This window comes from Nicotiana tabacum, chromosome 12, assembly GCF_000715075.1.
Source record: "Nicotiana tabacum cultivar K326 chromosome 12, ASM71507v2, whole genome shotgun sequence".
NCBI lineage: Eukaryota > Viridiplantae > Streptophyta > Magnoliopsida > Solanales > Solanaceae > Nicotiana > Nicotiana tabacum.
The window spans coordinates 32111321-32183409 of record NC_134091.1 but is presented as its reverse complement, the minus strand read 5'-3'; the positions used below and the strand labels follow the sequence as shown (position 1 = coordinate 32183409).

The window sequence follows — 72089 nt, the reverse complement described above, 5'->3', positions numbered from 1 at the left end:
TCGATTTGAGAATTAATATCCCATTCGGCAACTTAAGGTCTCTAGCAACTTTGTATTCTGTATTATGAGTTGCATGTGTGGCCGGGTTTGATTTTTGGATGATTCGGGGTCAATTTTGAAGAATGATTCTTGTTTTAGAAGCTTAAGCAGTAAGAGTTGACCAGAGTTTGACTTTTGTGTAGACGACTCCGGAATTGAGTTTGGATGATTTCAATAGCTTCGTATGGTGATTTTGGACTTAGGCGTGTGTTCGAATTTGGATTTAGTGGTCTGTAGGTTAAATTGATGCATTTCGGCAAAAATTAGAAAGTTAAAGGTTTGAAAGGTTGAAAGGTTTGACTGGGGGTTGACTTTGTGGATATGGGGGTCGTATTGCAATTCCGAGAGTTGGAATAGCTCTGTTATGTCATTTGGGACTTGCATGCAAAATTTGACGTCATTCCGGGTTGATTTGATATGATTCGGCGCAAGTTGAAGAAGTTGAAAGTTCATAAGTTCATTAAGTTCGATTTGAGGCGTGATTCATAGTTTTGATGTTGTTTTATGTGATTTGAGGCCTCGAGCAAGTCCGCATTGTGTTATGAAACTTGCTAGTATGATCGGACGGGGTCCCGGGGGCCCCAAGTGTGTTTCGGATGGGCTACGGGCCATTTTCTCATGTTTTGGATTGCTGACCTGATATTTGGTGTTCCTTATACGCGATCGCGAGGTTCAAGCCGCGCTCGCATAGCATGTTCTTATGGCTGGAAGATTTTCTTCTTCGCATTCGCAGTGAGGAGGTCGCGATCGCGTGCCTTTGGGAAGCTACCTCATCGCGTTCGCGTATTGTAGTTGCGATTGCGTTGTGAGTGACCAGACTGGGGGAGGCCACGAGTGTTAGCCTTCACGTTCGCGGAGTGTCATCACGTCCATGTAGCTTTGGCAACTGATGATTTTCTTCTTTGTGATCGTATACGAATTTCCGCGATCGCGATGCATTTTACCTGGGCAGAAATATAAAGAACTCCATTTCGAGGGTTTGGCCATTTTAATCATATCTTGAGTTGCAGACCTCGGATTTGAGCAATTTTTAGGGGTTCTTCACGTGTTGGATTCGGGTAAGTGTTCTTTACTCGGATTTGATTTTATTTTATAATTTTATCTTTATTTTTATCATTAAATTAGTGGTTTGAGTTGGGGGAAATGAGAATTTTTTGAAAACTTTCAAAAGTGTAAAATGATGATTTGAAGGATGAATTGATGTCGGAATTGGATAAATTTGGTATGATTGGACTTGTATCGGGATGGGTGTTCGAATTTTATGAATTTTGTCGGGTTCCGAGGTGCGAGCCTGGGGTTGACTTTTTTGGTTGACTTTTTAGTTTTCATTAAAGATCGAATCTTACTATCCGGATTTGTTTCCTATGGGATTTATTCATGATATGAAGTTATTTTGGCTAGATTTGAGTCGTCTGTAGGTTGTTTCACATGAGAAGTCATTTTAGAATATCTGTCTATCTTCTTTGAGGTAAGTATCTTGCCTAACTTTGTGTGGGGGAACTACCCCTTAGGATTTGAGTCATTTGTGCTATTTGTGTCATGTATAACTCTTGTACGCGAGGTGACGAGTACATACTCGGACTTATATATGGAAATTGACCGGTGTAGACTCTTAGGCATCTTTTGTGTACTTTTTTGGAATTGTTAGCACATGTTATATCTTTTATTCGTCATGTCTACTATTGCATGCTTTATTTGAAGTTGTCATTACATGTCACATTCTCTACTTGTCGAGTTTGCTCTTATATGATTTATTTGGAGTTGTTATCACTTGTGTCATTATGTGATTTCTTTTATTGTGGAGCTACTCTTAGTTGAAATTATCGTCACATGATATCCTTTGTTGCCGGGTTGTTCTCAACATTTAGACATAGTACTAGTTCGTGCCATCTCCTTCATTGTTAGCCTAATTCATACACTAGAGTCTGAAGTTTGCCATTTCATGGAAGTACATTCACTATCGAGGTTATCCTTAAACAATTAATTAGAATTGAAGTTATCGAGAGTCATTAATCTATTCTAATTGAAGTTGTGTTTAAAAAGGGTGTTGTTCTTTGTTGAGTTACTTTTCCGTTCATTTAGTTGTCATTGAGATTCTATATACGTTGTGTTAAACCGTGGGATATTTGTTGTGAAAGTATTGATATCGTTGAATCTTTGGAACGGTTGTGACCTACGGGCACTTGTGATACAAGTTTATATGTTGTGTTATTGTGATGATATCACGTGTGAATTGTTGTGTGAGTTTGGTTGTTGTTATGTGGAGTATAAGGGTGGCATTTCACTGTTGTTGTTATGCAAGGCATAAGGGTGGCATATCATTATAGTTAAATATACGGAGTAATACATGTGGCTATTATACGGAGTGATACAGGTGGCTATAGGAGAGATAAGGGTGGCTAATGATAATGTCAGGGTGGAGTGATACGGGTGGCTATCGAAGAGATAAAGGTGGCAATGTCAGGGATGATGTGTGATGGTTGGAGACAACGTGTTGGTGATTTTCGTGTGATGCTATGCTTTTCCTTTTGTTTGTCATACACCTTGTGTGACTTGCTATGTTGTTTCGATGAGCTATTCGATGTCTTTAATATTACTTGTTGACTTGGGCTGCAGTAGTACACTCGCACAAGCATACACCGTGGCATGCCACTTACACTAGATCAGGAGTATGAAACTTGACATTTATTGATCATGCCCATGTGTTCTTGTATTATCTGTTTCCATGTTGATATTGAGTCTGTGACCATGTCGGGCGGATTGCGATTATGAGCCTGTGACCATGCCGAGCGGATTGTGATTGTGAGCCTGTGACAATGCCGGATGGATTGTGATTGTGTAAGGACCCGGCCAGTCGTTCCGAGAGTTGTAGCCCCGTTTTTTCCATTTCAGCTTATTTATGTGTTGTTCAACTGTGTTGAGTTGTATCGAGTTGGTAGATTTGGGTTCAGAGTAGTTTTGGAGTGAAATGAACACTTAGTCTGTTAGTTAGAAAGTTAAGTTAGAAAAGTCAACCGGAAGTTGACTTATGAGTAAACGAATTTGGATGTGGATTTTTATGATTCGATTAGCTTCGTTGGGTGATTTTAGACTTAGGAGTGTGTCCGGAATGTAATTTGGAGGTCCGTGGTAGAATTAGGCTTGAATTGGCGAAAGTTGGAAGTTTAGAAGTTCTTAGGCTTGAATCCGAGGTTGATTTGGTATTTTGGTGTTGGTTTGGGTGTTCCGAAGGTTCGACTAAGTTCAGGTAGTGATATATGACTTTTTGAAATTATTGATTGAGGTCTCGAGGACCTCAGGTGAGTTTCGGATAGGTTTGGGTTGTGTTGCGCTCGTTTTTCTTATGTTTCGAAGTCATTTCTTCAAGCATAAATGATATCATATTGAACAAATGAGCTTCAATTTCTTTTTTGATTGAAGCATTAGATCCATATCGTAATTATGGACCCATAGCAAAAAGAATCGTCAAATTTGGACATCGTATGAGAATTTTATGGTCATTTTACTAAGAATTAGATTGCCAGATTTTTCGGATTAATTACGAAATTGCCACTGACGGTGTATTTAAAAATCTGCACGATTTGCAAATATTAAAACCTACATATCTCCTTCATTATAAGGTCAAATTAAGTGATTCAAAAGCCTAACTTGACTAAAATTTTACAAGGAATCCATTGGAGGTATAAAAAGTAAGGTTTGGGATCGTTTGGCATAAGAAACGAGGTAGAATAGCTGGCAGAAAAATATATAAAACGAGGGTTTGTTCATTCGGTCATATTTTGAGTTGGGGAGCTCGGATTTGGGCGATTTTGGGGGCGATTTTCACAATAACGATTGGGATAAGTGTTCTCTACTCAGTTTTAGTTATATTTCATGAATCCATCTTCGTTTTTGGGATTTGATTGATGATTTCAAAGTAAAATTGAGGGAGTTAGGGTTTGAGTTTTGGAGAGTTTAAGTGAGGATTTGAGGGACCAAACGGAGTCCGATTTTGATGAATTTTATATGGTTAGACTCGGGAGAGGATGAGGTTTATTATTCTGCCATTTTTGACTGATTTTGATATGTGGGCCCGGGGGGCGGGTTTTGGCCGGTTTTGGATTTTTGACATATTTTGTAGTTCTTATTGTGGAATTTGATTTGTTAGCCTATGTTGATGGTATTAATATGATTATGGTTAGATTTGGAGCTTTTGGAGACCGAGTCCATAGATGAGTGCATCCCGGAGTAGGATTTTACGTTGTTAAGGTAAGTAACAGTTTTAACTCTGGTTTTGAGGGTATAAACCCGGAGAATTTGATATTGTGTGACTGTTTGGAGGTTATACCCACGCTAGGTGACGGACGTGTGGGTGTATACCTCGAGGGATTGAGACTTGGTCCGTCTCGTGAGGCCTCATGGCCATCATCTGTGTTTACATAGTTACTTGTTGTTGAACTTGTATGTCTTCATGTTAGAGATCATGTTTAGGCTTTATTCATGCTCACATTATTTGTACTCAGTCATAGAAATTATTGTACATGTTTACCTCAGTCTCTATTATTTGCTAATATGCTGTGATACTTGATGTGGGTTGTGTTCCCTTATTTGTTGATGATGGTGAGACTAGTGAGGTACATGATTGAGTGAGGCCGAGGGCCTGGTTGTGAGGATATTAATACCATAGCGGGTGAGTTGTCCGCATAACATGTGAGTTGACCGTGCGGGTCCAGGTATTGATACCATAGCGCGTGAGTTGTCCGCGTAGCACGTGAGTTGACCGTGCAGATCCAGGTATTGATATGATGGCACGTGAGTTGTTCGTGCTTAGTGCTTGGGCTTTGGGAGCCCCTCCGGAGTCTGTACACACCCCCAGTGAGCGCATAGTGTTGAGTGTTTTAAGTGTTGAGTGCTGAGTGCGAGTGATGAGTGATGGAGTGACACTGTTGTGAGGTTGTATTTATTTGTGATGTTGCTGCATTTACCTGTTAATTTTCCTTGTAGTCTTACTGATTTATGAAATTACCTGTCTACTCCTGTTTGTACTTAATTGTGGAAATAAATAATTGGACTATTTTACTTAGCTCGTCACTACTGCTCAGTTCCTTAGTTATTTCTGTTACTACTGAGTCGGTTGTATTCGTACTATACCTTGTACTTTATGTGCAGATCCGGGTGAGTTAGTGTGCGGCGATCGTTGAGTTCAGGCCGACTATCTGTGGAGATTGCAAGGTAGCTGTTAGCATCCGCAGGACCTTGTTACTCCTTTTGTCATTTCTTCTTTTGGACAGTTAAGCAGTTTATATATCTTAGTTTATAGTTTTAGACGCTCATGACTTAGTGACACCCCGATGTTTGGGGCTCATTTCCGTATTTTTCTATATTATATTTAGAGTTGATTTAGTTTATGAAAAAAATTAAATGTTGAAATATTTTATTAAATTCTTATAATCGATTTAGTAGTAATATTTTGGGAAGTAGGCTTGCCTTATAACACGATAGGCGCCATCACGACCATGGTTAGATTTTGGGTCGTGACAGATTGTGAGCATGTGATCATGCCGGGCGGATTGGGATATCGGTACGTGAGTTGTCCGTGCGGTTGTGATGGAAGATGTGGGCACGAGGTGCCGTAAGTATATGATGGTGGGTTGAGACTCGTGACTTGTGACTATGAGATGAAGTACCACAGAGTGATTTTGCTATGAAACTTGTGTTAGAACGACTTGATTAATTGATTATCCTTTTTGTTCCTTATTTGGTTTTATTGATACTTCACGGTGTTCTTATTGCTTTATTGTTTATATCATTTGTTGGTTCTTGTTGCCATTTACTGATTCCCATTTTTCGTTATTAGTTTTATACTTCTATACTGCATAGGATATTTTGTCTAGTGAGTGTCTCGACTTGTACCTCGTCACTACTCTACCAAGAATAGTCTTGATACTTATTGGGTACCGACCGTGATGTACTCATACTATACTTATGCACATTTTTTGTGCAGATCCAGGTACTTCGAAGTCTATTGATTGTTAGATAGCAGATCAGATATTGTTGTGGAGACTTCAAAGTATACCTACCGTCGTGTTTGCAGGCCTCGGATTCACCTTCGGAAGTTATATTTTTGTACAGTCTATTGCTATTCCGGAACAGTTGTACTTAGAGATTTTCTAGTGAGCTCAGTAGAGCTTATGACTTGTACTACCGATTTTGGGATTGTTGGCTTTGTATAAAAATTTCTATTTTATGTTCAATTTGTGTCACGACCCAAAATCCACTATAGGCCGTGAAGGCGCCCAACTTCGTCGTTAGGCTAGCGAACACTTAATTATTCATCATTTTTATTTTTCGAAATCATAAATTTTATCAAGGAAGGAAATTTATGCTTTTAAATCCACGGAAACGTACATAATTAGTAGTTTATAAAAGAAATAAAAGGCAATAATAATATATAAATCCTGAAGCATCACTAGCATATCCCAAAATCCGATGTCACAAGTGCATGAGCCTTTACTAAGGAGCACAATAATAATACAACATCTGTCTAGAATGTAAATGAGACAGGATAAAATAAATAGTACGATGGAGACTCTGTGGATTGCGATGTGTAGCCTGGAATGCAGCTCACATAAGGTCTCCTCAACAGCTGCGCCTTCGCGCCAAGATGAACACCAAATGAACATGTCACATCTAGCACATTTAGTGCAGAAGTGCAGCATGAGTACGTAAATCAACACGTACCCAGTAAGTATCTAACCTAAACCTGGAGAAATAGTGATGAGGGGTCGACATCGACACTTACTAGAGGTCCAATAAAGCAATTTGATAAATCATAAGCAGATATGAAGCACTACAATAATAATGGGGTAAAACTGTAAGTTACACAACCTTCCAAAATTTTCTTTTAAAGATATAGATTTCTCTGTCTCGTATTCTATCTCAACAGCTCACATGTATCAAGTGCCAGTATTGAACGGATAAGGAAATACCTTATAAATTGTCGGGAATCCTTGGAAGAACAATCTCGTGATATTCGGACTGCTAGCGATATAATGCACGATTATGCCGAGGTCGTTGGGCCCGATCCAAAATAATGTGTACACTGCCGAGGGTCGAGCGGCATGAACCATATATGCATCTATTATACTACTGAGGCATTCGGCCCGCTCCACAAGAAAGGAAGAAAATTATCGAATTATGAGATACGAGCTTACAATACAGTACATGAGCATAATAATAAATATACCCCTTTGCATTTATCAAATATCTTGGCAATAACTCCAGGTGATAAAGCTCGGCCTAATATATTTATATGTTTCTAAATCAAATTTCAGTTAAAATTTCAATTAATTATGATAGGAAAATAAGTCCAAACAATTCAAATATTACATGATAAAATCCTAAGTCTACCCGAACATGAACATGCTTTAGCTACGTACGGACTCTCGTCACCTCGTGCGTATGTAGCACCCACAACTAGTTGCACATAACAATAATTATCACCTAGGGATAGTTTACCCCTCACAACGTTAGACATGAGACTTACCTCGCTCCGAAGTTCCATAACCAGCTCCAATGCCTCTCAATTTCTTCAATTCAAAGCCAAACGACCCGAAAATAGCCAAACAATGTGCAAATCAATCAAAATATACTCCAATGCTTATAATTTAACAATCTATAATGATCCCCAACTCCGCTCGAAAAGTCAATAAAGTCAACCCTCGGGCCCACGTGCCCGGATTCTGAAATTTTTCGAAGATAAATTTTATCCATAACATTATGAACTCAAATATATGATTTATTCCCAATTCCATGTCCAATTTCGTGGTCAAAATTCAAAAATATCAATTTTAGATTTTCTCTTAAAATCCTACAATTTACACAATTTTCATGTATTTACAAGCCCAAATTCATACATTTAACTCACAACTTGGAGAAATAGCTTACCTCATGATTGATGATGAAAATGACGCTCCAAAATCACTCAAAGGCCGGCTCCCATGGAAGAAATGAAATGAAAATGAGCCAAACCCACGCACTTAAACAAGCCCTCTACCCAGCGATCATCGCACCTGCGGTCACTTGACCGCTTCTGCGGTTCCGGTCGGGTCGTTACATTCTCCCCCACTTAAACGTACGTTCGTCCTCGAACGTGCCAAGAACTGTTCTGAAGTTGTCCAAAATCACTGTTTAACACCTTGTGCACCTACCCGTGCTACCACAACCCAGTTGAGCACATCAGCTCGAGCCAGACTGAAGATCCTCCATTTTATTTACTCAATAAGCCTTAGAACCAAATTCCAACCTCCGAATTTCTTTAAAAAACCTAGTTCTAACATACGAACGTTGTAACAATCGCTACACACTTTACCAAAACATGATCATGCACCTATGGTGACATCAACCAACATACCGCATAACTCATTTGCCCAAGTCAACCTCCTCCAATCACAATAACTGCAATTTCACTGACCCGAAGCATGTAGTATACCTCGTAACACATATAAGCCCTATTCCAACTCTCGCGATACTGCCAACGGAAGATATGCATAGAAATTCATAACCACCTGCCGAATCAACAAATCATAGAGTCTCTCCTCCCGACAAGGACCATTACCTCATTCTAACTAAATAACAATATTTGTTCTTTGATATACCTTATATAAATCTGATTGCACCGATTTCAAGTCCAAAAATCTCGTCTCACCCAGTATAAGTTGCTCAGGAAATAAGCCACCCCAAACACTAACCAAGATCTCATATGACGCCATCAATGGGCCGACAAGCCATCACTTGAATAGGAAACGAACTCTGGAAAAGAACTATCCAGTCCGTGTAACGAATAAAATGGTCGAATAGATGCCATGAACCCTTCTCAGAGAATGAGAAACAAAATACACACGAATATATATAGGGAATTGTACTCAACATCTCACTGTTGCGCCTTGCAACCCGATCCACACTTGGTATCATTGTGGCATGCAACCCGATCCAAACATGATACCGTTACGGCGTACAACCCGATCCAAATAACACCTATGGTGACGTGCCACCCAATACACACATAACAATAAATATAGAAATACCCATCACGACATAATGCTTATACCTACGAAATACCTGAATATCAACCACAAGCACGCCAAGTGCAAAAATACAACCCTGGGGACACGGATAGGGCCATACGCTACAAAACCCAAGTATGACTATGGTGCAATAAATGATCTGCATCTCGAGAGCCATCCTGCTCATATAACACCACAAGCTACACGGGACCACAACATATGTGTGAATAATCAAGCCGTCTCACAACCCGCATGGCACAATAGAGTGGAATAATTGACGACGGAAATACCTCCAATGCTCGAAGGCTCCTCCGTAAGAAACGCTATGCTTAATGAATATATCTGACCTGATGTAGAGCACACATTCACATTAGACCCAACACCGGACCTCAAGCCGATTCCGATCATCCCATACTGGACCAACAACCTTTCAAGGATCCACAATGGCCCTATTCATGACACACACGAGCAGCTGTCCCAATTCAGAATGAACTCCCACAATTCACAATCAAAGGAATAGAGCGCCTTCCGGGAATAAACTCTCACATTAATGATAGTACCAAAAATCTCTATACTTGGTTCCAATTATAACCATCAAGTGGCTAACATGCAACGCTCATACAATTTCCACGCGAGGTACGCTCCCACGACCTTCCGCACCAGGTAGCAAAGTCTGCACCTCCATACCACCAACCGTACTAATCTCGATAAAGCAATTAAGAATCCGCAAATCAATACACGATGCCTCTCACCCCGGACACCATTCTCAGGTGACACTAAGATAGTGCCAGCTTCCTCTAAACATCTGAAATTTTCCCTGCTCATCCGAGCTCGTGACATACTTATCAACTCCAAACCTCGACCTTGGTCCTCAACTTCCAAATTCTCATACCGCTCACTGCACCTATCATGCCGCTACGCGGGAGTACCAGAGTTCATCATAACCCCTGAACTACTAGTAGAATGAATACTTCATTGGCTAGAAACCTTCCACTTAACTCATTTCAGAAGAACTATTGCAACACGCAGCTGAATTCCCATAGTTGCATAAAATACAAACCCCAAATCGTGGTCTAAACTGCCATAACTCTTCCGGGATCCATTTACACATAACAAGGCCATTGGAATCAAATGCCTCCCAAACCAATCAAATTATGGTGGATGTCAAGCCCGCACGTATGACCACAACCACCTGTATAACTAACACGCCGAATGAACTGATCATTATCATAATCATGCTGGTTCAAACCATTACTAACCGACCCAACTTCTTTCAATTTACTCTTGACTTGCCTTAGGAATAATAATAGCTCCATTCAAAAACATAATGAACTCAATCAGCACTCATCCCGAGTGGCCCGAATCATGATACTACATCATCTTAATACCCATGTACTATCTCATACCCTCTACATGCACACAATAACATCTCCAACTGGTACACCTATTCTGAAGGACCTTCCGCGAATCCGAAATTATTTCTTCCATTTCTCTAATACTGCCCCGCAGACCCGATGATAACATAGGAAATTTCCCAAGTATTCTTCACACTCTGCTGCAAAATCTCAGTCTTCGGTCATATAACGAATCCAAGAGTCCTTAGACACCACTCTTACATTCTTGAACCCATTAGAACTACTGTTGAGAGTCACCCACTCTGACTTGGTCCCAAATACAATCAAACTCTATCGCTCTGTTAGCACATGAACACTCCCAAAAAAGCAACCGGATTAATTCTTTTCCTTGTACATTACTGATAAGTGGGAATTTTGACTACTTATTAGCGCCTTTTAGCTTTTGTTTTAGTCTAAAAGTATTGAAATTATTTTCCCAAAACTAATGAAATATACAAAATTGAAGGAATGTTGGATGTTGGACTCCTGAGATGAAATCCGACTAAAAAGGAGTAGTCTAAATACAAGGCGATAAAAGGCACATAAGCTTACACTGTGCGGTCCGCAGAATACCATCTGCGGCCGCAATCAAGGAATAAAAACTAAATAGACTTCTGAGAAAATTGCGGACCACACATGAATTATGCGGCCGCAAAAGTTGGGTTAGGATCCAAGATCAGAGAGTTGACAAAAAGCCAAGTCCAGCAGTCCGCACAAGATTTGTGGGCCGCAGAAGATTATCTTGCAGCCGCAATCATACTATTGGGGACCGCAAAAGAGTGCCTTGCAGCCGTAGTGCTTAATCTGCGGACAGCAAAAATATTGCCTCGCGGCCGCAGTTCAGAATTGTGCGGTCGTAAAATCCCAGATCCTGCAAGATGAAGACATATGCGGACCGCACATGGAATTGTGCGGCCGCAGAACCTCCCGAGGGGCATTTTTGTCTGAGATTTTCATACTTGTATAAATAGAAGAGTTTCACAAAACTATGTCAAGTTTTGACATCAGCAAGTACTATAGCCGTTTTTCTTTGCATCTTTTGGAAGTTTACTATATTTTTATGTATTTTACAATATATTTTATTATTTTAAGCTTACATTATGAGTTTAATTAGTGTTTATTCTTCTTCTTCTTCAAACCCAAGTATGAGTAGCTAGATTTTTACTAGGGTTAACCTTATGGGTAATTAAATTAAGTGCTTGATATGATTGGGTATTTGTTATTTAGCCTAGTTTATGCTTTAATTTGTGAAATTAATGGTTGCAAACATTAGTTCATGCCTATTTGACTTAGTTTCTACTTGAGAAAGAGAGACTTAGTCTAGGAATAATTGGCTAACAAGGAATTGGGTCAATCGAGAGATTGATTAACCCAATTAAAGGGTTCAACCTAGAGATAGTAATAACCCGAGTTGAGTTTCTATCAACTATTTTGTGTGATACCCATTTGGTCTTGAAAAAGCCAAATTGGGCAAAATCACTCTCTGACCGAGAGGTATTGAATGGGTAATTGAGATTTGATAGCTATAACACACCCCGATCAACAAAACAAGCATTAAGGTCTTTATCCTATTAGGAAAACACCTAGATAATGGTCACAACCCTAGGCTTTTTACCAATTTGAAAAAGATCAAAAACAGCTATCCAAGTCTTATTTTTTTATTCTGCAAACTTTAGTGTAAAATTAGAAATAGAAACAAAATCTTTTTTGTGGAAGTGCAAGTTAAGATAATTCAATTTCATGCATTAGAATATATACCCCTAACTCCCATCTAGCTCCATATGGATTCGACCCCGACTATTCGTTGGGTTACTATAATTGCAATCGACCGTTTCATACCTTGTTTAGAGGTGTGCATTTGGACGCGATCAATTTTTGGCACCATTGACGGGGAGTTAAAAATGGTTTTAGCTATATATTTGAGTGTGTTTTTGGAATATCTTCTTTTCCTTCTGTGTTACTAATGTGTTTTAGAAATCGAAGGTACAACCATGGAAAACTATGAGCTCAGAAATATTACTTTGGGGGATGTGGACATTAAGGATGATCAAGTGGACGAGGTTCCTCTTGAACCTCAAGCCAATAAAAGAGGTTGAGTGTCTCATGACAATGTGCCAGTTCAGCCCCCACCTCTACCACGAGTGGCTCCACACCGGGTGTTACCCAATGAAGGGTATACAAGTGCAATAGTCCCTCTCCGTATTAGGGAGGGCAACTTTCAAATAACCAATGCGATGCTCACTTTGTTAGAACAACGAGGGTTCTTCACCGGTGCTCCAAGTCAAAATGCATCCAAACACTTAAAGGGATTTGTGGATACGTGTTGGGGGAGTAAACAAACAAATGTCTCCGGGGATATTTTGAGGCTAAGGCTTTTTCCGGCTAAGGCCTTTTCCCTTCTCTCTATGGGGGAAATCCTTAGATTGGTTAGAACATTTGCCGAACCATTCCATTAACACTTGGGATGAATTGGCGAAAAAGTTTATTTGAAAGTTCTTTTCTCTAGGGCATATGGCTACATTACGAGATGAGATTATAACATTCAAGCAAGAGCCCAATGAACCACTACACGAGATATGGGAGCGATATAGAACAATGGTAAAGGAATGTCCCAACAACGATATGACGGAAAACATGATTCAACAAACCTTATATCTTAGGATTAACACGACCAACCAAAGTGTGGTGAATCAACTTGCCGGTGGAAATTTTATGACTACGCCTTATGCTAAGGCATGTGATATTTTAGATGAAATTGCGGAAACATCATCGGCGTGGCAATCCCGGGCTAATGTTCCACAAGGTGATCTCGACATGATCCACCTTCACAAAGAGTTGCATGACCATGGGAAAGCCATAGACGAATTGACTACCACCATGAATCAACTAGCAAAGTCTCAACTTTAACAAGTGCAACATCCTAGGCAAGTCAATGCCACGGAGGGAATAAACATGATGGTGAACAAACGGAAAACCAAGGGTCCACAAGTGCAACAACGAGTGGACAATTATGTGCAAGAAGATAGTGGGTTTAATCAAGATGATTCTTATAATGACCAATAAGAGGAGATGCAATATGTGAACAACTTCCAAGGGCAACAAAACGATTTCCAAGTCCCAAACCAACAACAATGGCGACCTCAAAACAATCAAGGCAATTGAAATTCTAACAACCAAGGTAATTGGAGTGGTAGAAACAATCGAATTGGCATAACAACAATCAAGGAAATTGAATTGGAAATAATCAAGGTAATTGGGGAGGTAATAATCAAGGTGGATGGAACAATAATCAAGGAAATCGAGGGTCGGGTTTTCAAAGGCCCCCGATGTATCAACAACCGAGCAACCCGCCTCCTTATCTTTCCCATGGTTCTTATTCTTCCAATAATGAAATGGGGCGTATTGAGAACATGTTCAAGCAAATGATGGACAAGAATACCGATTCAGATGCCCAACTTGCCTCACACAACACATCGATCCGCAACTTAGAAGTTCAAATGAGGCAAATCTCTCAAGCTCTAAATTCTCGTCCTAGGGGGGCACTACCAAGTGGCATGGTGGTGAACCCAAAGGGTGGGAACAACACGGGGCATGCCATGGGCGTTACTATAAGAAGTGGAAGAGGTGGGAATGCACCCACCTCTAGTCAAAGGCAACTTGTGGATGATGAGAAAGTGGTACAAGAAGAAGAGGTCCCGAGCAATGTGATACAATCAAATGATGAAGTTCGGATTGATATTGATGACAATGTGGAAGAGACTCAAAAGGAGGTGAACCCTTCTAGGGATCACATTATTGACATGCCGGAACCGGTAGTGCAAAAGGCTAAGGCACCATTGCCTAAGCCTCCACCTCCATACCCTCAAAGACTTGCCAAGCAAAATGGTGAAAGCCAATTAAAAATGTTTATTCAAATGATGAAGAGTCTCTCAATCAATGTGCCATTAGTGGAAGCTTTGGAAAAAATGCCCGGTTATGCAAAGTTTATGAAAGATTTAGTGACAAAGAAGCGGTAGATGAATTTTGAAACTATCAAAGTCACTCATCAAGTGAGTGCAATTGTGCATTCAATGGCTCATAAATTGGAAGATCCCAGCACTTTCATAATTCCTTGTACAATTGGAAGTGTCGAGTTTGCTAAAGCTCATTTGTGATCTTGGGGAAAGTATCAATTTGATGCCCTATTTGGTTTTCAAAACCTTGGGAATTGGGCAACCAAGACCCACTTCTATGAGATTGAAAATGGCCGATCGTAAAATGAAGAGACCATTGGGAGTGATTAAAGATGTATTAGTTCGTGCTGATAAACTCATTCTTCCTGCGGATTTTGTCATTCTTGATTGTGAAGTGGATTATGAGGTGCCAATTATACTTGGAAGACCTTTCCTTGATACAAGGAAGGCTCTTTGTGATGTGCAAGCAGAAGAACTCACTTTCCGAGTGGGTGGTGAAAAAGTGATATTCCACGTGTGCAAATTCATGCGGCAACCAAATAGCAACGAAGTGTGTTCTTTTGTGGACTCGGTGACTAGTGTGATTGCTAATGATACAAGTGCCACAATCAATGTGGGTGATATGTTGGAGGCCGTCTTGCTCAGCTTTGATGATGACGATATGGATGGCTTCATGAAATGTGTGAACTCTTTGCAGGGAATGGGGTTGTACAACTATGCACCCCGAAAACTATCCTTGGATCTTAAAAATAGGAAAACTCCTCCTACAAAGCTTTCCATTAAAGAGCCTCCTACCTTGGAGTTGAAGCCATTGCCTCCATATCTTCGGTATGAATTTCTTGGCCCTTGTTCTACTTTACCGGTTATCCTTTTCCTCTTGTTTGACTAACGTGCAGGTAGACTCTACATTGGCAGTGCTACATAAGAGGAAGAAGGCTATTGGATGGACATTGGCGGATATTCGGGGAATAAACCCCATATTTTACATGCACAAGATCAACTTGGAGGAGGACGCCAAACCATTTATTAAACATCAAAGGAGACTCGATGAGGCTATGCAAGAAGTGGTCAAGAACGAGATTATCAAGTGGTTTGATGTCGGGGTTGTCTACCCAATTTCCAAAAGTTCGTGGACTTCTTCGGTGCAATGTGTCCCAAAGAAGGGGGCATGACGGTGGTCACCAATGAAAAGAATGAGTTGATTCCCATAAGAACGGTGATCGAGTGGAGAGTGTGTATGGACTATCGCAAGCTCAACAAAGTCATAAGGAAGGATCATTTTCCACTTCCCTTCCTTGACCAAATGCTTAATAGTTTGGCCGGCCATGCTTTCTAAATGGATATCCGGGAAACAACCAAATCCTTATTGCTCCGGAGGATCAAGAGAAAATAACCTTTACATGTCCATGTTGTACTTTCGCCTTCAAGCGGATGTCATTTAGGTTATGCAATGCACCAGTGAATTTTTAAAGGTGTATGATGTCTATCTTCACAGACATGATGGAGGACTACCTTGAAGTTTTCATGGATGACTTCTCGGTGGTTGGGGATTCCTTTGATGATTGCTTGGCAAATTTGGATAAAGTATTGGCAAGATGTGAAGAAACGAATTTGGTGCTAAATTGGGAGAAGTGTCATTTCATGGTCGAGGAAGGCATTGTCCTTAGCCAAAAGATATCAAAGAATGGCATTGAAGTCGACAAGGCAAAGATTGAGGTAATTTCTAAACTTCCACCTCCAACTTAGGTGATAGGCATGTGAAATTTCTTAGGCCACGCGGGGTTTTACCGGTGCTTCATCAAGGATTACTCTAAAGTGATGAACCCATTGTGCAAGCTTTTAGAGAAAGATACTAAGTTTCACTTCAATGATGATTGCATGAGAGCCTTCAAATTGTTAAAATTTAAATTGACAACCACTCCCATTATCACCGCTCCTAATTGGAGTATTCCTTTCGAGCTCATGTGTGATGCTAGTGACGTAGCGGTTGGGGATGTTTTGGGGTAACACATCAACAAGATTTTTCATCCGGTCTACTATGCTAGTAAGACCATGAATGGTGCCCAAGTCAAATATACCGTTACAGATAAAAAGCTCCCTGCCATTGTGTTTGCAATTGAAAAGTTCCGCTCGTACTTGATGAGTGTAAAAGTTATTGTCCACACGGATCATGCGGCACTTAGCTATATTATGAACAAGAAATAATTCAAAGCTCGGTTGATGAGATGGGTGCTTTTGTTGCAAGAGTTTGATATCGACATCCAAGATCGAAGAGGGAGTGAAAATCAAGTGGCGGACCACTTGTCTCTTTGGGGGGGGAGGCCGCATGATGGCCGTGAAATCAATTAATCCTTCCCCGATAAGAAACTCTTGGCTATTTCAATGAAGGAGGTGTCATGGTTCGCGGATCTATCAAATTTCCTTGTGTGTGGAATCATCCCGGATGAGTTCTCCTCAAACCAAAGGAAGAAGCTCAAATGGGATTGTCAAGATTATTATTGGGATGAGCCATACCTTTTCCGGATATGCACAGATGGGGTAATTAGAACTTAGAAGATGTGTACCGAAAGAAGAGCAAGTTAAAATTATTGGGGCTTGTCATTCTTCGCCATATAGTGGTCACCATGTTGGAGCAATAACAGCGGCCAAAGTGCTAAATTGCGGTTTCTATTGGCCCACTCTTTACAAGGATGAAAGTGATTTAGTGAAAATATGTGATGAATGTCAAAGGGCCTATGGAATCTCGAAGAAGAATGAAATACCTCTCACTACCATTTTGGAGATTGATATCTTTGATGTGAGGGGTATTGACTTCATGGGTCCTTTTGTGAGTTCTTATGGAAACACCTATATCTGGGTCGCGGTTGATTATGTGTATAAATGGGTTGAGGCCATTGCTCTACCCAACAATGAAGCGAGAAGTGTGGTGGCGTTCTTGAAGAAGAATATTTTCACAAGGTTTGGTACTCCGCGGGCTATCATAAGCGATGGGGAGTCGCATTTTTGCAACAAGACTTTTGACACTTTACTTAGCAAGTATGGTGTTACTCATAAAGTCATGACTCCTTATCATCCACAAGCTAGCAGTCAAGTGGAAGTCTCCAACCGGGAGATAAAGAGTATTTTGTCCAAAACCGTGAATGCTAACCGGACGGATTGGTCAAAGAAGCTTGATGATGTATTATGGGCCTATTCGACGACTTACAAAACACCTATCGGAATGTCTTCATACCGGTTGGTATTCGGAAAAGCTTGTCATCTTCTGGTGGAACTTGAGCACAAAGCTATGTGGGCTCTAAAGAAGTTGAATCTTGATTGGGATGTAGCCGTTAATTTGAGGGTTGCACATTTGAATGAATTGGATGAGTTCTGGTATCATGCTTATGCAAGTTCGTCCTTGTACAAAGAAAAGATGAAATATCTTCATGACAAATACATTTGGAACAAAGAGTTCAAGGTGGGCGATCTCGTATTGTTGTTCAACTCACGGTTGAGGATGTTTCCCATAAAGCTAAAGTCTAAATGGAGTGGTCCCTTCGAAATTATTGGTGTGATGCCTTTTGGTGCATTGGACTTGAAGAACAAAAACAATAAGGTATTCCGAGTCAATGGTCATCGAATGAAGCACTATTTGGGTAAAGTTGGTGGTGGCCACATTGTGGCGGTGATTAATTTCAAATGATGGTAATTTGCGTCGTGCCGCGACGTTAAATCAGGCAATTCTTAGGAGGCAACCCATGTTTCTTTTTCTTTTCTTTGTTTCTTTTGTATCTAGGAGTCATTTTTGTGTTAACTTGATTTGAAGTGTGTTGTAGGGATGAGTGTGCTTTACAGGAATTGTGGACAGAAATTCGGTTAAGTGTTGAAAGAATTGCGGACCGCACAATTATGGTTGCTGCAGCAGAAGGTGCTCTGCGATCGCATAATTACATTGTGGACCGCAAAAATTGAAGGTGGAAAATGTTAGCTTTCTGAAGTTGGCATGTCAGAAAAATGGACGATCTGTGGCCGCAACACAAAATCTGCGGTCCGCAACAAAATATGCAGTCGCACACAAAAATCAGCGGACTGCAGATCAAATGGTGTCTAAGCTTACCAGGTAATAGAGTGCGGTCCGCAATTGAAATTTTGCGGCCGCACTCACTTATCCTTCCTTTGGGCAAATCGACAAGTATAAATAGAAAGACTAGGGCATTGTTCCCCCTTTTCCCTCTCTGAGCACAAAAACTTGCATCAATTTGAAATTTCTTCTTAAATCATTTGCCCACACGCCTAGCAACTGTTGATCACTCATTTCTTGCACTCATTCATATCTGGTATCCTTCAATTACTTGGTAGATTTTTTAATTTTTAGTTTGATTCATATCTTTTTAATTAATTTTAGGCCATTTGTCTGTTGAATCTATTATACATACTTGTGGGGTTAAATATGTAGTGGCTAAACTCGTACTTGCTAATTGGGGATTGGGTAACTAGATTTTTAAGCTGGTACACTGTTTCTATGTCAAATTTGTGCAAAAATTGTAAGCCCTAGATAAAAATGCCTTTCTGTTCGAAATTGTTTGAAATCTTCGGCCGCACAAGAAATTGTGTGGTCCGCAGAAGTTGGGTCTAGGGAACCTGTAGTCAAGCATGAGTCTACGGCCGCAAGGAAAATTGTGTGAATCGCAGAATTTCCATTGCGGCCGCAAAACAACTATTTTACTGTCTTCAGAGAGTGTGCATGTTAGTACTTCAATGTGCGGCCGCAAGACCAAAATGTGCGGTCTGCAGAAAACATGTTGCGGACGCAAATCGGCCAATTCTCTGTCATCAGAGAGTTGGCATAATTTAGGTCTTTGCTTTACAGCCGCAATACAAAATGTGCGGACCGCAATCCTTAACTGCGACCGCAAAAGAGAATTTTGTGGTTCGCAAATCACTTTCTGTGGGCACAATCAAGAATGTGCGGACCACAAATCCCTACCCTACAAGCATTTTCAACTGTGTTCCTCATTGTATCTTCTGGTGTGTCCTTACATTCATTGCATGTTTGAACTTGAACTGCAATTAACAATCACCTTTGCTTGGTACAGAAAACGGTGCGATCTAGAGGCAGAAGCGACACTTCGAAAGAAAGGGGTGACCCTTATCGGGGATGAGGGAAGAGACCCTTACCTAGTGCCCAACAACATGAGATCAGAAAGAAAAAGAAAAAAACAGCCGGCAGAGGGAGAGGTGCATACCTTTCCGAAACCAGTTCTTATGCCCTATCTAGGGAAGCATCAGAGGGTAACTCAACCTTTGTACATGAGCAGCCAGTTGTCCACTCAAGGCCGCCAGAGAGGTATCAGCTCAGGGATGAGTCGTCCATATATCATAGCACTTTCGAGGGCTCGGAAAGTGCTAGTCAGGCTTCTGAGCCATCGGGTAGTTCTAGTTGCTTCCATCATGGCTGGGTACCCTATCAATATAGGTTCCGTGATGTCGGCCAACATCTTTATGGTCGCCCGGCAAGCTGACACATCCTACCCGTATCCAACACCATTACAGAGTATCTCACGGGTGCGAGGGTAGAGTCAAGGGACTTTGACACAAAGGTATGAGAGAAGAAGCCTTTCTCATGGTACTCATTGATGGATGCACACAACCCTAAGAGAAAGGGTCAGTCGTCTACTACCACAGGCTAGTCTGATGAGCCATCGGTGGTAGTTACAGAGGTAGTTAATGTTCCATCCACTTCGGCCAAGCCTTCATCTAGTGACGCAGCCATGCCTCCACCACCATCCTTAGTTCCTACGGCAGTTTTTGTCACAAGTTCTACCTCGGATTTGAAGCCGGTGCCCATGCCTATTGCTCTACTTTCTACGATGCGAGTCTTCCAGGCATTGCCGAGCCTCAACAACTGGATGCAGACAGCCACTGCAAAGTTGTCTGACTTATCTAGTACTGTTGCAGCATAGTCTTCTATTTCGGCACCTCAGATACCCCCATCAGTTGAAGAGACATTGAAGAAGCTCCCAGAGAATCGAACACGATCATTGCTACTTTGGTACAGCACGAGTCAGTGATCGAAGAGTTGGGAAAAGAAGTAAAGAAGATGAGAAAGTTCCATGCCTCCAAGAAGTTAGTGGACAAGCTTCGGAGATAGGTTACCAAGCTTGTTGTAGCCGGAGATATTCCATTTGACATGTTGATTGAACCATACCACCCAGGCCCAGATCCTACAGCACCAACAACACCGGTGGCACCAGCTGGCCAGTCTGAGGAACCAGACTCTGCTGCCGACACTGCTGAGGTAGTGCGTCATATGTTCACCAACCCAGTCACTCCCAGAGTTGAGGATGATGATATCCAGTTGGAAGAGATTGAGGGTGGTGACATTGTTGGGGACACAGAGATATCCAAGGAGCCATAGGGAGTCTTCTTCACTTTTGCCCTTCATTAACTCTTATTTTGTTAAGCATTGGGAACAATGCTTATTTTTATTCAGGGGGGTGGAGTTTATTTGATCTTATTTGTTGATTCTGAGACATTTGGCTTGTAATAACTTGATATTATTTTCTTCTTCTCTCATTATGTATATATTTTCTCCTTCTCCCTTATTATGCATATTCGTTATGCTTTCAATAGATTTTTCTTTGTAGCTTCTTTATATTTATTTTCTTATTGGTTAGTGTTTAATTTAGTAGCTTCTTTTTGATTTAGTAGCTTCTTTTTATGTTTTAGTAGATAATAAACCTTTGGTTTTCTTAATGCCACGGTTCTTTCCAGGGATAGTTTTTGTGTGAACTGGGTGACTCTTCCTAACGATGGATGGCATGATAACCTTCTTAAGGGAATGAGTCTGTTTTATGTTTAGGTAATAATAGTAGGAGTAATGAATAAAAAGACCTAATTGAGTCATGCTCGAAGAGTCAATCGTGCTTCATTTGGTACCAACATACTTAACTACGTGCTTATGGTTAGAAACAAGTTATTTTTGAAAGAAATAGCTCTAGTTAGTGACTTTGTGACTCTTGTGTTGACTTAGGCAATCATCGAGTGGTTTAATCGAACCATAGTGATTTTCAATCTTGAAAGTGGTTGTTATGGGCCCTAGACTCTATCCTCTTTAACAATTCAGTTGCGTGAGGGGTGAGATGCTTTGTTGCTAGTACAAGTACCCGTGCAAAAGGTCTAGAACTTGCCCCGAATGTGTTTTAAGATGAAATATTAAGTTTTGCTTGGCTTGAGAAGTGATTGTAGGCTTTCCTTGGCTCGTTTGAATTTTTCATTGCCTACCAATGTTGTTATACCTAGTCAACCCATTTAAGAATCGAGCCTTTATCATTTGATAACCATGTTACAAGCCTTTACCCATTTTGTCGTTACTATCTTTTAGCACCCGAGCTTTCTTTAACACTCTTGTGAAATAATTGGCTAAAAATGTAAGTTTGGGGGAGAGACGAGAAACTTGAAAGAGATATCAAGGCACAAAAAGAGAAAAAGAAATGATGAGAAGGAAAGGCAAGAAAAGAAAAGGACAAAAAGAAAAATGCAAAAAAAATGAATAAGTGGAAGAGTTGAAGGGATTCAAAGAGAGATAATGATCCAAAACATGGAGAAATCAAAGAGGGAGAAAATGAATGTCATGATCAAAAAAGAGTGATGTTAAGTCTCTCTAGTTCCCCAAGGAAAAGAAAGTGCCTCAAAGAATTGGCAAAGTGTGAGCCGAGAATAACAAAATGGAATGCTTAAGGAAAGGTGAACCCACTCAACCATAGTATATCCAACCCTAATCCAAAAGTCTTCATTACATCCCGAAAGAAGCCCTACTTGATTTCAAGCCGAGTGAGCTTACATTAGTGGCGATCTACATGAGGGGCAAGCCTATGGTACTTGAAGCCGTACTTGCGACATTTTCTTGAGAGAGATGAGTGAACATTTCACAAATCTTTGGATTGAGTGCTAAAATTCTTAAGTGAGCTATGCAAACGGAGAGTAAAGGAGAAGGAGTTTGGGATCCACAATGACCTACATGATAGAGAGAGCTTCCTTGATGAATAAAGTCAACTCTCGATGCTCAAGTATCACATTAGAACTATATGTGCATGAATGTTTAACTTGTCGCCTTGTTGATAATACATAAGTAGTGTGGGTAATTGTTGGTCCCAACTGATATGTGAATGGCTCGCCTTTGACTGGCTGAAATGACCCTTAACTTGTGGAGGTGGGAACTATTTTGTTTGCTTGAGGATAAGCAAAGACTTAAGTTTGGGGGAGTTGATAAGTGGGGATTTTGACTACTTATTAGCCCCTTTTAGCTTTTGTTTTAGTCTAAAACAATTGAAATTGTGTTCCCAAAACTAATGAAATGTGTAAAATTGCAGGAATGCTAGATGTTGGACTCTCGAGATGAAATCCGACTCAAAAAGGAGTAGTCTAAATACAAGGCAATAAAAGGCACGGAAGCTTACACTATGCGGTCCGCAGAATTCCATCTGCGGCCGCAATCAAGGAATAAAAACTCAGCCGACTTCTGAGCAAATTGCGGACTGCACATGAATTGTGCGGCCGCAAAAGCTGGGTTAGGATCCAAGATCACAGAGTTGACAAAAATCTAAGTCTAGAGTTTCCTCGAATTGCGGTCCACACAAGATTTGTGCGATCGCAGAAGATTATATTGCGGCCGCAATCATACTATTGCGGACCGCAAAAGAGTGCCTTGCGGCCGCAGTGCTAAATCTGCGGGCCGCAGAAATATTGCCTCGCGGCCGTAGTTCAGAATTGTACGACCGCAGAATCCCAGCTCCTGCAAGATGAAGACATCTGCGGACCGCACATGGAATTGTGCGGCCGCAGAACCTCTCGAGGGGCATTTTTGTCCGAGATTTTCAAACTTGTATAAATAGAAGAGTTTCACTAAATTAGGTCAAGTTTTGACATCAGCAAGTACTGTAGCCATTTTTCTTTGCCTCTTTTGGAAGTTTACTATATTTTGGTGTATTTTACAATAGATTTTATTATTTTAAGCTTACATTATGAGTTTAATTAGCGTTTCTTCTTCTTCAAACCCAAGCATGAGTAGCTAGATTTTTACTAGGGTTGTGACCCAACCCTAGTAATTAAATTAGTGTTTGTTTATGATTGGGTATTTGTTATTTAGCCTAGTTCATGCTTTAATTTGTGGAATTAATGGTTGCAAACATTGGTTTATGCCTATTTGACTTAGTCTCTACTTGAAAAAGAGATACTTAGTCTAGGAAGACTTGGCTAACAAGGAATTGGGTCAATTTATTAACACAATTATAGGGTTAAACCTAGAGATAGTAATAACCCGACTTGAGCTTCTATCAATTGTTTTATGTGATACCCATTTGGTTTTGAGAAACCTAAATTGGGCAAAATAACTCTCTGACTGAGAAGTATTGAGTGGGTAATTGAGAGTTGATAGCTATAACATACCCCGATCAACAAAACAAGCATTAAGGTCTTTATCCCATTAAGCAAACACCTAGATAATGGTCACGCTTTTTACCAATTTGAAAAACACCAAAAACAACTATCCTAGTTTTATTTCTTTATTCTGCAAACTTTAGTGTAAAATTAGAAATAGAAAAAAAACCCTTTTTGTGGAAGTGCAAATTAAGATAATTTAATTTCACGCATTAGAATATATATACCCCTAACTCCCTTCTAGCTCCCTGTGGATTCGACCCTGACTCTTCGTTGGGTTACTATAATTGCAATCGACCATTTAATATCTTGTTTAGAGGTGTGTATTTGGACGCGATCAATCACATCCACCAGAAGTATAAACTCTACGTCTTCCCAAAAACCTGCACATTAATCGATAAGGCCAAATATAGTACACATTCATCAAGTTCTTTTTCTGAATTACCCCTGATGTTTCCTTTTTCTTAGTTGTAAATAATCCACCAATGCACCGATAACTAGAAACCACACAAGCCGACAACCACGCGATCTGATCGTAGACGGTGGGCTCCCCCACTTAGCTTTAAGCTACTATCTCCTAAATCTAGAACCCCCAAAGATTCCTCCTTCTCAATCACCATGATCTCGAACCGTCAACCTTCCAAATTTCTTGTAGTCTCTTGTTAAACATTTCTTGAACATTTCGAATCATCGGCCACAATCGCATGTTCGACCTTCTGTTGGGTAGTAAGTAGAACTTTTCGTAGAAACTTCATCAAAGTCACGCAACCGCTAACCTGCTCATGGGAGATAACCCACCTGTGGAATCCAATTTCGACATCTTTCATCGATACTTCACTGGGTACAACTACCACAAAATCAGTAAACCCTCCTGAGCCCATGCTCGTCCACCAGATACTTAAGTCTGTTCATTCCCCATTGACATCAACTAAAAGTCCGACAATACATTCCAAACTCGGAGTCACGTCGTATCCAATAACAATAATCAAGCTCTTACACCCCTAAACACTCCAAGCCAACTTCCTTCCGTCATATTCAATCTACCCTAGCACAGTAGACACCATTCCAAATAAAATCTGTAGACCTAGTCACTATCCACCATGATCCCCAAATCGCCCTAAACTTTTCTCAAGGCATGTGGTTATCCTACCACAAAATCCATATGCTACTCTTCCACTCCCACTTCGGTTAAACCATATCCTTTAAGCAACTTCTCGGCCTTTGTTTTTTATACTTGACCCGCTAGCAATTTAACCGCCGTGAGACACCTCCCACCATGCCCTTCCTCATACTTTGCTGCCCAAATATTGCCTCAAATCAAATCCATACCCGTAGCACCTTAACTAATAAATTGCTACCAACTCTAAACCTCCTAGAAGATCATCTTTCTCGATCCATCAACATTAGAAACTCCAACTCGATTCCGAAACCGCTACACTCAGCTACCTCTGACAATCGCTTCTCAGGCACCATTTCACAACACCCTACCTCGAAGGCAAATCGAATAAGACCATAACACCGGCGAACCTTAATGCGTTCAAACAAGGATGACGACACCACATCACAAATGAGGATTCCACCACGCCCAAAATATCAAGTCTCGTTACTTCATCAACCAAGGCCTGAACATCCATAGACTGATTGTCTTTCCCTCGCTGAAATTAAATGTCAAACCCCTAAACCACGCACTGAGAGATCCTCCTTTCAAGTCATTAACTAGCTCGACACATAGACAAGAACCTTACCATTACACCAATAGGGTGCGATAACAATACATGAACATCATAGCAATCTGTGCATAGCCTCAAAACCATAGGAAATACCGATACTGAGTTGAAATGACAGAACATCCTTTCGCAAGGCGACGATAATAGCCTACTCGAACACGCAGGGAAAAACATCCTGCACCACATCTGCAGTACCATTACAACTCCTCGATGCCCAATTGGTAACAAGTGCTTTACGTCGCATAAGATTGAGTAAGACGGAAATAAAGGCGTAAGCCTCAAGGGAATCAAATCGCACGATGAGGAATCAATAAGGGAAGTGCTCCTAACAGCCTTGTAGCCTCTCAAAGATAAGTACAGACGTCTCTGTACCGATCCGCAAGACTCTACTAGACTTGCTCATGACTCGTAAGACCCAAGTGAACCTAGAGCTCTGATACCAAGCAGTTATGAGCCAAAATCCACTATAGGTCGTGATGGCACCCAACTTCGTCGTTAGGCTAGCCAACACTTAATTATTCATCCTTATTATTTTTTGAAATCATAAATTTTATTAAGGAAGGAAATTTACGCTTTTAAATTCATGGGAACGTACATAATTAGTAGTTTATAAAAGAAATGAAAGGCGATAATAATATATAAATCCGTAAGCATCACTAGCATATCCCAAAATTCATTGTCACAAGTGCATGAGCCTTTACTAATGAGTACAATAATAATACAATATCTGTCTAGAATGTAAATGAGACAGGATAAAATAAATAGTATGATTGATACTCTATGGACTGCTATGCGTAGCCTGAAATGCAGCTCACATAAGGCCTCTTCAACAGCTGCGCCTTCGCGCCAAGATGAACACCAAATGAACCTGTCAGATCCTACACATTTAGCGCAGAAGTGCAGCATGAGTACATAAATCAACGCGTACCCAGTAAGTATCTAGCCTAACCTCGGAGAAGTAGTGATGAGGGGTCGACATCGACACTTACTAGAGGTCCAAAAAAGCAATTTGATAAATCATAAGCAGATATGAAGCACTACAATAATAATGGGGTAAAACTGTAAGTTACACAACCTTCCAAAACTTTCGTTTAAAGATATAGATTTCTGTCTTATATTCTATCTCAACAGATCAGAAGTATCAAGTGTCAGTATAGGAATACCATATAAATTGCCGGGCATCCGTGGAAGGACAATCTCGTGAATATTCGAATTGCTAGCGATATAATGCACGATTATGTCGAGGTCGTTCGGCCCGATCCAGAATAATATGTACACTGCCGAGGGTCAAGCGACACGAACCATATATGCATCTATTATACTACCGAGGCGTTCGGCCCGCTCCACAAGAAAGGAAGGATATTATCGAATTACGAGACACGAGCTTACAATATAGTACATGGGCACAATAATAAATATACCCCTTTACATTTACCCAATATCTTGGAAATAACTCCAGGTGATAAAGCTCAGCCTAGTATATTTATATGATTCTAAATCAAATTTCAGTTAAAATTTTAATTAATTAAGATAGCAAAATGAGTCCAAACAATTCAAATATTACATGATAAAGTCCCTAAGTCTACCCGGACATGAACATGGTTTAGCTACGTATGAAATTTCGTCACCTCGTGCGTACGTAACACCCATAACTAGTTGCACATAACAATACTTATCACCTAGGAATAGTTTCCCCCTCACAAGATTAGACAAGAGACTTACCTCGCTCCGAAGTTCCATAACGGGCTCCAATGCCTCTCAATTTCTTCAACTCAAATCCAAACGACCCGAAAATAGCCAAACAATGTGCAAATCAATCAAAATATACTCCAATGCTTATAATTTAACAATCTATAATGATCCCCAACTCCGCTCGAAAAGTCAATAAAGTCAACTCTCGGGCCCACGTGCACGGATTCTAAACTTTTTCGAAGATAAATTTTATCCATAACATTACGAACTCAAATATATGATTTATTTCCAATTCCATGTCCAATTTCGTGGTCAAAATCCAAAAATACCAATTCTAGGTTTTCTCTTAAAATCCCACAATTTCCATAATTTTTCATATATTTACAAGCCCAAATTCATATTTAACTCATAACTTGGAGAAATTACTTACCTCATGATTGGCGATGAAAATGACGCTCCAAAATCGCTCCAGGTCGGCACTCATGAAAGAAATAAAATGAAAATGAGCCAAACCCGCGCACTTAAACAAGCCCTCTGCCCAGCGATCATCGCACCTGCGGTCACTTGATCGCTTATACGGTTCCGCAGGTACGACCAAAAATTCCTCTTATGCGGTTCTCCTAAAGCCTCCCCTATCCGCATCTGCGGGCACCAATTCGCACTTGTGCCCGTCCCTCCACTTCTGCGGAAATATCCCAGCTGCCCGCTTCTGCTTCTACACCATTATTTCCGCTTTCGCGATCACGCAGGTGCGGAAAACATCTTCGCACCTGCGACCTTAGTCCAGACTTGCCTAGGTCGCTTCTGCGAGCCACTGCCTCGCTCCTGCGGCCCTTCTTGCGTAGGTGCGAAAACACCAGCATCCAGAACTTCCAGTTTTTCCTTAAGTCCAAAATCCAATCCGTTGATCACCCGGAATCCACCCGAGGCCCCCGGGACCTCAACCAAATATACCAACGTGTCTCCAATTATGATACGAACTTAGTTGAAGCCTCAATCACGCTAAAAACATCAAAACTACGAATCAACAGCCAAAACCTTACTTTCAACTTTCTAACTTCCAAACTTCGCCGAATGCGTCCGAATTATACTTAAACATCCTGAAATGACGCCAAATTTTGCGTGCAAGTCACAAATCACTATACGAACCTATACCAAGGCTCAGAACCCCAAACGGGCATCGATAACATAAAAATCCACTTCAAACCAAACTTATGAAATTTTAAAAATTTTAAAATTCCAACTTTTCATAATAAGTGTCGAAATGCTCTCGGACCACCCGACACTCAACCCGAACATACGCTCAAGTTAGAAATTATCATACGAATCTATTGGAACCTTCAAATCCCGATTCCGAGGTCGTTTACTCAAAAGTCAAACCTTAGTTAATTCTTCCAACTTAAAGTTATGAAATTAGAATTCTCCTTCTGAATCAACTCCGAACTTTTCAAAATCCAATTCCGATTACACGTACAAGTCGTAATACATGAAGTGAATCTACTCGAGGCCTCAAACCGCCGGACGACACGTTAGAGCTCAAAATGACCGGTCGAGTCATTACAATTTGTTTGTTGAATTTTGCCATTAATTCAGTAAGTGTTAGGCTTACCTAGTCTTAAAGACTAGGTGCCATCACGACATCTTATAGAGGAAAATTGGAGTCGTGACAGTTTTCCTCTCAAAGTGACGTCTCTATCTCCAAAATAGGTTTAGACTTCTTTTTATACGAGTTGGGGTGTGTAGGACCGTCAAAATTTTGTCCCGAGAAAAATAGGAGAATTCTCGTCACCCAGCATCTAGGATAGTGCGTCGCGCTAGCCCTGTCGCTGGCCTGTTGGCCAAAAAGGTTTGGAACTGTCTCTTTCTCGTTTTGTTCTCTTTTTGCTTCAACATGTACACTTTCGTTCCACATTACCTTTAGGTGACTCCTACACATAAAAATGCCACGAATTAGAACAAATCATTACATACACATCCAAAATCCCCGAAATATGAGTAAAATGCAAGGTAATATGCATATAAATATACATACTTTAAGACGAATATCACTATGTCCAAACGTTAGCTTAGTGTTTGGACAAGTTTTTAAAAAGTGCTTCTAAATGTATTTTTCTCAAAAGCGTTTTTCTAAAAAGTGCTTCTAGAGAGAAGCTACTTTTTTCTACTTCTCCAAAACTGCTTCTGCTTCTACTCAAAAGCATTTTTTTCCTTCTAAAAGCTTGGCCAAATACTTCAACTTTAAAAAAAATACTTGTTTTCAAAAGAAAGTACTTTTGGCTTTGGAGAAGTTTGGCCAAACATGCTATTAGCATGTTTAAGCTAACTACGAGTTAGTTTGAACATGAAAAAAATGTGTGATTGATCCAAGAAAAGAGGAGGGAACCTCAATCTCTCTCTCTCTCTCTCTCTCTCTCTCTCTCTCTCTCTCTCTCTCTCTCTCTCTCTCTCTATTATATATATTAGACCACAAATTTCAAAAATCTTTTTTTCTTAATTAAACTTTGTGCCCAGTTAAACCTCGTCACGTAAGATGGAATGGAGGGAGTTTTCTTGTTTTTAAACTTATTATTCCCCCAGTTTCAATTTGTTTGTCCTAGTTTCACTTGGTACAAAGTTTAATGAAAATATAAAGACTTTTGAAACTTGTGGTATTAAATATGTCATAATATTTGTGTGTCCTATAAAATTTTTGAAACGTGTGTTCTTGTAAAAGTCATACCATTTGTGTCTTCCCATCTGTGTTTTGTTTACTTATTAAAATAAACCATATTCATGCTAAATGTGTTATTTTTTTCAAGGTGGCGCATTGGGCACATGGAATTGTTCTAGTGATTTATCCTTTTTAAAAGGGAGCTTTATTGTAGTAGGGGACAAGTAAAAGTGTAAGGAAAAGGTATTTATAGAAGTTTTACTCTGTTATCTATCAAGACCCATTTCCATCACAGTCGATCCACACACCCGAGAAAATATTGCCCGCTGTAATTCATGTAGTTGAAAAGCCTAATTAAAGACCTGATCCTTCCCTAACCATGAATCTTGACCCTAGTGAAGGTAGTCGATGAGAGGAATAGGTGGTTTCCAAAGGATAGAGTTATTCTATATGACGCTCTCTCTGTATTGGATGGATGCCTTAGCTGTGGGATAGAAGGCTTTTCTTTCAAGTTTTGTTTCTGATAATCATATAGCTCTATGGAACCCAACTACACGAGAGTTCAAACCTCTTCCCCCATTTTCCTCGAATTCAGCCAAACTCGCAGTCCTGGTGATTTTTTTTCATATATTTGGATTTGAATTTGATCCATTAAGTCACGATTACAAGGTGGTTTACGTTGTTTATTGTTGGAAAGAAGCAGGGTACGAGTTAGGTCTTCGTGTGTTTGCTGCCGTTTACTCATTAAACAAGGACTGTTGGAGAAATCTAACATGCAACTTCGAGCACAAGAATGTACAATTCATTGTGCTCCACCTGTGTGAATGGAGTTTATTATTAGTGTACAACAACCTTAATTGCAGTCAGTCCTAACAGCTAGAAAAGAATTTCTACTCCGATTTTTTGACATGCATAATGAAGTGTTTGGTAAGATTGCAAGGCCTGTTTGAATTAAATGTTTGACAGGTTGTGTTACTTTTTGAAAGAATCTTAATTACTACTACTTGTGTTTGCATAATGTTTTTAAAGAAGAAGACATTGTGAAAAGCATGCTTTTAGGAATCCATTCCCATGAATAGTCTTCCTAACAAGGACTTATTCTTTTGCATTACTTGTCTGCATTATATACATAGATTATACAGAGACTATTTAGATTAATTTCCCACGATTATGTGTGGACCCAAAACCCGTTTCTCTCGATCAGACTAATATGGAAGCTCTCTCAATGATAACATTAACGATAAAGACTTCAAAAGACACATAAGATATTTACTAGTAGTAAACATTCAAATAGGAAGCTGTTCTGGGGGCCAACGTTGCTGGATTCTACTTCTGTCCCCAGCTCGCTCTCACTTCCAAACAATAGATTGTCTATTATGGGCATACCACCACGGTTTCGAACCTTTCTTCGTCTCAAGAAAAGCAAAAGTTAAAGGAAAAAAAATAAATCCTGCGTTCAGGAATTGAAGGCTATAGGCCATGATTGCATCAACAGTTTCAACAAGTACCATAGGCCATGATAGCTATTGACTAAATATTAAATAAGCAATACCATGTTGCTGATTACTGGCAAGTAATAATATTCATCAACTTTCTATGCTATACATGATCTCCATAGTTCATTTAATCCCACTTCGTTACAAAGTACCCAACAATACTACTATTTATGTCTCATCTGTCTTTCAGCAGAAAAGGGTCACATTAGCAAAATTTTCCACTAATTGCACAATGTTTAAAATTTAGAATCACGAGAGAACACGTTTTTTATTTTTCCTTTTGGAATCATTATCTAGACAATCTAGTACACACATTTGAAAGCCCAAAAACAGAGTTAGCAAAGACTATATAGAACTCAAGATAACCTCAACTGAATGGGCAAAAAAAGTTTTGGAACATGTGAAAAAGCGAGAGAAGGGGAAACCAAGGGAATAATGCTAGAAAAGGCCTCGATAGCCATCATATACGAGCAACATAGGAATTGGCCTGAGTCACATATCTCACCCACCGATAAGGATTATATGCTTTTGACTTCTTTGCGATTTGTAAATATTTCACCTGCAACAAAAATCCAGATATCAGGATAGAGATATATAAAAAATTAACAAACCCCAATCCATCACTTGTGGAGAAGAGATAATATACACCATTTATTTATTTATTCAACAATTATTTATTTGTTTTTATTTCTTGTGCAGGGTTATCTGCCTCATGTCTGGAAACATCTAAAAGTTTGGTTTTTGTATCTGTTTGACCTAGATGACATTGACCAATGTATAACACAGTTCAACATATTACATTAGTTATTGAACATATGTCCCTCACTCCCTATCCTAAATCATTCTCTTCCCCTATAGACAAGCCTTCCACAACCTTAGTTATCACAGAGGGCAGCCTGACAAATTAAGTTATTGAACTTATGTCCCTCATTCCCTATCCCGAATCATTCTCTTCCCCTTTATACAAGCCTTCCAACCTTAATTATCACAGAGGACAGCCTGACAAACAATCTCTATCACAGCCTCTCTCGAAAACAAACCTAGTTTGATGTGACTACCTCACTCATCTCTCCAGCTCAAATCTCAATTCCTTCAAAATGGATATCACACCTCTGCTGAAGAGATGAGGTAGCTAAATTGATGAAACTACTTTGAGGAAATTTTCATGCAGCCCCACCTCTGTTTTCTCAGTTAGCTGTAGTCCAAAAGGATCTCCTTCTAAAATTCCTTGTCCAGAGACACTATCAATGATTTATTTCATTTAATGTAATCTTTTTACTAGAACATAGGAGAAGAGAAAAGACCAAAAGGAAACTCTTCGCCTAAACCAAAACAAAATTCGAGTTGGTATATAATGAACAAACAAATTTAATACTCCTACTAGGTGAGATGCTGTTTTTCTTGTAACTTATGACTAGAAATCTAATCAGATAACTGTTTACCTGAAGCCTTGAAGGATTATACATTGGGATTGTGAAGGTCATGCTCACTGGTCCAGCTTCCTTGGTGATATTTCCTGTATTAGGACCATAGGAGAATTACAAGAATCAAGTCACGATGTATCGAAGGGATGTTTGGTAACAGAACTGCAGGATACGGTACTGAAATAATAAACGAGATTGGCATATTTCTTCTTCATACCATGTGACTCTTGCGAAAATGTTAGCTTGGCACGTAATGTATGATCTGACCCACCGAGAACCTGTATCAAATTGCAGATCAGTAATTATTTTAAAGAACTTTTAGATAATAAGTCTGCCTAGATTAGGTAAGAAGAATCGCTTGAGAACGATGGATATATTACCTTCTTCAAACTCCACTCAAGCCTCTTATTGGATTCCTTAAAATCAGTTGTTTGACCAACTGCACCAGGTTCCAACTCAAAGCTTACTCTACAAAGTTGGTGAGGGTAGACAAGGTCAGTTACTTTGGTGCACCTTCAACACAATAAATACTCCAAATGACATGCAAGATTAGAGAGTACCAGAATGCCCAGTTGACGATGAGAATGCCCCAAAAAGAAATGCCAGCAAAAAAAATAGTCAATAAAGATGCTCCGGAGCAGAGGGTTAAAGCGAAGACTACCTGCTTGTATATGTAGGCAGCGGCATTTGCACCAAGATTGTATTCGCAGTGATGTCTGAAGGAAATTCAGCACGGATCTTCAAGATGACTTCAGCCTAATAGAGCAAAAGAAGTCCCGGTTATCTACATACTCATAAAATTGACGATACAAAAAGCAAAAAAGAAGTTACAGAAAGCGTGTGCTATCACTCTATTCCTTGACACAACAAATATGCAGACAACTACCTAAACCACAACTTATTACAAGGAGTTTTAGTTTTTTCAAATTGGAGGTAAATGTTGTCTACCTTAAGTGATCCAGCTTCCTCAATCAAAGTATTAATGCGAAAGGGAGGCTTGAATTCCTGGGTTATCCGGTAATTCATGACAGGGAATTCACCGTCAGGTGGAACCTAATAAAGCAACATGATTTAGCATCAGATCTCACAGGGAAACAACAATCGATCACAAAAACATAATAAATATATCAAGAACATGCTTTCTCTAACTTTAATTCTAATGTCACTCACCAGAGTCAGGGTCCTGTCCACATCAAAACTATCAAGGTGCACAGATTCATGGAAATTGCAATCATCCAGTATTACTGCTCCAGAACCAGCCGAACCTCCATAATCTATTAGAATAAAATGTGATATCATCACTTCTTAGATCATACCAATTGCACCACATGGATAAGTGGAATACATGAAATAAATGCAATTTATAAGCAACACAATTCTCAGATTGCAAGATAATTAACATGTGGTGAATCATCATTCTGCAGAAAAAATGCAGGAGTCCATTAGTGACTAGAACACTAGATTACCATAAACTGATCTCCCACCGGCCCTTCCAATGCTCAGATCCTCATTTAGAGCTAATCTAATTTCTGGATTACCAGTAAGGTAGCTCTTCATTTGGATGGTCCCATCAATTTCAGAAGTCAATATATATCCCTGTATTCATCATAATGATAAGAAATACGTACTAAAAGGACAGATAAACCACGCATTTTACACGTATAAAGAATATATTTTATTGGAATCGTACTTAACAAAATATAACTTACTACAATCAAATGAGATTAAACCTTTTAAATAATCAGTATCAGAAAAAGAATCTATTTGAGTGCCTGAGAGATGCTTGATTAACAAAAATCAGAATTAACCATCCTAATATCTTCTCATAGGAAAACAACAACAAAAATTAAAAGGTTTCAGTTCAACAATCTTTCCTATGCATTTACTCCTAGTAATTTTCCCTTCAATGAGCAAATCAAGACATGCTTTAGCATCCCATGATGTTGCTGCAACAGGAGAGTAAAACAATTGAAGTTTCAGAATCAAAGTAGAAAACTCACACTTGAGCTGAAAGTAATGCTTATTTTTTCAATTATATCCACGAAAATTTCCTCCCTCTTTCTTCCCCCCGGTTCATTTGCCACAACAGATTTAGTAATTGCTGTCCCTGGCATTCTTTTGGTTCCTTGCTGCATTTAACAAGGTCAATAGCATAAACGAAGGTACAGCTATAAATCAAATGAAAATGAAGAAAATTAACATCTGGTCTGGTCCTTTAAGAACAACACTTCCAAGTTAGCATAACATACCATGAACATGGCAGCAGGACCAAGAGGCGGCAGACGGCCAGCATCAACCATAATTGGCTCATTAAATATGTAAGACTTCAAGATTTCTGTCGATGTTGTTTGCACATAACCAAAATCCTGTCACGAAAAGGAGAATATAAAGAAAATTTTAAGAACATAGTATCGACTTCAAACAGATGATTCAGATAAATCAGGATTTTCTGTGAGCGGATAATAACTCATAAGACATTATCAACAAAGTAAGGATAGATATGCCTAATGGGGCCAAAGAAATCAAAACCTGCACAGTACCCAAAAGAAACATTCAGTTAAAGAATACTTTCACTGTTTTAGAAACTAGTCATATGTTGCCATAGTTGCCTAAGTTTCTATGTCGCAATATATAAATATTGTGAACTTGAGGACAAACTTTATAACAACAACAACAACCACCACTCAGTATAATCCCTCAAGTGGGGTCTGGGGAGGGTATGATGTACGCAGCCTTACCCCTGCCCCAGGGCAGGGAGACTGTTTCCGATTGACCCTCGGCTAAAGAAGGTGAAGGAAGCCCTGATATCAAGTAATAGCAAGACAAATAATTAGAGAACTAAATCTAAGACATCAACAGAGAATATGAAAGGGGTATCGATAACAAGTATTAGCAAGACAGTATAATTAGAGAAATCAATCCAAGGTAGCACACGAGAATATGAACGAAGTACTGCTAGCAAACTACGGAATTACCGATGGCAAATAGTAACGGAACAAGGCATGCAAATATAGCAAACTAAGGAAAAAAAAAAAGGGTACCATACTAGCACTAATACTATCGAACTAGAGAAGACAAAGGGAAACGCACGACTACCTACTAACCTTCTACCTTAATCTTCAACCTCTACACCCTCCTATCTAGGGTCATGTCCTCGGTCAGTTCAAGCTGCTCCATATCCCGTCTGATCACCTCTCCCCAAGACTTCTTTGGCCTACCTCTACCCCTCCTCTCACCTCTCAAGACCAACCTCTCACATCTCCTGACTGGGACATCTGTGCTTCTCCTCTTGACATGCCCGAACCATCTCAACCTTGCCTCATGCATCTTTGCCTCCACAGGGGCCACTCCCACCTTGTCTCGAATAACTTCATTCCTAATTCTATCCAACCTAGTATGCCCACACATCCATCTCAACATCCTCATTTCCGCTACTTTCATCTGCTGGACATGGGACTTTTTGACTGGCCAACATTCTGCCCCATACAACATGGTCGGTCTAACCACTACCTTGTAGAACTTGCCCTTAAGTCTCAATAGCACATCCTTATTACCCAAGACACCAGAAGCGAGCCTCCACTTCATCCACCCTGCTCCGATACGGTGTGAGACATCCTCATCTATTTCCCCATTCTTCTGAATTATAGATCCCAAAGACTTGAAAATCTCTCTCCTGGGAATGACTTGCGTATCGAGTCTCACATCCCCGTCCGCCTCCTGGGTAGCACCGCTGAACTTGCACTCCAAGTATTCTGTCTTGGTCCTGCTCAACTTGAAACTCTTAGACTCTAGGGTATGTCTCCAGACCTCCAGCCTCTCGTTAACGCCACCTCGCGTCTCATCAATCAGAACTATGTCATCCGCAAATAACAAGCATCAAGGCACCTCCCCTTGAATGTGACACGTCAAAGAATCCATCGCCAGGGAAAACAAAAACGGGCTAAGTATTGATCCCTAATGCAACCCCATCTCAACCGGAAAGTAGTCAGAGTCTCCTCCTGCTGTCCTAACCCGTGTCTTAGCCCATCATACATATCCTGAATCACTCTAATATACACTACAAGCACTCAGGGATGGAAATATAATTAAGGGGTTAAGAAAAAATCTATGATAATACGGTGTGAACTTGATGAAGAACTTTACATTGCAAAATTAAAATAATATTAATAATATTATTAATAATAAATAACTGTGGTGCTATGATAATATTTTGAAACCAATGATTGTTGCAAATAAAAAGATTTTTTTGTGAAGTCTTTTAGATAGATTATTAAGTAGTTCTTAACTATTCAAGCTTCACTTTCCATTAAAAGAAAATGAATTCATTGGCATCAAATTTAAAAACTCAAATTGTCCCAACTAAATGGGCAGAGGGTCTAATTCGTTGCAGACTATCTGAGGAAAGAAATGCAAGATCGTGAAAATATGCACAAGGCAAGTGGCTTACAATAACTTCATCCAGAAGCTCATACACCAGCACAAAATTTTTACGCAACGAATCTTCATTTAGAACACCGAGGTAATCTTTGATTACACGTGCAATCCTCTGAAGAAGCTCCAATACAAGAGAAGGCGACAAATTTGTCCTAGATGTCGCGACGAAAAGCAGACCAACTACCTTCACATGGAAGTAGTTCACACCATCCACATTCTGCAAGGAAAAAAAAAAGAACACTATTACCACCTCTTTCCATAGTTGCAATTTGCAAAACTGAATGCTTCATGTAGAAGGAATACGCATAATAAACAAAACAATGGTCATTGACAGCTCCCCTTTAACCAATTATCTGTCAGTTGAAATCTTTTCAAGCTGGCATATGTGGGAAGCCTTGAATTGATCAACTCCACACTCACCCATATAAAAATCCTCTTGACAAATCAACAAATCCAATAGAAACTGCAATTAATGAATGAGGAAGAATAATTTGGATTTTAATATGAGAAGACGTTTGAAACCTCCTACTATAAGGAAACTGATCTGCTTAGGGCCATATACGGACAATAGAATTTTGTCGGTGCGATGAGTCAGGGAAAGCCTAACAGGCTAGACTGTGGGCTTTAGAATGGTTTACTGAGGACCTTCATTCACTCGTTTTACTACTTCCGAACTGCTCAACGGACACTTGGAGTCGAATGTTTTTCTATAATATTAATATATTATATAGGTAGACTGATCAATGAAGTTGAATGTCTCTAGTTGTTTAAAAATTCTGCTCCTCTTAACCAATCCTAAGAGGGAATTCTTCTATTAATTAAAATGAAGTGAGATGGATAATGTGCTACCACACTGATAATTGAAAATTCTTTCAAATATAAATGACAGAGAAGAGAAGTGGTGATAAGTCATTGCTTTACAAAAATTTTTATAACTCTTTCCAACAAAAGATATGGAAATTTCATCAATTACAAAAGAAAAGAATACCTACAAATACAGGAGGTGCTTCCTCTCCACCGTCTTCTTTCCAAAACTTTACTTTCCTGAAGAAGATCTCTGCACTTCCTTTTGGTACATCACCCCGATCTGCTTTCATGTAAATGTAAAGGGAAACTCATCAGATTCAGCCTCATTTATATTGCAGAGAAACATAAATAAGAAAATAAGGACAGTGATTCCAAAAGATAAGGGCGGATGATCTGCGTGAATCATTAATCTCAATAAAAATGAAAATAAGGAAAGAACTACCACGAGAGCTCCAATCGCTATGTGCAGTTAACTTAGTTACATAAACCATTTCCCTGTTCTCAGTGCCCTTACTTTCCTTTGGAAAAGAAGGTAGCTGGAATTCACTATTTCATAGTTTTTCCAACGAACACATCACAAGCACTAAAACCGTGCTCAACAGGCATTGGTTACATTCACAACAATGAAGACCCAGTGTTAATAACATAATCAAACACCCATCACGCACTTTGGAGAATTTGAACTCCTTTCTTTTACTACCCCCCCCCCCCTCCCTCCCAACTCCACTCCGAACAAAGACAATATTCAGAATCCAGCTATAAATAAACATGGCTTAAATTGAAACCTGACATCTTAAGCTCAAAGTAAGGCGAATAGATTAATCAGCTTTTATTCGCAAAATATCTCATAATTTTACAAATATAACTCAACTTGTAAGCTCATTTTCAATTGACCTACTGCTTAACAAACTGCCAAATTCACCACTATATAGCATTTCGTGAACCTAAATTCACAATTATCCAATCAATCCATAATACACTAAGCCTTATAGCGAGAAAAATGTAACGAAAGAGTAACAGTCCAGAACTCTAAAAACCAAAAGAACAGCTAATCTAAAATTTAAAATAAAAATAAAAAAAAGTCAGAGCGACCAACTAGTTTAAGCTCGTTAGTTCTATACTCCAGATCAGCAAACTGAAACTTGATTCAAGTGCTCTTTAAGTAAAAATAAGTACAATTTCAATCCTTAGCTACGAATTGGAAGAATCGATAAAGCGAAAATCACAATGTAATTCTTTTTACCAGAATGAGATCTGAAATAATTATGCAATACACATTGTGAATCGTAGAGATAAGAAAAAAAACTCACAGTCACGGAAGACAATGCTATCGCCTCTCTGAGAAAGCACGAAGAACTGAGAAATCATGATTGTTTTGAGCGACCTCTGTAAGTTTGCTATTCGCTTCGTTTTGATCTGATACGTGTGCCTGGAATTACCCCCCCCCCCCCCCCAAAACACCCCCTTGTTCCACACACACGTCGTCGTTTTCACTTTTCTGTGCTTTTCTTGTTGCCTTTTTCCTTTCTTTTTTTCCTTTTTCTAATTGTTTGATTTATTTATCCTGGTCACCATTTATTGACTAGCCTGGAAATACAAAGTTTGAGTATAAAAGTCAAAACATTTTTCTTATAAAAAAGTTTTTGTAGCAAGTCACCCCAATGTCTCTTAATTTAAACTTACTTCATTTTTTTATTATAGAGATTACTCTAATATGTCATTAGGAATGAATGAAGTGTAATTATAATACTAGAACATAATCAAAAGTAATGAACATGTATTGCTAAATGAAACGTTAATACATGTGATCAATGATAAGGATTGAAATATTCTTTTGGTTTACCCTAGAAGTCAAAATATAACATCAAAATAAAGAAAGTCTAACAAACATTATAAATATTGAAACCACTTGTGAAGATTACATATTTCATTGCACATTAGATTAAAAAAAAAGGCACATATACACCTGTTAATAGCCAAGTTAGCTAGTCACAACTTGTTATACATTGTGAACTCTAAGGTCAAACCTTTAACAACTAACAATCAGCAAGGCCCAAGCCCACTTATCATCACACAAATTCAAGCCCGTTTACAAGCAGACAAATCAAGTCAACCAAAACAAGCCCATTTTTTATCACCAAATCTCCGGCCCAAATTTAGAGAACTTCCCAAGCCCAAACACCTATTTTCCACAACGGCCATTAAAGCCCGTCTTAGTTGTCCAGTGTCTTTTTCTCCTCCACCAGCCTTACACAACACCACCAACATCTCCGCCTTTGTCCGGCCTCCGACCGTCGCCATCTCCGCCTTGATCACCCGGCCTTGAACTAACCGAACCGCCGCTGATAAGTCCCGGTTCAACCCCATTCTGTCCTCACAACAAACCGTAGCTTTGACCGTTTGTTCATCATTGTAACTTTCTTCAGAGAAATTTACTGATACTTCATCATTTTCACCGGGTAGAAAGAAAGATGATAACCCATTGTTGCCATTGTAGTTTCCTTCACTATCTTTCTGTGTTTCCATTTGTTGAGCTACCTTCTTCCGTAGTTCCTTCAGTTGAGTGACTGCCTCCGTTAGCACTCTTGACTTGTCCTTCTGCATTAACACGCATATATATAAAAAAGTACAATTTAAATTATATACAATAAAATTGTAAGTGTAGCTTAACACGTGATATCAAATTGGTAATATCAATTTTATTAAATTACCAATCAATACGTATGATTAATTTTACTTTAACTACCTTATGAATGATCTTATAAGAACACACTACAGGTTCAAAGCCATACAATATATGATGGAACCATGCTATGTGAGAATAAAACATCTTATAGGCAAAAATATTTCCCCCCTGTACTAAAATATTTGTCATGTTAAAACTTATTTAATTATATCACTTAAATATAAGAAAATTATATAAAAATCTTAATGTTAAAAAATTTAAATTAATCAATTCGATTTTGTACCAAAATTTAGTCAAAGTAATCTTGATAAGAGAATATATAATGTCAGGCACGGATGTGTATCTTATTGGTTCTAGCTACCAATACTGCAGCTAGCAACAAGACGTACAATAGATAACATAATCAAATAAATTCTACTATATATGCAGATGGTGATTCTAAGAAACTGGTAAGCATATCGTTCCACTTTCGACTTTACACAATAAGCTTCTTATTTTCTAAACATTTCTAAATGGGACGAAAGAAGAAAATAAAATGACCCAACGTCCGTGTATTTTCAAAGATTTAAAGGTACAAATGTATAAATTATATACGCCAATCAAGGTAGTTTAATTTATTATATATAGTTATCTTACAATCTATCTGATTTTATAAACACCATATGTTCGTACAACTCGATGCACTTTTGCTTGTTTTCATTAAAGTATGTCTATTGTCCCTTTCTTCATGCAACTAGAACAACATATTTGATATACAAAATAGTAAACATTTGAGAAACATAATATTATACAGTGTAATCTCATAAATGGGGTATGAGAAAGGTAAGGTATACGTAGACTTTACCGATCCTATCTATACAAAAATAAAAATCAGAAACCAAAGACTTGTAGTATAATGATAGGATGGGAAGAGAACATACTTTAGGGAGATGAGGAAAGAGTTTCTTGAGAGTATGAAGATGTGCATTGATTCTTTCTCTACGTTTACGCTCCGCCATGGCATGTGTTAAAGCTACATCTTTTGATTTATTTTTCCTTGTTGATTTTCCATATTCATCAACCACATTATTGTTATTCCTCTGATGAAGAAATTGCCCAGAATTTGCACGCTGTAAAAACCCATTACAACCTTGTAATGAAGACAACATTATCACTTTCCAACTTCCTAAAGAGAGAGAGAGAGAGAAAGAACAAAACTGATCGTTTAATAAAGAAGGTGATATTAAAGGGAATTTAAAGAGGAGAGAAAAGATATGATTGAGAGATTATTATTGTTACTCCTATTATTATTATGAAAGAAGATCAGAATTGGGTACGTAAGAAAGATTTGGGATGATGAAATATATAAAATTAAATGAAGCAAAAAAGAAAGAAAACAGAGAGACAGAAAGACAGGTGATGAAAGGGTGTTTGTTTGGATAGTTTGGAACATAGATATAGACGAGCCTTAAGAGTGGGACTGGCTTTTTACCGTTGGCGGTTAAAAGGTAAATTATGGAATGCGACAGATTTTCAGCTTGAAAAGACCACTTCAAGAGATTACTGATTCTTTGTTTCCCTTATTTTCTATTTGACAATTTTGAATTTTCTCAAGAGGCGTTTGGACATAAAATTTATGATTTAAAAAAAAATAGTATTTGGAATTAAATTGAAAAAGGATATTTGATATTTTAAAATTACGCATTTCACTTGAAAAAAACATTACAATATCTTTCAAGTTATTCACTTAAATAGATTTTCCCCTATTCACTTAAAATCTGGAAATTAGTATACTCTACTATTTGTAAAAAGCCACAATTCAACCTCGTATATTTTCAAACTAATAGTTAGGTATTTGTACACCATGCTAACTACCACAAGAGTTTAATATCTGCATGCTGACATATTAAAAAAAATTCTATCAAAATAACTATGAGTAGCCGTCCAATAAAAATGAATTATCAATGGAAAACTAAGACAAGTACTTGCTACAACTTATTATGATATGTTGATCATGTAAACAAAATTTCACCGCAATTTAAATTAAATCCATTATATAGTTTAAATATATCGTATACATTCACATGGACTTGCCTATGTTTTGCTTATACCAATTTTAATGGATTCCTTACAAATATTAATGTTCATTATTAAGAAATGAAATATCATTTCTATAAATTGCAATCATTGTTCCTAATTAATGACTTCTAATCTACCCGTGTACCATTCCAGTTGAAGCATGTACTGGCAAGGTGGGTGTAGGGCGGACAATTTTAAAGCGGACTTCTCATTCATTGATAGAAAAGATCACAAGATTTTGTGATCCGCTCCCAAATTTATTTCAATTCCAAGAGTTCGCATCGAATCGGTATATATATCGTCAAAGGTGCGGTTAAATATCCAATGATGTGACCCTAGCAAGTCTCATGTTACACTAGCATAGCTATAGGAACCTTTGAACAACAAGAACCCTTATAACATAGTATTGTAGCAAAGTTGAGAATTCAATTAAACAGTGATTTATCTGAAATATGCTTTATGTTCTGTCCTAAAGTTTGTCCATTCTATCGTCTTTAATTGGCATGTGCTACACATTCAATTCTTAAGTCTCCTTTAATCACGAATTTAATGCAAAATATTCTTCTAATATTACGAGTTTAAAATGTTCTCAAAACTAGAGAGTATGTACTTTTCAGCATTTAATTTGGTGCTTATTTCTAAACAATAAGATAATGAATAATATAATTTAGAGAAGGAGGCGGGGTCACAAATCTGTAATTAAAATGTGAAAAGGAGAGATCAAGGATGAAAATATTCAGAGAGGGGACTACTGCTAATATGCTAATCAGATTGATTCTGAAGAGTACTTTTAGCACTGCAAATCGAAAGTAAAATCAAATACTCCTATTCTTAAAAATATAGGGCTAAAAAAAAAGAGAAAAAAAAAAAAGAAATTTATTGGGGTGTAGAGGTGTTATTTTATTATGCAGACTGCAAACAGGCAAATGTTATGTTTGATTGCAGTAAGTCCAGCGGATCAGACTCTCATTGCTTCCCTTCTATTTTATTTTTATTTTATTCGATTTAAATTGCATACTGATCGTATACACAAATTTAATACTAGTGCAGTGTAAATAGATTTTCCCCTTAATTTCCAGATTGCTCATCTAATTTTTTTGATGTCAATTACAATATCAGTTTGCATAGAAGTTAAACTCATTATCTTATAAGTAACTTAGAACTTGTTTCGATGATTGTTGTATGTTTGTTTTATAATGTATCATATTGTATTGTGTTATATTGTACTGTATTCTTTTGATAAATATAATATTTGAATAGATTGCATTATTTGTCGATATTCCATACTATCATACACCAGCAATACGAAGAACAAACTTACAACATTACAAAAAAAAGCAGGATACTAGGTAAAATTATAAAATAAAAAGGTAGGATAACGGATAAAACATGATTATTTAATAATAAGGAAAAACAAGATGAGAGAAAAAAAATAAGGTAACGACATCACCACATTAAATCGGTCGTTACATAAAGTGACACTTTTCGTTGTTATGTAACGACAAATTTAACAACACGATATAATAAAATTTAAATAACAATCAAAACAAATATTGTATTTAAAGTTACGATATGACATAATATAATATAATTGTATTAATTGAGTAAATATTTTTTATACGATCAGTACATATAACTTATATTTTATATACTACCAAGCATATATACGTAGAGTAAAAATTGCACCATAAAATCTGAGACAGAGTCTAACACTGCACAAATATTCGGACCTCCCAGTTTTGGCATTTTACTCGGACACAGGTTTTTCTGGGATTTTCTGGAGTTTTGGGTCCCCAGCTCAAGTTTTCTCAATTTCTTGATGTTAACTACTCATTCGACATTTCCCACTTTGCCTCCTCTACCATAGCTTAGCACAGAAGACTTTTCCTTGTTATTTCCTTTTGCTATTACTGTCCTCTAGGCTCTAACCCTACTTTTTTTTCTTCTCATTGGTGCAAATTTCTCTCCTTTTTTTTTGAAGATATTTTTGAAAATTTATGATCTCACTGGTAAGGAGTCAAACAGTTTTTCCTTTGAGTATAATTTTTTTAATACATTGTGTTAAAAGGTTAAAATTTTAAAGAAGTCTAATTATCTAAATTTTATTTTAGAAAGATTAAGAAATCAATACCAAAATTGAGAATACATTTTTACAAGGTTTGTCCCCATAATGAGAATTCTTCAATCCTTTTGAAGCAGAAGAAATACAACTTCATAACTTTAATTCACATAGTTTCATGTTTCATACCGTTCTTATATCTAAAATAGTCTTAAATTGATATCGAGGACAACACTCTTGAACCTTATGGTTGAAAAATGCAAGAACTAAGGGAAAAAATATCTTTCGAAGGACTAATTGATTGGAGATTTTTTTTTTTGGATAAGTGATTTATTGATTGGACGATCAGTATTTTTAGATATATCTAAAAGTTGTTTAACGTCCCTTGCATTCTTTGGGTGTAAGATTGACCATTAGTGAAGAAGTTAAGGCTGAATTCACGTTCAGGCCTTGTATAAACGGTCAAATAACCTTTATATTCCTTATTATTTTATTAATTAATAGGAACAAAAGAGAGAGAGAACTTAAGTTTATGTCAATTTTCAAACAAAGTAAATTAAGCACCTCTATCAGTTCCCTCCACATAGTCGAAACCAAATATGATCCTATTTCTAAACAGGAAGATACCAATACCCTCACTAGGGGGGCAATCAGAAGGCAAAAAAGTATTCAACAGGTCAATTGATGTCTCCTTTCTCAAATAATTAAAAATCGACAACGCGATAAGCATCTCGCATTCACGTATGGCCCGGGTAAGGATCGTACCCTAAGGGGTGTGATGTAGACATCTTACCCTAATGCAAGTATTTGTGACTGCTTCCACAACTCGAAACCCACAATTTATAGGTCATACGAAGACAACTTTACGTTACTTCAGCCTCCGAAGCTCTCCTTCTATTCAAATAACACAACTTTGAAAATCAAACAAAAGGAAAAAGATAATTTTTATTATAAAAAAAAATGGAAAAAGGAAAGAGAAGAAGTGAAGAGACATGGATCAAACCAGAAAAAGTGAAGAGCCCATAAAGAAGCAGACCATTTTGAACAGAAGCTTTGATGTCCTAAGAAGTGGCTCTTGTCATGTCAAATAGTCCAATGAGAGTACATTTAGTAGTTAGAAAGTACTTAGGACTTCATGGCCATAAAAGGCTAAACCATCTCTGTTTCAAAAACATGTTCCACTATTTGACAATATTTTTTGCTAGCTTTCACTGGGTTCCACACCTGCTCATAACAGCAATCACTGCAAAAAAAATTCCATTTGTAAACAAAGAAGTTCTATCTAGCCTATTTAAACGAATGGATTGTACTTCTTTTATTCACACACTTTCACTGTTCAACCAAGTTAAATTTCCTTTTGCTAGTGCCTTTATTTTTGAGTTACCTCGAGATCATATTGTTAAATCACTATCCTTCATTCGAGTTCGTCTAGCTACTACAATACTCGTTTTCACTACTATACTATTCCGACTTTCACCCCTACAAATGGCCCTGTATATGTAATTGCTACCGATATTCTCACTATGGCTTATAAGTTACTACAGTATAATATAATATAAGTATCTATATGAGACTTAACATAAATTAACTATCAATGGAACTTGTCATTTTTTGGGTTTCTTTCTTCCTAGGTAGAACAAATACAAAGTATGGGTTCTTAGTTGATTGTGTAATTTTCTAGCCTAAATATAAATACAAGGCTGTCGTTCAACTTTTTGAGACTGATAGGAACGTGTTGTGAGTCAGTTTTATCGAAGAATTTTACCTTATAGCTTTCTGAATCTATCTCCCAAACCCATGTTCATGTTTAGTACCAGAAGTAACTGAATAACTTATATTTGGTACTTGTGACTTAATAACCCATGTTCATTTTTTACTGCTATTAGGGGCGAAGCTAGAGATTAATGTACATGTTCGGCTGAACCCAGTAACTTTGGTCCAAATTTTATATTTGTTTTAAGAAATTTATCATATGGCTTCTTCGGAGGAACCCTCAATTACTCTCAGGTTTCTTTAGTTGCATCCACTATGCAGGGGAACACAAAAAGAAGTGTATTTCTACAATTGGTATTACAACTTCGCCACACACTGGCAAAGGCAGCCTGTATATTGCACCCACTGTCTTTTGTTCGAGGTATACATGTAGTAAAAATGTTCTAAAGATACATCTTAATACTAAGTGTAAACTTGCGTACAAAAAAAAATGTGGGTGAAAAGTAGTGGGCGCCAAGTACTCCGCCTTTGCACCCACTAACTTACAGTCCTAAATCCCCCCTCTCATATGACAACTTCAGCAATACCTTGGGAGTTTGAGTATTCAATATCATGTCTAACTCTGACTTACTAGGGATCAAACAATTGAGAAACAAAAGCTACTTCATAACATTATCCGCGGAACTAGCAGCAGATAGACCACAAACAACTATTCTCTGAATTGGAGGAAGACGTTCCTTAGGATGAGATGAAGACCTGGAAGGAGCAGAAACACGTCCCTTGGGAATAAATGGAGAAACATGTTCCCCTTTATGAAATGGAGACCCAGAAGGTGCCATCAAACCAAGCTCACGCATAATTTTCACTCGGCGTGTGCTTGGTGCAGATTTTTCAGCTGTAGTGGTCACCTTAGTGTCCTGCCAACATTCTCAATGAGTTAAATGTTACACATCACTGAAGGATTACGTATATAAATATCTATGTACTCATGTTTCCAAACCATTAAACTTTATTTAATGCCTCCAAGTTCTCCTTTGGTCTGTTGAAGATGTCTCCTTTTCTTTTTTTTCAATAAATCAGATTTCTTATTCAAATAATTACCCACCAACCTAGTAATCTGTTGAAGATGCTCTTCAGTTCTTTTTTTGTAGATAAAAGGATACTCTAAATGATTTTTTTTTGGAAAAAATGAATGTATGAAAATGTAATCTTAACACAGAGCAACATCAAAGTAGGACGTTCAATAAGTGCATGGTAACCCAAGTGCATAAGCTTATACTGGAAATACAAGTTTTATGAAAAAGTTTCCGAGAAGAGAACCAATTATACTCACTTCATCCGTGGACCTGTTCTTTCCCTTGAGACCATCACTTTGGGCTTTGCCAGATCCTTTTTCAGTTTTCTGTGGAACTGAGGTATTGATTTTTGCACTTTCTGGCGATTTACTCATGGAAGGTCCAAACTCCTATAAGAAAAATAAGATTCTCAACTTCAAATCCAAGGCAAAAATATTTTGGACAGGCAAGATTCAAACAAGGAACTCATGAGGCAGAACTTGTCTGCTTGTGGAAGTTAGGGATTTTAGCATCTTTTTTTTTTCCGAGTCTACATTACACTTTAAGTTCTTCCAAGTCTTTTTCAGGTTTCTTTTAGCAGCAAGATGGTTCTCCACTTGAGACCTTCATTTTACATGAATCAATCTTTAGCTTTAGAAAACAGGATATGATTAAAGAGAATGGAAGATGTACGCTCACAGATTTTTTGCTGTTTGACTTGGGTGTCTCCGGGATTTTATCTCGCTTTCTTTTTCGACTTTCCTCTTCCTTATGCTTTTCTGAGCCTAACTTTACTTTTGTCATCTCTTTTGTCTGCTTTGCATCTGCTTTCTCGGCAAAGTACCTTGGCTGAAAACAACATGAAATGGCCTTCAATCAATTTATCCAAAGAAGCATGAAAGTGACCATGCAAGTACATAAATCAGGCAAGACTTGACTTGAAAGTAGTCATTTTTGTGAACAGCTCATGCAATTACACTTATAAGTACCTGCTAAATTGGCCCTCTTTTCTTGATAGGGAAAAGGGGGGTGGAAAAAAAAAAAGGAGGGCCAGTTTAGCAGATATTTCAACAAAACCAATTTAGTCAATTTGGCCCTCTGTAAATGTAGGGACTGCAAATCAATTCATTTTCAAGTTTCTCTTTTATGAAATGTTTGTCAACTTTGACATGTTTAGTTCTGACATGTTTAACTAGGTTACGAGCTATATTGACCACATAGTTATTGTCACAATAAAGCTTCACGGTTCTCCAACTTAATATTCAGGGCTCATAGAAAATCTTGAGCCATAACAACTCACAATTACCTCGTACAATTCTCTTTTTCTAAATACTTAAAAATATAGCTTCTTTTTCATCTAGAACAGTCCCAATTACCAACAACGTGACTCCTCTTGAGGCCGAATGCTTGTAAAACAATGTATGATTACCCTAGCTTTGTTTGTACGTCATATTCAACATTGCAATCCTAAGTCTTCCAAACCATGTCCAAGGAGATCTTTTGAGCTCTTTTTTTTTTTTTTTTTTATAACCGTCGCGCACCTCGACTAATTCCATGGGATACCTGCCACCTCCCACCAGCAACAGGTATCAGGTAACTCTATCCACCAAGGCTTGGATAGATGGAAAGAAATCACCTAATATTTGCCTCCGCTGGGATTTGAACCTGAGACCTCATGGTTCTCACCCACTTCATTGACCACTAGGCCACACCCTTGGGTTCTTCTTTTGAGCTCATATAATGCCTTTTCAGTATGCACACTTTGTTTTTCCTAGATTTATGCTAAAACAGGTGGAACTTCCGTATAAATTTCCTTGCAATAGGTAAAAAAGGCGTTCCTTACTTAAGAACTATAGTAAAGACCAATTACAGTTTGCTGCTAGAGATAGCAACACCGTTACTATATCCATCTTCATCTCCGGCGCAAATGACTTTTGATAATCCACCACATAGGTATAGGTTTGTGTATATGTATTTCCTTCTAGTCTCACTTTAAATCTCAATGGATACTTCGGACTTATACACTTCGTTGTGGAGACCATTTGCACCCTTTCTAGTGGCTATTGGTAGATCCTAATCGAGGACAGTAAATAATATCTCAGTAGTCAGTATTTACCTCATTCTAAAGTAACGATTCGGTCATTATCCCAAATAAAAAAGAAGTAACGATTCGGTCTTGCTGAACCCAGCAGGATTTATACGTGCTTTATTCGTGCTGTAGTGGCTTTGTGAGTGCAGGATTAATTGGCCTGGATGATTCTTCAGAAAGATTAGGAGATTGAATCGACGGGATCTTCTTCAAAGGGTGATGTTTCAGAATTTTGGCATAGCACATTGGTGATTCTCTAAAAAACAAATCCTTTTCTTCATAAATGATGGTCACATCCTAAAGAAAAGGACTAGAAATAGAACTTTCTATCTCAGCAAATTTGACATTGTTAGAATTATAGGTTTTATGAGTGGCCGGATTGCTCCTTTGAGTCCTATCAAATGACACTTAACAGCTCTACAATCGAACTTACTTTAATTATGAGAGTGAACACATACGAAAACTTTAGGAGCCAATATAGTTAACTCATTAAAAATCTGGGTAATATCTAGCAAACACCTCCATTCGACTTCTAAACACGAGGATTTGATTCGATTAATCGGGTGAAACACAGAGAGGATAGTTTCCCCCAAAAAAAGTTTATGCAATAGTAAATCATCTATACCAGTTCTGCTTCATTTGGGCCAGTTTCATTCACTAAACAGCAATTTACTTTTTAGGACAAATTTAGGGTTCTCTAAATTTAAGAAATCTCTAAATCTCACACCTATGCTCATATTATCATACAATATTGGCTGTCAATAGCACACCTAATGAAGCATAGCAGTGAATGTGCAACTAGTCAACCCCCAAAGTTTCAAAGTCAAACAAGCATATACTGAAAACATTTAGGACAAATTCAACTAAATTATCCACACAACAAAGAAGAAGAACAGAACAAGGAAAAAAAGAGAAGAAAATGAAGAAGATGAAAGAAGAACATACCGGCTAAGAAGCTCAAACAAAGTTGAAACACCCACTAAGAAAATGTGAAGTCTCTCCTTTACAGAATATATACCAAGTAATCGAATTCTTTATTCTATATATACATGTATTGGGTGAGGAAGAAAAAGAAGAACTTGCCTTTATTATTGTTTAGTTTCCGAATGCCCCTCTTTTCAGTTTCAATTTTCTTAAACCGAAAATGTTAAAAATATACAAATTGATGAGTTTTGAAATTTCCCCCCGTATTATTTACATCATGTAATTTCGATGTATTTAGTAGGACACATCCCCTTGTTTGTGCCGCCCGGTCCAATAGTGCTGTTATTCTTTTCTTACTTTTCCCACATTATTAAGTACTTTTTTTCTTTTAGACATTACTTATTTATTTTTATTTTAAAAAAAAAGGGATGTACATTACATTATTACCTTTATATGATTTTTAAACTTATACTCCTACTAGCAAAACTTATAATTTTTAGAAAGAAAGAAATCAATGCTAAAATTTGCACTAAAATTAATCTGACCTCGTATTATAGGACATTAATTTGGAATGTAAAGAGTATTATTTGTAAAAAATTCCCGTACTCTTTTTCTTTTGACTTCAAATATTATAATTTTTTCAACTTCAACCAAATATTGTCAAAACGCCTGGTCTTTTATATAAACAACGGAAAAAGTTCATATATGCCAGTCAACTATACGAAATTGTATACATTTGTCAGTCGTTAAAAATTGGGCTCACATATGCCCTTGCCGTGTATAAGGTGACTCACATATGCCCTTTTTTAGACGGACCTCACTAATAAAATATTTAGTATCAGATTCTGACACGTGTCACAATTTAGTGCATTTCATTTATACCCTAATTTAAATAATATATCAACTCGACTCATCACCTTTATTTTATTAAACCGATCTGACCCGGTACCCTACAATAAACCCCAATCTTATTATATTACCCACTCTCTCACCTCTGCTTTCTTCACCCAAATTCTCCTCTCGCCATAGCGGATGGGTCAATACAAAGTGAGCTTATTATTTGAAAAGTGTGCTCATTTCAACTGATTTTTAGCTTCAGAATGGTTTAAACCCCTGATTGATTGTTTATCAGGACTTAAAAAAACCAGCTTTTCTATTGGAGGTCAACAACAAGATATTGATATTTTCTTTGCAATTCTTTTTTGTTTTCAGTGATTTTTACCATTGGCGTGTATAGCATCAATGACAGAAGGCAGTAAATTCTGTTTTCTCTTAGATTCCATTTTCATGTTGTTGGTTGTTATCGTTAAAGTGACGTTGGCTCAAAATTCTACGCTTGGTGATGATATTCTGTTGAACTGTGGAGGTCATGAAGGTCTTTAAGACGCCGATGGTCGAAAATGGGGTTCAGATGTTGGGTCAACATAGTTGAAGGGTAGCAAGTCGTGGAGTAGTATAATAGGATTGGGGTTTATTGTATGGTACTGGGTCGGGTCGGTTTAATAAAATAAGGGTAATGGGTCGGGTTAATTTATTATTTAAATTAGGATATAAATGAAATACACCTGATTGTGACACGTGTCAAAATATGGTGCTAAACATTTTATTAGTGAGGTCCGTCTAAAAAGGGGTATATGTGAGCCACCTTATACACGGTAAGGGCAGATGTGAGCCCACCTTTTAACGACGGGCAAATGTGTACTATTTCGTATAGTTCACTGGCATATATAGACATTTTCCGTATAAACAAATAGATGGGTGAATCGTCAAAAGATATAAACAAAGAAATCGACCACGATAACTTAAAACAATATCCACATTTTGATGTCAATCATGCATTTTGGAATTGGAAGTTTTGAAAACTTACTCTATCCTACTTAAATTATTTGCTCAAAAACCACATTAAACCTCATAATTTTAAAATTTGTTAAGACATGTAAATCAATATTCTTTATGAATCGTCTGATTTATAAACTAGTTATACATGAATTACAATTCATAATTGTTATGCGACGAATACTAACTAGCACAAGAATTGTAATACAAGAATGGTAATACTAAGCCAATAATTAGTTTTATCATTTAGCAACTAATACAAGTTGTAATTTAGAGAAATTGTGAATTTCAAAATTTTACTTTATACTACATACTATCACATATTTTCTTAAAAGTGATTTTTAATTTTCACTAGAGCATTGCACATAATTTTAAAATATTTCTAAGTATTGGTCAAGAACATTTTTGTCATTTTAAATACTTAATATTGTTATTAGATGTTGCGCTATTTCACTTTCTATTCACATAAATAAGTACACAATAAACTGTTATGCATATACACTTATGCGAGAAATGAAAATTAAAAAACGTAATATTCATAACACAGAATCTCGAAATGTCGTTCGTCTTTTTTGCCCTTTGAAACTAGATTTCACATTGGATAAAACTGTAATTTAATTATTTTTCTAATATCTATTTTAAATTAACTAAAGTAAATCTTTCCTTATTAAACTAGGTAATTAGGTAAGAACTCTTAATACTTAGGAATTTAAATAGAGTAAAACTTTATTTATATAAAAAAAAAAACTTACCTAAATTAACTTCCCACGGTATCCTAATTTAAACAGGACAAGACCGTATACACACATATAAACTAAAACACTTACATCGGTAGAATTAACTAAAAGATTATTTTTAAAATTATTTTTTAATATAAATTTTATAATACTACTTCTAAGGTAGTGACTACAATTGTGAACGAATCTTAAAAATAAACACTAGCCTTAATTTTTAAAATCTGAGTAAGTCATGGACTCACTCCTGTTCATTAATCATTATGAAGAAAAATAGGTTCCAGTTTGAATGAAATTTTCAAAACCTCTTTGCTCATCTATAAAAGAACTTCACGGCTATTTTCTGTAAACGTATAATAAAGCTTTGACTATTGGCATTATTCAGGATAAGGTTTGAGCTTTTTTTTTTCCTCTATGATCTTTTTAACCTTAACTTATTCTTCACAGGGTGTAAATTGATATATTGGTAGTTTGGTTACTTATTTACTTTGAAATATTGGATTGCTTGAATGTATTTCTTTAAGTATATACTTGTATTTGTGTAGATTAGCGGATTGTGTAGGATGGATTTTCACTCTGATGCTTTGATTTAATTTTAGCTAATAAATTTGGCAATTTTTATTATGCAATATCAAATGTACTGACTTCAACTTAAAAGGACATTGTAAGTATCGTGTATTTCTTCAAGCTCTTATTCCTGAGGTGTCACGTGCGATTCACGACCACAAGCTGGAAATAATTGCATGTGATAGTATCCAATAACTCAACTATAAACTCTTGATTTTGTTTATTACTTTCAGTGACTTTATTGAATTAATTCTATTTCTTAGCGGATTGAACAAAAGATGGGGATGGGGACGGGGACGTTGGTGGATATTCTAAAGAGGGAGGTTTAAAGGGTGCTGTAAAATCAATATTGATGTTTTGGTTAGACATTCTGTTGTGTAGCAGTTAGTCAAATATATTTTTTTATAATGGTAAAATATTTACCTATTAACACTATTAACTCTTAACAATTACCATATCCACTAACTCAACATCTTATTCTACACCAGATAAAATAGTTATTTAATGATTTTCTAATTCTTAGGACTTAAAAATCAACTAAATTTTGTTTATTGAACCTTTGTTATTTGAATTAGATAGGATGTCCTATTATTTAAAACTTATAATTCCATTTAGTTTCTACCACTTCTTTGCAATAAACATATAAAATTAAACATTAATGTAAATACTTCAATTGGAATAAACACATAATATACTAAACATATAATATTGAAACGACAAATAATCATTAAATAACACTTAATTCTTATACATGTAATATAGGAGTCCTAAAGTAAAATCGCACTCATAATACCACATATTTAAAGGAAAATACGTAGGGTAGTGTTTTTTTCTTTATTGATTAATTAGATAAATAGGATACAATTATATTATTTTGAAAAACTTATACTTTTTTCATTAACTTTATTTTATAATAACTCAAACATAATCTTTTATTTAAAAATTATGTAATTTTTTTTTTTAAAAAAAAATTGTACTCAGTAACACGAGATCGCGTACCCTAAAAACTAATTTTATATAATATGTAAACAATATAATACAGAATTTAACGTATAAATTAGTTTTTATCATACAGTAAACCAAATGCACCATGTATTACCCCCCCCAAAAGCGTAAAAGCTAGGGATAATTATCCATTTAAGCAGCCCCGAGCACCTTGGAGTTAAATACCATGGGGTTGTCGATTTTCCTGTTTCTAAGAGGCTGTCTTCCTATTTTCTTGCAGAGTACAAAAGGTAATACATCATAGCTACTACAAACTCATTGATTGTCGCTTATTACAGCTGATAAGGATATAAAATCAGGTTTAATATCAATTCTTTTAGCTGATTAATCTGTTTATTTTGGTAGTACGTGGTTTCTTTTTCCACCCCCTTTGAATATGGAGTTTTTTTTTTCCGAATAATATGTGAAATTCTCTAAATTTGACATGTTCTTGATGTTTTATGACACGTATTTGTACTGTTGACATTTTTTTTTTTCGCATCTGATGTTATGTATTGAAATTCTTGGAAGGTGTTTGATGAACCCGTTATTTATCCAGCATCAAGTTCAAAGCTTTAGCTTCTGTTCTTCTTTACCCATTAGGATAGTACACGCTTTGACCAGTCTGTTCAACTAAGTCATTAGTAGCGCCTGGAAACTGGATGTGAATACTGAATTTTAAGTCAGTGGTACAGTATACAATTGAAGGGGAGCCTTGGAGCAACAGTAAAGTTGTCTCTGTGTAACCTATAGGTCACGGGTTCGAGCCGTGGAAGCAGCCACTAGTACTTGCATTAGGGTAGGCTGTCTAAATCTCACCCCTTGGGGGTGCGGCCCTCCCTCAGACCCTGCGTGAGCGCATGATACTTTGTGCATCAGGCTGCCCTTTTGGTACATAATACAAGTGCATCCATTACTCCTTTGTGGCAGTGGGCGCAAACTTAGCGATAATGTACATTTTCCAAATTATTCCGTTGTCTGTATATACAGTTCGAACTGAAGGCACTCGCTGCTAAAATCTTGAATTAGGCCATAGTGGAGATCTGCATGCAGCTTTCTTAATCTATCTACAGCCGGCCCATTTCCGAGCACAGAATTTTACTACCTTGAACAAGATGATAACTTATCGACGAATGAACAAATGGATTGACATGATTCACTGCACCTTCAAAGAACGGGATGGTATGGCTTGGTCTGCAGTGGTGTTAGTGTGATTTGCTTCTTCTTGGATGGTCAAATGTGATTGAGTGTGGGTTTGGTCTTGGGCATGCTGTAAGGGCTTGAAGTAGTTGAGGCTCGATATATATTGCAAGCATTTTGGGAGGTTAAAGATGTGGTTTTGAAGTTCAAAGATTAAGCTATTGCTAATTAGACAACTTCTAGAGGAACACCGCAGGTTTTCTTTTATTTAAATAACGGTAGTGGTCGAGCCAACTTGTGTGTACCTCGTTCAATCCACGGGAAAATGACTTAGCTTTTTTTGCTTTTGCTGGAATTTGAACCCTGGTCTCCTACCATCATTTCCAGTTTCATTTGCAGTTAGGCCACACCTGCGGATGCAGAATGCTATAGGCTATCTAATGCTAGTGAAGATTTACATGGTCATGGAGATGTTTCAATCTCTTGTTGATTGTTTTTGGTCTGTGTTGGACGTTTGTCCCTTTTTCGGCAGCTAGAAGTGTCATGAAGATGAGGAATCTTCTAGTCCTCCTCCCTACCCCGCTGGGATAAAAAAGTGAGAGGTTAATAAATAATAAAAAGAAAAGATCCGGAGTACTGATTTTTTGGAGCTTTCTGGTTTTGCTTTTTTTATCAGTTCGTTTTGTGAGTTGAACTGGTATAGTTTATCCGTAACGTCAGGAAATGATGAATGAAAAAAGATGCTTTTGCTGTCTATTCTAATGCTTCACTAAGTAAAAAAGAATAGTTTTTTAACAGTAATCCATGGAATCATTAGTAAGCAATGAACAAGCTGTAAAGGAATGTGACTCTACAAGTGCTTAGACACCATAACTTCATATCTATTGATGATAAAGGAATAGTCACATTCCTAAAAGAAGCTCAAGAAGATCACAAAGAGTGAGTGCAGCTTAGTCTATAGTATGCTGGCTTAGATAAATTTGGCAAGGAAAGGTTGAAGTAAGTCTGGTCCATCAGGAAAGCTCCAAAATTTTTGTTTGACTGAGGTGGAAAAGCCATTGGATTAAAAAGAATGCTGGGAAGATTGCAGCAAAAAATTCTTTTTAAATTTGACGTTTAGCATCAATGTCGGAGGATGCAAAGCGCAACTTATATTTATGGTGACATGAAGAAAGTAAAGGTCATTCTTTGGATTGATTTGTTGCAAGTTTTAAGATTTTAGTTCCATAAGTCGCAACTTGCCTTTTCTGGTGCCCTTTTTATAACAGGTCCTACTTGTATATAAGTATGGGCTGTGGCCAGGGTAGTTAACGTCATAAGAACAAAGTGTTGAAGGGCATATAAATAGCTAGCAAGTAGGGCTAGTGCGACAGGACTGTTGTGTTTTGTGCTGAGCTTACTTTGTCATCAGAGAGTAGAAAATTAATCGTGATTAACAAGAATTACTCAATTTCATTTGGCCAGTATGAATGGATTCTGTATGATAAATGATGGAACTGTGAGAATGCACGGGATAAATATTTATTTATTAACAATGATACTTCTCCTACATATGGGACTAGGACATATTCTGCTCCTCCTACATATGGGATTAGGACATATTCTACTCCTACTACATATGGAACTAGGACTTGGTAAAAATATCTGCAAGCTGATCATTCGACATACAAGGCCATAGACTCCCCCTGAGCAACAAAACTAGGTGGTTGCTGATAAACAGAAGTTGACCGAAAGGTCGCCGGAAAAATTTAAAAATAGTGAGACTAAGCCGAACACTACAAAATAGGTTCTAAAACATCACCAGAAACACATAAACTTAATATTCACGCCGGGAAATCACTGTTCACGCCGATAAAGGGCACTGTTCACGCCGGATTTTTTTATTTTATTTTTTTATATCAGAATTTGATGTAATTTATATGGGTAGGCTCGGAATCACTGGATGAGTAAGTTGTCCTGAAGAAGCTTTGTCAAAAAGTGGCCGGAATGGCTCACACGCGCCGGAAACGTTACTGTAGTTCGCCGGAAAAGTTACTAGCGGTGCGCGGAGGCGCGTGAGGGACTTTTGCCCGGAGCGATCGACTGTTTCCGAACAAGACGGTAGTGTTGATTTTTGCACAACATTTACCGATGAGGAGATGATGCAAATCAATCTTGAGTCGTTAACCGGAAAGACGCACGGTGGCTGACTTTTCTGTTCCGATGGGACTGGAATTTCTGGGATTCAGTCGCACAAGGGTTTTGGATCCGATGGTGGTACTGGTATATGTACAGTACCACTGTAGCAGTGATGAACCCTGGGAACAAGACGAAGCTACCGGAAAATTGCACGGCGACTGAATCTCTGATACCATGTGAGAACACACGGGAGAAAAATCTATTTATTAACAATGATACAATGAGCCTTATATATAATACATATTCTACTCCTACTACATATGGGACTAGGACTATTTACACATAACTATCTAACAGGAACAATAGGTAGTAGAATAGCTTCTTTGACAATAGCATTGGCTATTGCTCGTTGCAGTATCATTTAGCAAGTTTTTATGATATCTAAGTTGTTCAAGTCAGGCATAACAGCTAGACAGACTTTCCAGCGGCCATCCATTGTGCTACCGACTTCCAATGTAGAGACTCATGTCACCACCAGTGATGCAAAAAGAAGCAAACAAACGTTTTTCCCTCCCTTTTGCCTTCTTTTTCATCAAAAAGATGTGCAATCACTGATTAAAGGTATGAACCAATGATAAGGAATAAATGAAATGTTTCATGTTCTTCAGTTAGCTAAAAGCATAAGAGGAACCCATAATGTACTCTTGCCGTTCTTTCTTTAACGCCTTCTAATTTCCAGGTTGAGCCAAAAGATCTTGATCCTGTTGGATATATGGATGGATTTGTTACATTAATCTTTGTTTGTTTTATGCTAAGTCATTTTGTTATACTAATTCTTGCTTTATATGTCTGTGTGCGTCTATTCATAGGCAGTCAAGAAAATAGGTTGAAGTGTTGAAGACTAAATATTCTCCAGGTAGAAGTAATGGTGGAATGGTGGTGGTCTTTAGTGGGAGCTGCTGTGCCAGCTGTAGTGGCAGGTCAAGCTTTCAGGTTGAAAAAGAGGAGAGATGAGGAGGAGAGGTTAAAGAGGGCGAAAGGCCGTGAGAAGAACTCTGATGATATATTTGTTTGTGAAAGAGTGTGTACTTCAAAAAGGATGCTCAAGAAGGTTGGTGCATTTTCTAAAGACCCGACACCCGATACTTGTGTTACTGTTTGTGGTGTTTCCGAGCTTGATGCTTGTGCTGATGCGTGTGCTCGGACTGTTTGTGTTAATCAGCATCAGGTGCCTAACTGGAATGATATCTGTCTTAAAAGGTGTCAAAGTGAGTGTCTTAGGATCTCACAATCTTCTGTAGGGTCTTCTTAACCCGTTGCTCTAACATTTTGCTTTATCATTTCAAGAATTCTGGTCTATTGACAGTCTTCTGAAGTTCATGAATATCATTTGTGCTATTTATTGTGACTATGCTTTGAGATCTTTGATATTGGTAGCTTGTGAGTTGAAGACTAAGGCTTATTAGGAAAAATAATACATGTATTAGCCTTTGTATTATTAATCTCTTCTGTAGCGTCTTCTTAGCGCATTGCTCTAACATTTTGCTTTTATCATTTCAAGAATTATGTTCTATTGATAATCTTCTGTAGCTCATGAACATTATTTTCGAATTCTATTTTGACTATGCATCGAGATATTTGATATTGGTAGCTTGTGAATTGAAGACTAAAATTACAACACAAACTTGATTTCCAGAACCACCAGAATTCATTAGAGATTGAGATCGATTTTCTTTTCAAACGGTTTTTTTTTTTTTTGGATACATCATGTATGTAAGCTGAAGCAAAAAGGTATTCCTTTTTTGTGTTATTTTAAGAGTACATCAATCAATTAACTATGTCTCAATCCCGAATTAGTTGGAACGTTATATGAATCTTGTGTTTTCATTCCACTTTGTTCAGATCCATTTCATTCTAATACCAAATAATTCACTCAAGGAAATTAGGAGCTCCCTAGATCTCATACTTCAACATCTCTCTATATGACATCCAAGTATCAAACCAATGTAATGTTAGCTGTCAACCTATCCAAATAATAATTAGTTTAGAATTAGCATGGAAGCGTTTCTCGTCTGCCAGGTGAACAATCTTATCCGGTACTTATACGAATAAAAAAAAGTATATAGCTGTGAAATAAGCGAGGTATGGTCAAGCTCACCCGTAACCGGCAAAGGTAGAGCCAAATTCAGTCCAATCCGCTCATTTAACACCACAAGTGTGGCGCAGAAAAAGTTGTTTTTAAGTTTAAAGATAAAGCGAATCCATGAAATACATGAATACTACAAAGGCGATGCAGGCATCAAAATTTTATTACTTTGTAGTGTTTCTAATGGTATGAATTATTATACGATGAATTAATAGTTATGCAGAGATTGCAATACAAAAATCAAGAATTAGCTTTTCTTAGTATTTCTCATACAAAAATTTGTTTTCTCACATTCTTTCATGAATGAAATAATGCATAGATTCTCCCATAATTTATGAAGGTATTAGTGATACTGAAAACAAAATATCGTATCATTATCTTAAGAGTTTTATACCATAAACTAAACGCTTCACTAATATTGGAGAGAAATTCAAAAATAGCCACAATTTCAAAAGTAATCGAAATTTAATCACTTTCAAAATCCGGAAAATACTATTATACTGGAGTTCTAGCATAAGTATACTGGAACTCCGGCATATTATACTGGACTTCCAGCATAATATACTGGAGTTCCAATATAATATATCGATCCAGCATAATATGCTGAAAGTTCATACACAAGTGCACCGATCTCCAGTATATTATGCTAGAACTTTTCGTGTTGCAGCAAAATAGTAGCTATTTTTCAATGACTTTGCAAACGCTGTCTATTTTTGAATGACCAGTCCGAAAACTGGCTAGCCTGTGCTATTTTTACCTAATATTGCAGAGTTCTATGCCAAGAACATTTTTATACGGCAAACCAAACCAGCCCTGATGGTATTGTAGCCATTCTGGCGTCGTGTTGATTGGTTTTGTCTATCAATTGACATTCTATCCCTACTTAAGCAACTATATTCTTTTAGAAGTTGAGCAAAAGAGCCTTTGCCCTTTCAAATTTCTTTAGTGCATACATCAAATAGAACAAAAGCAAATCTCCCAGCTCAAGAGTATACTCTCCTCCTCGTCAATCCTTTTAGGCTCCTTGCTTCCGCGAGTTCAACCCCGTTAATTGGCATATATCACCAAGAAAAAGGGAGCAAAGAAAACACAGAGAGAAAGCACAGTACAACAAAATTCAACATGTTCAGAATCTAAAGACAAGAAAACAGTAGACATAGCAGAAACTTGAATAATACTACGATGAACGATCCAATATGCTTAAGCACAAACATAACCTTTACACAGAAATATTGACTTAAATGAGTTGATAAGATGAATTCTAGACTATATACACACGGACCTTGTGAAACCTTATAGAAAACCATTAAAGTTACCTCAGGTAAAGATCAAAACTTTACCACTGAAATACAAAAACAACAACTACGCCTCAATCACAAACTATCTCTAGGGAAAACAACTTTAGGAAAATGTGAACAAGACAAGCAAGATAGGATTTAGAAATTTGAACTAAACGATCATTCAACTACCAACAAGTCTGAATAACACGTAGTACCTACAAATCCAGGAAATCCACCAACAAGAAGAGAAATTTCTACAATGAGAAGAAGCACCGTTATGCAGTTCTGAGGTCAACGTATATATTTCTTCATATGAATGAAGAAAAGTAGCTAATTTCGCTCGCCACTCACTTCCTACAGCATTTGAGCATTCAATTTAAAAAGAATTCTTGGCTCCCGTAAACCTGACCGATACGCTAAAGCACAAATATTGTCTTTACACGGAAGAGTTGAGCTAAATGAGTTAGATAAGATGAATTATAGACAATGCACACATGGAACTCAGGAAAACTTATAGTAAACCATCAAAAGTTAGCTCAGGTACCAGATCAAACTTTACCACGAGAAAAACATAACAAGAACTATGCCTCGAGGCAAAGGAAAATAGGAGAATTTCTCGAAATAAAAGGTCATCCAACTACAAGCAAGTCTACAACTACAAGTCTTGAAAATTGAATAACATAAAGTACCTACAAACCCAAGAAACCTACCAACAACAATAGAAATGTCTACAAACATAAGAAATCTACCAACAACAAGAGAAATTTCTACAATGAGAAGAGCACAATACTGGGGTCAGCATATATACTTCTTCATATGAATGAAGATAAGCAGCTACTTTTGCTCACTACTTCACTAGAACATTTCAGCATACAACTTAAAAGGATTTTTTTGGCTCATGTATACCTTACCAATTCCATCTGCCTCAAATTCAAGACCCCTTAACCTCCACCATTCTCATATTTCAATCAACTTGATCAGACTAAACATTAATTCCATAGATTCAAAATTCTTGAGGCAATTCATTTAGAAACCATAAAATGAACCCTAAATTCCTTTTTAGGTATACTTCCTAGGCCTACCTCTTTTCTTAGCTCCCGTTGACGCTGACATCGTTCTTGGAGCCGAAGGTGGAGCCTGAGTCTGAGCTTGAGCCTGAGCTTGAGCCTGAACTGGCGCTGGAGCTGGAGCTGGAGCTGGAACCGGAATTGGAGGAGCAGTTTGATTTGCAACATTCACATTTCCCTCGGATGAAAACATAGGTGGCATCCAACTAGGAAATCCTGCACCAGCAGCAGCAGCAGGACTTTTCCCATTTTCCAAATCCCCCTTCACAAACCCCATTGGGAAAAAACCCCAAATGCAATAATAAGCTTCTCTCCCAGGAACCAAAGGCGGCATTGACAAAATCGCAGTTGCAGTAAATGCCCTATTACACTTCTCACACCTTAAACAACACCCTTCATAAACCCTAGGATACTCATACAAGTTGTAACAGTAAGGACACGCCGTCCATAAATTGACCACACTTTGCCCCCTCATCCCACCACTCACCGGTGTCGCCGCCGTCTTCGGCTGCAGAGGCTGAACAGGAACCCTATTCTGAAAATTCACCGGATTCGGGTTCGAATTCGGGTTCTGACCCGAATTACTCCCACCACTACCCCCACTAGCCCTACTGCTTCTTCTCACAGGCAATTTCTCATCTCCTCTTTTTTGCTGTTTATTATAACTCTTAGGCCGTCCTCTTGTTGGAACCAAATTAACCCTACTAAAAAGGGAAAGCTCATTATCATAAAGACCTTTTTTAGTAGGATCCGAAAGAACAGCCCAGGCATCAGCAACAAGACCAAAAGCAGAATCAGAAGAAGGGTATTTATTCTTATCAGGGTGAAGAAGAAGAGCTAAACGACGATACTGTTTCTTAATTAGCTCAGAATCATCAGTTCGGCTTTGGATTTGAAGAATAGAGTACCAATCGTGGTGATTGTTGATTCGTTTTGAAGAAGCTAAAAGAACTTCAGCAATGGCTAAGATCTGATCTGGACCTTCTAATAAAGGCTCAGTTTCTTGTGCTAAAAGGGCAAAATCTTTACAAGGTCCGAAGTCTTTTTCGCGGAGGAGTTTTTCTGCAACGCCTAGTAATCTTTCTGCTTCAGCTCTGCTTGTAGTCGTATGATGTTCCATTTTTTTTTTCTAGGGGAATTGTTTGCAGTTTGGTTTTTTGGGCTTTGATCTGAAAATGGGGACGGAGAAAATGAAGGATGGTTTTGGGAAGGGGGAACAAGGGGGGTTGGGGGTTGGGGTGGGTGGTGTTACTATGGACAGTGTGTAGAGTGCAAAGGCTGTCGTTTTAGGACCAAATGAGTTTAGGATATAACTTTGTTGCATCACGTTATCTGACAGTGTAATGAGGTTTGAATGTAGTACTTTGATTATGGGTATACCTGTCATTTCTCACTTTCGAGTGTACTTTCTTATTACATTTTCTTTTAATGTAATTATTTTTGGTAGTTAGTATATATTTTCCTTTTTAGTTTTTCTCATACAAATAATTTTTTATATTTAAATTTAATTTTATATATTTTTATTTTTTTAGAATAAAAACATAAATTTTAATTTCAAAAGCCAAAGAATTCAGTGGAATCATATTATTTGTAATAAAATAATTTATCACACAAATATCTATTGTTTAAGTTATTTTTACTTTTTAAAATTTCGTGTCAAATCAAACTACATGAGATAAATTGAAATGGAGAGAGTATAATTTCTAAGGTTTTGGCTGATACGCATGCCGCCGCTAAATAATACACAAATATTGCTTCCAGGGGCAGAATTAAAGGGTAATGTATGGGACACGTAAACTCATGGTCTTTTCGTCAAATTAGATATTTTATATATGTATTTCCTAGAATTGGACTAATATGATCTGTTGTCAACCCATGCCCCACAAAGGCTGAATGAGTCACTTGGTTCAATTCTCATTTAGTATTTTTTCTCTTTTTTTAATGGTGCACTCATATTCTAAAAGTCATAGATCCACCTCTGGTCGATTCTATAATAATTAGGATAAAATTATTTTGTAACCTAAAATGGACAAGATTATCCCTTCTTTTTCAACTTTATGTTTTTTTTTTATATCGAGTAATAAAATTAACTTATTTTATTTTAATCTTTGATGCATGCATTTAATTTATGCAACCTAAAAATGGGTAGGTTTACCCCTTATCTTAATTTTTGATGCATACATTTAAAATTTAATGGGTAGATACATGGATGTTATACAATTATCTATTTGCAATGAAAAACTTAGCGTTTACGAACTTTAAGATAAGGCAAGTTTTCTTGTTGTAAGAAAAAAATGAGTAGTTAGATACATGTAAAGGTTAGAAAAAATTATATTTAAAAATGTAATGTGATAAATTATTCAGCTCAATAATATCAATGCAATTCTACCAAATAATAGGTGAGGAATTTCGTTATTGAATATTTCATTTTTTCTTAAACCTCAGATTTTCGTTATTCAATATTATCGTTATTATTTTCTTTCTTCACTCAAAAACAGTCACTTTTAGACTCATCTTGCATTTCTGGAAAATGAAAAATGAAATGAAATTGTTTACCCGAAAAATAGATAGAGTTGAATTTATATGCAGTTTTACGGATACGTGGTATAAATTGATACAAATTGAAAAAGGTAAATAAATGTGTACTGAAATTAGTTATAAAAGAGATGAATGCAAACCAGATGAACTAGTTAGCCTAAGCCTTCAAATTTAATCACCTCCAAATTGGGTGAAGAACGATTGATAGAAGAAACAATATGACTAAAATACCAAAAACCGAGGAAGGATGGTATTAGCACTATCTTCTGTATATATTGGAATGAATGTGTGTATGAATCAATGTCCTCTTACAAATGATGACCACTCTTCATATAGTGTGAGAATAACATTTTGGGTATAATTAAAAATATATAGTGGGGATCCCATGATAGGTTAATTAATTAGCTTTTCCTTGATTTCCGTCGAGATTCTCTCCTCAAATGCGGCTATAACGGCTCTTTTGTCCCTTGGTTCGATTTCGATCTCGTCTCGGTATGGTCGATCTCTAGGTCTCGAGCTCGATATTGATCGGTCTCTGGATCTCGAGCTCGATATTGATCGGTTTCTGGGTCTCGAGCTCGATATTGATCGGTTTTTGGGTCTCGAGCTCGATAACCCAGCTTCTCATCACAGCTCGATATTATAATGACGATCATCGGTCCATCATGTTCCAATCTTGATGGCCAAAACATCTAAAACTGTTCCGCAAAAAGAGGTCGCTTCTTCATCACGACCTGCCGGCGGTGAGGATGCGGCGGAGCCTCGCCCTGAGAAATTCGTTCCGGTAGGGTGTTCAACTGTCGGTGACTTTAAGGTTAAAAAATCTTCTTCGGTACCGGGCCGATGTGAGTCGAGGTACCAGTGTACAATCACCGAGAAAATTCTCGAGAAAGTCAAACAAGAATGCAACTGGGACGATAAGCATGTGGTAGTCCCATCGCCTGATGAATCAATTTCTACCCACGTGGAAGGGTTCCTAGGTGTTTATACTTATCCTTTCACGTTGGGTCTTTTAGATCCTGTCATCGTCGCCTTTTGCAAGAGATACGACGTGATCCTCGGCTAGATCCATCCTTCTTTTTAGAGAGTAGTGATTCTTCTCCGATTTTTCTCGAGCAAAATCGAAGGGTGTCTTTTCACCCTCGATCACCTTATACGACTTTATAGTTCCCGACTTTATCGATGAGGGTTAATCAAGCTCGCTCACCGAGCCACCATAGTGCCATTCTCGAGTATAGACAAGACTCGTGATCGAGGTTGGATGGACCGGTTTGTTCGAGTCAAAACCTCGGACTTGATCCCTGCCGATGATATGTCGTTCCATAAGAGATGGAATATGAACTGTGAGCACTTATTTCCCTTCGTTTGTTTTAATTTTGTGACTGCCTTTCATTTTCTTAATCCACTCTATCTTTCTTGTCACAACTGTGGCTCAGATGCCGGAACCGATTCCGGATCTTAAACAATGGGTTGAAGGTCTGGTGCTGCAAAGACCGTACTCCGAGCGCGCTTGGTTGGAATTATCAAAGGGTCGATGGGAGGCCCGTAGTCATGGTAAGTCTCTTCCTCGATTTGTTTTTTCATTCGTTCTCGTTCATTTGCTTATCCACCCCCCTCCCCCTTTGGGTAGGACTTGGGAAGAATGTCGCCATGAGTCCCCCATCCGATGATGAAGAGGTTCTTGTCCCAAATCAGGTTAAAGAAAAGAAGATAAAAGATGCCCCGAGATCCCCGGTCTCGGAAAAGAAAAAAACCGGCAAAGAAAATCTCGTAAGCCAAAGGGGGGCTCCGGTATCATGCCTCCGGAATCGATCTGCCGATTAAGGGACGATCCCGAAGAAGAAGAGGAATTAGTAGTATGGGCCAATGTTATGATACAACGATCTTTCGAATCGGCGAAGGTGAATAAGGGAAACCTGGCCATAGTCCCCGAACTAGGAAAAGACGAGACTATTCTGTCTCGAGCTGAGGTGGTTAAAGGGGAGACTAAGGGTAAGACTTCTCGGGCAGTAGAAGATATCTCCAGGGGTGAGCTCGGGATAGTTGATATTAGCGGATCCCCTCAGATTTCGGATGTTATGATCCATGAGGCCAACATGTTGGAAGGTCGATCTTACGAGGGCATTCAGGAGCCGACCAATATCCGCGCTTTTCTGGATGGGCTCGAGTCAGCTTCCTCGGAGGAGGTTATCGGTTTCGGTGGATTGCCGATACCAAAGAAAGCATCATGGTCGGGCTCTACCGGGTCTTCATCAGTTCAAAAACTGGTGGACCGATTCCCGGCCCCTACTATAGATCTCGATCGTAGGAGAAAGATAGTGCTCTCTGTCCCGGAGGATAAGCCGAATTTTCTCCCCCCCCCTCCCCGTGGGGATTGCCAGTTACCTTCGGTCCTTGGTGACCGAAGAGGATCAAACAATGATGAATGCGATAGAACCCGCTTGCATTTTCAATGAGGCCCAGCATGCTCTGAATTGAGTAATTTCGATGTCATTTCTGTTATTTCCTTCATACTTAGAGTTTTAGATAATTCTAACATTTTTCCCATGTTTATAGGTTTCAGTGTTGCATCACGAGGCTTTCCTCTGAATCCGAGAGGAGCATAAGGCCGAGGTTTGGAACCTCATTGAGAAGAGTGACTTCTACAAACATCTTAGCGAGAAACTTCGAGCAGATTTGGCAGTGGCTCGGGATGAGCACGAGGAGATAGCTGAGCAGGTAGTCTGAATTCTTCACGATAGTGAAGATGAATTGGAGATAACCATTAACAATCCGATTTTGCAGGTTCTGTAGAGGCTTGAATAGATTGGACGGCTCAATTCGCATGTAGATGAGCTAATGGCCATGGGGAAAAAATTCAAAGAGAATATGGATATCCTCGCCTCCAAAAAGGAGGCCGTTCAGGCGCAATTTGAGTTAGCTAAGGCCCAGCTTCAGGCTGCAAAAGAAAATACCCCGGTGCAGATCGAGAGGGTTAAAGAGCTTCAGAGTCGATTAGATTTGGCCACTTCCGATAATGCAAGCTTGGCTAATGAACTCGGAGTGGCCAGATCTGAGGTGATCGGGGCTAATAAAAGAGCTGATGCTAAAGTGGCCTAGTTCAGGATCGATGTTGAGGTCAACCAGGACAAGGCCAAGAGCATGGTCGAACACGCGAAATAGCATGCTCGAAGAGAAGCTCTCGAGGAGGTCAGTGCTGAGAGCTTCGATGTTGAGGCCTAAATTGAAAATGCCAATGCGGAGGAAAACAAGGCTCGAAGACTGGATTTCCCTGAGGAAGACTCCGATAGCTCGAGCGAATCTGAAGGTGGGGAAGATCCCGAGGACGCAGCCTCCGATGAAGACCAAGCCATTTAGGACCTTAAGTAGTTTTTGTTATTTCTATCGAGGTTGCTTCAGCCTTTGTAAAGAACTTTCTTTAGGCTGTGTTGCCTTTGTAAAAGATTTTGATGTATATATAAAAATATTTCCTTCTATGGCTTCTGAATATTTTGCCTTTTTGTTAACTTATACAAAGGTGAAAAGTGCCTTAGCATGGAATAATTATTCGAAAGTCCAAGATTGAGATAGTAAGGACTGATAGCAAGTACTGCACTCGACTATTTCTTATAGGTAGTCCCCGATGAATGTTTGAACTCGGACTAAGGTGGCTTTTAGGCTTGATAAATAAATGTCAAATGAAATGATTCGCTCGAACTCGAAGTAAAGTATCCCTTAGGCTTTGTAGTCTAGTGAGGATGATTTCTCGAACTCGAATTAAGGTAGCCCTTAGGCTTTACAGTCGAGTAAGAATGATTCCTCGAACTCGAATTAAGGTAGCCCTTAGGCTTTGTAGTCGAGTGAGAATGATTTCTCGAATTAAGGCAGCCTTTAGGATTTGTAGTCGAGTGAGAATGATTTCTCGAACTCAAATTAAGGTAGCCCTTAGGCTTTGTAGTCAAGTGAGAATGATTTCTCGAACTCGAATTAAGGCATCACTTAGGCTTTGTAGTCGAGTGAGAATGATTTCTCGAACTCGAATTAAGATATCCCTTAGGCTTTGTAGTCGAGTGAGAATGATTTCTCAAACTTGAATTAAGGTAGCCCATAGGCTTTGTAGTCGAGTGAGAACGATTTCTCGAACTCGAATTAAGGCAGCCTTTAGGCTTTGTAGTCAAGTGAGAATGATTTATCGAACTCGAATTAAGGTAGCCCTTAGGCTTTTTAGTCGAGTGAGAACGATTTTTCGAACCCGAATTAAGGCAGTCTTTAGGCTTTGTAGTCGAGTGAGAATGATTTCTCAAACTCGAATTAAGGTAGCCCTTAGGCTTTGTAGTCGAGTGAGAATGATTTCTTGAACTCGAATTAAGGTAGCCCTTGGGCTTTGTAGTCGAGTGAGAACGATTTCTCGAACTCGAATTAAGGTAGCCCTTGGGCTTTGTAGTCGAGTGAGAATGATTTCTCTAACTCGAATTAAGGTAGACTTTAGGCTTTACAGTTGAGTGAGAATGATTTCTTGAACTCGAATTAAGGTAGCCCTTAGGCTTTGTAGTCGAGTGAGAATGATTTCTCAAACTCGAATTAAGGTAGCCCTTGGGATTTGTACAATTCGATCTCGTCTTTTTTGGATGGCAGTCCCCGATTTATGGGGTAATCATTTGAACTCCGGTCATGGTCGGCCCTTAAGCTTATTTGCATAATAGATCGAGAATATGGAGTAGAAGAACCTTTCTGAGGTATGAGATATTGGTAAAGAAAAAAATTCTCTTTTATATGTCATTACACATGCATATCTTGTCCGAACTTGATATTCGAGGGCAATGCCCCCCAGTATTCTAGGTTGATTATAAAGAGGCCTCAGATACTGTTGAATTGTTCTAAGTTAGCACGATTAATGGTTGGCTCATTAAAAACCTCACCGGGAAACCCATTTGGGACAAAACCGATCTAAGGGAAAAAGAGTACAACACATGCTTTCAGACCTAAAGGCTTCATGTTGAAGAATCCGTCCCTGTTTCTGCTCGAACATCTACAAGGGTTAGTTTTGAAATACAAATGAACATATGAGGGTATGTACCTTAGCAGTAGTATCATTTTAGGTGCGATACATTCCAATTGCTCGATAATTATTCGTCGTTAATCATACCGAGCTTATAAGATCCTTTTCCGACGACTTCGAGAACCTGATACGGTCCTTCCTAGTTCGGGCCCGATTTCCCTTCATTTGGATTTCGGGTGTTGAGTGTGACTTTTCTTATCACCAAGTCTCCGATATTAAAATGTCGAAGATTGATTCTTCAATTGTAGTATCTTTCGATCCGTTGTTTTTAGGCGGCCAATCGGACAATAGCGGCTTCTCGTCTTTCGTCCAACAATTCTAGGCTCGTATTCATGGTCTCGTTATTCGACTTCTCTGTTGCATTCTGTAGGGTAGGTTTATTTCTTACCTTAAGGCCACGAAAATGATCAACAAAGGATGTATTTACCATTTGGTCTGGGTTACGGACACCGATGCTGAGGCACCTACACTTGAATCTGCGCCTGTTGTGAATGAATTTCCAGGAGTATTTCCGGATGAACTCCCTGGGATCCCACCAGATAGGGAGATTGCTTTTGGGATTGATGTGATGCCAGACACGCATCCTATATCTATTCCACCCTACAGAATGGCACCGACAGAATTGAAAGAGCTAAATGAGCAATTGAGAGATTTGTTATAAAATGGTTTTATCCGGCCAAGTGTGTCGCCTTGGGGCGCACCGGTCCTTTTTGTAAGAAAGAAAGATGGGTCGCTGAGAATGTGTATTGACTATCGGCAGCTTAATAAGGTCACAATCAAGAATAAGTACCCACTGCCAAGGATAGATGACTTGTTTGATCAATTGCAAGGTGCCAAGTACTTCTCCAAAATTGATTTAAGATCCAGGTATCACCAATTAAAGATCAAGGAGCGGGATATTCCGAAAACAGCTTTTAGGACCCGGTATGGGCATTTTGAATTTTTGGTGATGTCGTTTGGGCTAACAAATGCCCCAGCAGCCTTCATGGATCTTATGAATCGAGTTTTTAAGCCATTCCTCGACTCTTTTGTGATAGTGTTCATTGACGATATTCTTGTATATTCACGAAGTCAGGAGGACCATGCCGATCATCTCAGGGTAGTTCTGCAAACCCTGCATCAGCACCAGTTATGTGCAAAGTTTTCAAAGTGTGAATTTTGGCTTGAATCAGTCATATTCTTGGGTCATGTAGTTTCTAGTGATGAAATTAAGGTTGATCCTCAGAAAATTTCAGCTGTGAAGAATTGGCCGAGGCCTACGACTCCAACAGAGATTCACAGTTTCTTAGGCTTAGCTGGGTATTACAGAAAGTTTGTGGAGGGGTTTTCTACTCTTGCCTCTCCATTGACTAAATTGACGCAGAAGGTAATTAAATTCCAATGGTCAAATGCTTATGAAAAGAGTTTCCAGGAATTGAAAGCAAGATTGACTACGACACCGGTGTTGACTCTACCAGAGGGTATAGATGGATTTGTGGTATATTGTGATGCTTCAAGAATCGGGCTTGGGTGTGTATTAATACAACATGGGAAGGTGATAGCTTATGCTTCTAGGCAACTAAAGAATCATGAAAAGAACTATCCAACATATAATTTAGAACTTGCGGCAGTGGTATTTGCATTGAAAATTTGGCATCATTATTTATATGGGGTCCATGTGGATATATTCACGGACCATAAGAGTCTTCAATATATTTTCAAACAGAAGGAATTGAATCTGAGGCAGAGAAGATGGCTTGAATTACTCAAGGATTATGACATCGATATTTTATACCATCCGGGGAAGGCTAATGTTGTGGCGGATGCTCTTAACCGAAAATCTATGGGTAGCTTAACACACTTGGAGGCATATAAAAGGCCATTATCCAAATAAGTTCACCGATTGTCTAGTTTGGGAGTTCGTCTTGCGGACTCTAGCAAAAGAGGGGTAATTGTGCAAAATAGGGCTGAATCATCACTTGTAGTGAAAGTCAAAGAAAA

At 38.1% G+C, this 72089-nt stretch overlaps 5 protein-coding genes across 6 annotated transcripts; 1 reads left to right on the top strand and 4 right to left on the bottom strand.

Annotated features, from left to right (window-relative positions):
• Positions 1-31661: 31661 nt before the first annotated feature.
• On the bottom strand, positions 31662-39521 carry LOC107774321 (AP-4 complex subunit mu). The gene is made up of 13 exons (XM_016593819.2): positions 39388-39521; positions 38263-38357; positions 37284-37487; positions 35086-35202; positions 34837-34965; positions 34303-34432; positions 34007-34110; positions 33785-33889; positions 33498-33592; positions 33217-33304; positions 33054-33114; positions 32855-32928; positions 31662-31971 (listed from the first exon to the last, which is right to left on the bottom strand). Exons 1-13 carry the CDS (start codon positions 39443-39445, stop codon positions 31873-31875), a joined length of 1359 nt encoding a protein of 452 aa, XP_016449305.1. The 5' UTR covers positions 39446-39521; the 3' UTR covers positions 31662-31872.
• Positions 39522-40014: 493 nt separating this feature from the next.
• LOC107817142 (transcription factor bHLH30-like) lies at positions 40015-42063 on the bottom strand. The gene is made up of 2 exons (XM_016642913.2): positions 41684-42063; positions 40015-40675 (listed from the first exon to the last, which is right to left on the bottom strand). Exons 1-2 carry the CDS (start codon positions 41909-41911, stop codon positions 40187-40189), a joined length of 717 nt encoding a protein of 238 aa, XP_016498399.1. The 5' UTR covers positions 41912-42063; the 3' UTR covers positions 40015-40186.
• A 4881-nt stretch (positions 42064-46944) lies between these two features.
• LOC107817146 (uncharacterized) lies at positions 46945-50953 on the bottom strand. Its single transcript, XM_016642918.2, has 4 exons — positions 50683-50953; positions 48348-48497; positions 47927-48058; positions 46945-47510 (listed from the first exon to the last, which is right to left on the bottom strand). Exons 2-4 carry the CDS (start codon positions 48450-48452, stop codon positions 47253-47255), a joined length of 495 nt encoding a protein of 164 aa, XP_016498404.1. The 5' UTR covers positions 48453-48497; positions 50683-50953; the 3' UTR covers positions 46945-47252.
• A 3923-nt stretch (positions 50954-54876) lies between these two features.
• On the top strand, positions 54877-59696 carry LOC107817145 (uncharacterized protein At5g64816). 2 transcript variants are annotated; one of them, XM_016642917.2, is made up of 2 exons: positions 54877-55033; positions 58910-59696. In XM_016642917.2, the coding sequence occupies exon 2, from the start codon at positions 58966-58968 to the stop codon at positions 59350-59352; it is 387 nt and encodes a 128-aa protein (XP_016498403.1). In that variant the 5' UTR covers positions 54877-55033; positions 58910-58965; the 3' UTR covers positions 59353-59696. The 2 variants fall into 2 exon arrangements, with proteins under 2 accessions (XP_016498403.1, XP_075082411.1); XM_075226310.1 differs by having other exon boundaries at positions 54885-55102.
• A 2345-nt stretch (positions 59697-62041) lies between these two features.
• On the bottom strand, positions 62042-63857 carry LOC107817144 (uncharacterized). Its single transcript, XM_016642916.2, has one exon. The coding sequence runs from the start codon at positions 63651-63653 to the stop codon at positions 62526-62528; it is 1128 nt and encodes a 375-aa protein (XP_016498402.1). The 5' UTR covers positions 63654-63857; the 3' UTR covers positions 62042-62525.
• Between the last annotated feature and the right edge of the window lie 8232 nt (positions 63858-72089).

Coding starts and splice junctions, on each gene's coding strand:
- LOC107774321 (XM_016593819.2), bottom strand. CDS start 39,445: ATGATTTCTCAGTTCTTCGTGCTTTCTCAGAGAGGCGATAGCATTGTC. Junction 35,203..37,283: donor AGCTTCTGGATGAAGTTATT/GTAAGCCACTTG, acceptor TTTTCGTGACAG/GATTTTGGTTATGTGCAAAC. Junction 33,593..33,784: donor AGGAAGCTGGATCACTTAAG/GTAGACAACATT, acceptor TTGCTCTATTAG/GCTGAAGTCATCTTGAAGAT.
- LOC107817142 (XM_016642913.2), bottom strand. CDS start 41,911: ATGTTGTCTTCATTACAAGGTTGTAATGGGTTTTTACAGCGTGCAAAT. Junction 40,676..41,683: donor TCTTTCCTCATCTCCCTAAA/GTATGTTCTCTT, acceptor GTGTTAATGCAG/AAGGACAAGTCAAGAGTGCT.
- LOC107817146 (XM_016642918.2), bottom strand. CDS start 48,452: ATGACAAAAGTAAAGTTAGGCTCAGAAAAGCATAAGGAAGAGGAAAGT. Junction 48,059..48,347: donor AGTCAAACAGCAAAAAATCT/GTGAGCGTACAT, acceptor TTTTTCTTATAG/GAGTTTGGACCTTCCATGAG. Junction 47,511..47,926: donor AGAACAGGTCCACGGATGAA/GTGAGTATAATT, acceptor GAATGTTGGCAG/GACACTAAGGTGACCACTAC.
- LOC107817145 (XM_016642917.2), top strand. CDS start 58,966: ATGGTGGAATGGTGGTGGTCTTTAGTGGGAGCTGCTGTGCCAGCTGTA.
- LOC107817144 (XM_016642916.2), bottom strand. CDS start 63,653: ATGGAACATCATACGACTACAAGCAGAGCTGAAGCAGAAAGATTACTA.